The sequence below is a fragment of the Alosa sapidissima genome, chromosome 12, assembly GCF_018492685.1.
Source record: "Alosa sapidissima isolate fAloSap1 chromosome 12, fAloSap1.pri, whole genome shotgun sequence".
Lineage (NCBI taxonomy): Eukaryota > Metazoa > Chordata > Actinopteri > Clupeiformes > Clupeidae > Alosa > Alosa sapidissima.
In genome coordinates, this window is record NC_055968.1 from 16,038,933 (window position 1) to 16,110,699 (window position 71,767).

The following is a 71,767-nucleotide window of genomic DNA, read 5'->3' on the forward strand; positions in this document are numbered from 1 at the left end:
TGAAATAATGCAGAGGTTGTTCATTTAGAATAGTATATTAACCTATGCCAGTAATACATTCATTACCTTACCATTACGATGCGGTGCTTAAGTAGTTTGGTGTTGCTTTGGTTTCATTCCTTTGGTGTATGTGGAAATAACTATTTTATAATTAAGGATCAGTCATGAATAGCACACTTTTAAATTTAATTCACATGAATGACCATAGTGTTTTGGTGATGTTGATGTTCTGTCACAATCTGGTTGATGGTCCTGTATCAGAATAAAAATGGATAATGAGCTTGCCTTTCATTGGGAAATGTAAACAATATGGAGACATTCATCACAGCAGTATTGATTTTCAAAACTCTTGAACAATTATGGATTAGGTGTTCAGTTATGAGTGGAGTGCCTCTTTACGGTCTGTGAATAATACACATATTGGAACATTTTGGAAATCTGATAGCAGCCTCCAACCCCCACCCCCACCCCCACCCCCACCAAATCGCCCACCCCCGCCACCCACACACCCACTCAACAACCCAGCCGTTAGTCCCGCATAGCTATCGACTAACAAAAAAGGCAGGGATATGAGCTCACCAGTCTGGCCCCGCTGCCTGTGCAGAAACACAGACACATGAATTCACACTTGACCTTCCCGGGCGCGACCTCTGACCCGCGAGAAACCCGTGGAGTGGGGACATTCTCCCAGAGATCAATGGATCATGACCGATGCCCTGTCATGATAGACCCGAGCATTAGATGACCTCTGAGCGAATCCACTATAGCCCCTCAGGGTTAAAAGGTGAAGGGAGATGCTCTAACCACTAGTCTAAAAACATGCACCACACCACTAACTGAAAGTGTCTCCTTGGGTTTTTATTTTCTTTTTTTGGTGAGTGTCTGCTACTTTATTTGGAAATGATCTCATTTGTTGTACAGTGATCTCATCCTCCTCTCTCTCGACTGCTGGTTTGTGTCCTGGGAAGAGTGATCGTGTTGCTCCGGAGAGCTTGCTGGCTTTAATATCCCTGCACTGCCATGACACAGCCGGCCCATGACTTCCAGCAGGATTAGCCTCGAAATGAGCTAATAAATCAGACCAAAGCAAGTCGGTGCAATCATCGTAATTCAACAGCCACACTGGAAGCACAGAGCCTAACTCTGTTACGGGGAAAAGTGTAAACATAGTACATAATGAATTAACATTTCTATTTCCAAACTAAACCAAAGCAAACCGAACTCTAATGCCCCAACCCCATCAGTGAAACACAAAATAACATCAAACCACCTTGTGTGGTGCCATTAATAATTTATTATTATATTTATTATTATCATTATTATTATTATTATCATTATTAAGAATGTCTCTATTGCCAATCCATTGCCAATCTCTCCAGAGATTAGATTGCCCTCATGATGCATTGAACTTGCTCTTTGCAAAATTTCGAGGCAGATCACTTTACTGTGAGCATATACACACAGCATACATATAGGCTCTACATCTGCACCTTGCCTCATGCAAACCACTCCAACACAGCAGAGCTGGGGAGCTTGGACAGCAGGGCAGTGAGGGCTCGGGCTCCTGGCTCCTCTTCCTGGGCGATCTGTCTGGGGCTTCAGTTAGCTCTGCAGGCCCACAACAGGGTTTGGCAGCAGGCAGTCTGCTGTGACACGCGGACGGTGTGAACCCCAACATTCAACAGCCCAGCACACACAGTGTGTGTGTGTGTGTGTGTGTGTGTGCGTGTGTGTGAGCGTGTGTGCACTGGTGTCTGCCAGCTCTCTGCCAGACGTCAGGGCTAAATCATTCAGTAGAGGAGTGACTCAGAGGTGCAGTCTTGTGGGTTTTGGCAATGGTGAGTCAGAGATGAAACACAGAGAGAGATGGAGGGAAAAAGAGAGGAAGAAAAGAAAGGCAAGAATCACAAGTGGTACTCTCCTCGCCCCTGGGTAACACAAAGGAACAGCTGGCCATGAATAGGTGAACGCCTGGCACTGCAGTGACTCCCAAAGCTCCTGGGCACAGTGGCGGGCATAGTGGTGGGCACAACACTGGGCAGAGCTGGATCGCTGCAGCACGCCGCGACTCGACTCAACTGGGACTGGTGCAACATCTGCTAATTACATAGCAAAGAGCAGAGCAGGGGCCCCAGTGTGGTGTGGCACTGCCAACCCACGGCCCCCACTGACTGATACACACACACACACACACACACACACACACACACACATATACAAACACACATGTCCACACACCCCTCTCTGCTGTGGTGTGAGGAGGACGACAATAACAGAGTGGTGTGAAAACTGTCAGGGCCACACAAAAAAAAGGAAAGAAGTAGAAAGAAAGAAAGAATGGAAGAAAGAGAGAGAAAAAAACTCTACCCTAATGTGTGGTGGTGAGTGAGAGGGCTGGTCTGTCTAAACATACTGGCTTATTCTATCCATGTGTGCACCAAGAGAGAGAGAGAGAGAGAGAGAGAGAGAAAGGAGGGGGTGCTGGAGTGTGTTTCCACTAAGGCATTTCAAGAGTGCTGGTAAAAAAAATCGCAATATCCTTGACATCAGCCAAAGGCACCCCTCCTCCTTCTGTCTTCTCCTCCTCCATTCTCCCTCCCTCCTTCTTCTCTCCCCTCTCCTTCCCCACCTCAATCTCCTTCTCCCTCTCTCGTTGGCTCCCACCCTCCCTTCTTTCAGAAGAAGGGGGGAAAGAGAGAGAGAGAGAAATGAGAGAGAGAGAGAGAGAAAAAACAGAAAGACAAACTCATTTCCATACAAATGGAGTGCAAGCCTCCAGCCCAGGGACCCGGCGGAATTGCAAATATTTCATCTTTGCCTGGGAAGCCGGCTGCTGCTACTTCTTTGCCATTACCTCTCCCTCCATTCCCACCCCCACCCCCTTCTTCTCTCTTTCTCCTTCTCCTCTCCTCCCTCCCTCCATCCTTCTCTGTGTTCTCCTCTCTGCCATCATTCCCAATTTCTCCATTCCTCTCCTCTTCCCCCCCCCCCCCCCCCCCCAACTCCGCTTGCATTCCTGGCGGGGCCCGACATCAGCAGCTGTGGGGGTCAACAGGAGCAGTCTGGACCGGGCTGCTTGGCAGTTGGTGACAGGAGGGCCATGTGCCAGTTGTGGACACAGGGATGGCTGAAACACTGTGTGTGTGTGTGTGTGTGTGTGTGTGTGTGAGAGAGAGAGAGAGAGAGAGATAGAGAGCGAGAGAGAGAGAGAGAGAGAGAGTGTGTGTGTGTGTGTGATGGTCACATAGGCTATTAGCTCCTCTCCTATCTCTGCCAAACACTCACTACCTCTTTTCCTCAGCACCCCCTACTCCCCCTCTCTATTTCTCTCTTTTCCCTCCCTGATCCCCCCATTTCTGTCACTTTATTTTGTTCAGAGTGGAATTTTTCCAAACAAAGGGTCTGTTGTTGGACACATTTTTCCCTTCCATTTCACAGTGACTGGAGCGCGGTGCAGGACACAGGCTGGCCATAGGAGCACAGATGGACAATGCGTAATACAGTTAGTTATAGTCACTGGAATTGGCAAGGGGCAACAGCCGTTCGTGTGACAAGATGTAATTCTCTGTCTCTTTAGCCTTTTGTTTCACTCACATGCACATGTGGCACAGACACACACACACACACACACACACACACATGCTTGCATGCGTGCACACTCATATGAGTGCGCACACACACACACACACACACACACACACACACCCTCACATAGGCGTGGACACATGGGCATATGAGCTTGCCTGGATATGTGGACACAGGCACACTCATGCAAATAAAACACATTCAAATGCACACACTCTACCACACTGCTTCTGGTGTATGAAGGGAGAGGCAGGGTAGGCTGAGATGGAGAGATGGGTGTGCACAAACACTAACACGCACTCACACACACACAGCTGAGAGTGGCCCTGATTAAGGAAGCTTTATTTTTCCAACTGGAGCACGCAATAAAAATTGAATGAGGATATAAATAATTCAGGCCCACTTTCGACCGAGAAAACTGGTTTTCTTGAACGATAGCGTAGAAATCAATGCTCTCTCTCTTTCTCTCTGCTTGCCTCCCCTTTCTCTGTCTTGCTTTATCCTTTACCCTCCTAATCTCTCTGTCTCTCTCTCTCTCCTCTTCCTCATACGTACATGTCAGTGGGAGCTGGGGGCTGAGGGGAGTAATGTGTGCATCTGTATGAGCATGTGTGGACGTCAGCAGTTTGCATGACTGCCTCGCTATTACTCAATACATCTCCCCCACCACCACACAGCCACCACCACCACCACCAGCAGCACTCCCACCCAACCCCTACCCCCTCTCCAGAGTCGCTGCACCACCCAGGGAGGGCCACTGTGGCTGGGGAAGGAGGTCTGGCCCCGCTGGGGGTCAGAGGGAGCCGAGGGAGGGGGTAGCCGGCTCGCTGCTGTCTCATGCTGGGCTGCTTCCATCACACAGGCCCCCGGGATCTTATTCCTCTGGTGGTGCTTACTCATCGGGGCCATCTCAGACGACTGATGACTGACTGACGCACTTCGCTGTGGTCCACAGGAAGAGATAGAGAGAGAGAGAGAGAGAAAGAGAGAGAGAGAGAGAAAGAGTGTGCGTGTGTGTGTTGTGGTCATCATTAGTGATGGGGACGAGACCGCCTATGCCGAGTCCGAGACAAGACCGAGTCTTTGAAGGGTCGAGACCGAGTCGAGACCGAGTCCGTTGGTTTTCAAATACAGTCGAGTCCGAGTCAAGACCGAGTCTTTGAGGAAGCAAGTCCGAGTCGAGACCGAGTCCTTTAGGAGTCGAGACCGAGTCGAGACCAAGACCATAAAAACATGTCAGTTTTCATATTCATGATCTAATATCACCCCAATTAATAATCAACAGTTAGGCCCAGGCTTGGAATTTCACCATTTTAGGGGCAAGGCCACTTGGCCTTCAGTTGGGCATATTTGGTGGGGGGCACAAAGGCCACATGTCAGGGCACCAAGGCCAAAGTTAACTATACAGTAGTAGGCTATAAAAATAATCAAAGTTGTATTTAGCCTATTCACAGCAGTAGACCTGCATCACTGTATGAAACATTACAAAAACATGAAACATGACATATTAAATAGAACTGTAAATCATCAAGGCTATATTTAAGATTTATATTTATTTTATATTTGGCCTGTTATGGAATCATGTATTGAACAATTTAAGCACAGCTCAGCTTTAAGAAACTCAGATAGCCTAGATGCATGCTTAGCATTTTTTGATCATTAAGACTCCTTTCACAAACTCTTACTCAGCTGTATATCCTCTGATTTTAATATTTACCTATATCTAGGCAATATTTGTAACATTTATTTTGTATTTGGCCTGTTATGAAATCATGAAGAACGATTTAAACAGATTTTGAAACCTAAAGACCAAAGTTGGAGACATGAATGTAGACCTTGCTGCAGATTACATTTTTAATTTAACCGGAATATGTTGGAACAGCTTACTGTACAGGGGACTGCTTTATTTCTGGTAAGGTCTGCTGTTTATTCTGATATATGGTTTGTCATGTGTTGAACTAAGAGTTCGTGAAGTATTCCACCGAGATGAATGGGTAGGGGAGATGGGTATAGCACCTTATGTAGACGTTATGATTAAATTTAATTATATTATTTACTTTTCTCGCGAACCGTTCACCACAGCAATTAGCGGCTAACATTGTTTAAAAGCTGAGAAAAAGCTCTTTCATGTGATGTGATACATGTGTCTGTGTGATGAGTAGATGAGAAGAATGGGTGAGTTTGGACGCACTTTCTGTCTTGCCATGCTGCTGTCATTTTCACCACTGTGTAAGACTGAATTAGTTTGCGCTGTGATGCTAAGATTATTTTGACAGGCTATAGGCTAAATAAAAATCGCTATTAAACGGACGCAAAGCAGAATATTGAAAGAAGGGGGCACCAAGGCCAACGCAAGGGGCAAAGACGTGGCCGCCGTGAAATTTCATTTTCAGTTTTTTTTTATATATGAACATAAAAAAATGCGCTGGTCTCGAGGACTCGGTCTGAAATTACGAGTCCTTCTCTTCCCACTGTGGTCCGAGACCGAGTCAAGACCGAGTCTTTGAAGGAACAAGTCCGAGTCGAGTCCGAGAAAGCAGAAATCGGTCTCGAGACCGGTCTCGAGTCCGAGACCGGACTCGAGTACTACATCACTGGTCATCATGAAAGAGTGTACTTGCTCAAAAATAGCTTTCCTGCTGTGGTGTATCCTTCAGAGAGATCTTGCTTTAAAGGTATGACGTGGTGAGGTTACAGCTGTAATTAAGATTTTCTCAGTCACTGCCTACTATACAGGTTTGTATTCGATTCCAAGAGAGAAGCCCAACATGTTCACTTTACCTGTGCTCTGTGCCTCTGAAAAGCTTTGGTTTAATGAGTGTACATCTAAAAATGAGACTCTTGGTGAGTGTCGAAGATGGCGCTGGGTCAAGCAGAGAACCTACAGCTCCAGGAGACGGGAGTCCTCCCAGGGAAACATGTGGGCAGCAGATCTGCCATTCTTGTTGCATGTGCGCCCGCATGTTTGGATATGTGTGTTTGTGTAGGTGTGTGTCGGTTTGCCTTGCTGGCATCTGTGTGTGTGTGTGTGTGTGTGTGTGTGTGTGTGTGTGTGTGTGTGTGTGTGTGTGTGTGTGTGTGTGTGTGCGCGTTTGAGGATCTCTGTGTCTCCGAGAGACAGCAAGAAAGGGAAATGTCACGATGATTAATTAGCCGGTGTTGGTAACCCCAAGGCCAGGTAACGGGAGGTTCCTAATGAGCCGTTGTCTCCTGCTGGCTGAAATAAATATTCAGCCATGTTTGTTTGTCTTTTCACACTCTCGGGAAAGACTGGAGGCAGGGCAGGAAGGAGGCGTGAAGGAAGAAAGGAAGAGAGAGAGAGAGAGAGAGAGAGAGAGAGAAAAGAAGCCAAGCGAGAAAGGAAAGAGAGTGGGTGAGGGAGTGTGAGAGACAGAGTGAGAGAGAAGGAGAAGGAGAAGAAAAGAGGACAAATAGAAGATGCTTCCTACCCCTTCTCCAACACCCACCTATCCTGCTGTGCCACCATTCCATTCCCAGCTTCTCATCTCTTCATCCTTTCTCTCTCTCCCTCTCTCTCTTTCTGTCTCTCGCCCCCCCCCCCCTACTCTTTTCTCTCCCTTTCTTTTCGCTCCGTTTTTCAGGCTTTTTTCTCTCAGCTCACTCCCACTCAATGGCCCACTTTAAGAGCAGAGGTCATGGCTAGCCACTATGCTGAAAGACCACCCCCACGTCCCCACCACCCGCCCTCCAAGCAGACGTCCGCTCCGCCCCACTGTCAACAGCAGCCCACCACAGCCAGCATTGTGCACACACCGTCCCCAGCCATCTCCTCTGCACCTCAAGCACACCATCGTGAGTCATAGAAGCAAAGTGTATCTGAGCTGGAGGTAGAAGAAATACCGAAAGAGTTCAGTACGGCTGACAGGTTAATGTTAATGGATGCAGCAGCGGTACATTTTTTGGGGGGCTTTTTGTGTCTTGAGTGTGTGTTGTGGGTTTGGTGCTGGGGTGTGCAGGTTAAGGTTGAATTGAGTGGAGATTGGACCAACCATCTAGAGCAAAAACAGAGGGGACTGGCCATGGGGACAGCTCTGCACAGATTCTGTTTCTAGCCAGGATCTGTGTGTGTGTGTGTGTGTGTGTGTGTGTGTGTGTGTGTGCGTGTGTGTGTGTGTGTGTGTGTGCGTGAGTGTGTGTGTGTATGCATGCACACACTTTTTCATTATTCACTCAAAGAGACCCTTAATTAATCAGCTGGTTTGTTCTTAATTACTCCATTTGCAGGCCATTGGAATTTGCTGAGCAGTTGATTCCCTCCCAATGGGTTGTCCATAGCGACAAAAAAAGACACACACACACAGACACACACACACACACACACACTCCAGCCCAAGCCAGAGAATGCCATATAAGCCTCCCAGCCACGCTCACAACAGCACCACTTCTCACTCTGTCAGGTGATAACAAGCACCAGTGAAAAATTTGCCAAGATGTCAGCGAGGAGCCCTTGCCTATAACCTTAGAGTCTCTCTCTCTCTCTCTCTCTCTGATGCTTGCAGGTCTGAACACAGTGACTCTAGCATGGGAGCCAATATGAAGCAACCCGTCATGCCCATGACATGATGCAACAAAGATAGGAGTGAGAAAGCCTCCGCAAAACAATAGACCTTTCTTCACAATAGCGTTGTTGACAAGAAAGCTTAAATCAGAGTCACATCATTCAAACCGCTGTTTGTCAAACTGCTCAGAGTTGTATGCTGTTGTATGCAACTGAACTACTGACGTCATAGCGTCATACGGTTAAGAGATGTAACTTGGTGTAAACAAGAGTTTCTTGGTGTTTTATGCCCTCAACGTTGACTTCAAGGCAGCTCTGCCTGGAAGGCGCTTTGGTTAGGCATGGGTTAAGGTTAGGGTTAGGGTTAGGTTTAGGATAAGGTGCCTTTAAGTCGACGGTGGCAGCACTGCCTGGAAGACGATGTTGGCGGCATAAAACACCATCGAGCGATGTAAGACTAAAGCAAGTGGTATGCTCCTCCATGCACATTTGCACACGTCGAAGACTTTTGTGGTTGTGTTGGGAAGCACACAACCCCGCCCCACCTCCCACATGCGAGATGATGGCATTCTCGTCACACTCTGCGTGCACGGGACACAGACGTGGGAGCCTGTCACGGCCTGACTAGTGAACAAGCTGGTAATGGTGGGGATGGGAATGGCCAGATAGACACTGGAATATCCTCTGCATTTTTATTTTTTGAGGCACATACATTGGGAGAGACAGATAGAGAAAGTGAGAAGGAAAGAGAGAGAGGTGGCAGAGGGAGAGAGAGAGAGAGAGAGAGAGAGAGAGAGAGAAAGAGAGAGAGAGACAGAGATTTGGTGGCCATAAACTCAAGCTGTGTTGGTGGGGGTGTTACAGGAAGAGCGAGCCTTCTTTTTTTTTTACCTGTCAGAAGCACTAACAGGACTCACCACAAGCTCTATCTTTATCTAGGTCAAGGAGGCCTCTGGGTGTCTGAGCTGCCTGCCTCCCCGAAATAGACGGCTACTTGTGAATACATTTGCCTTCTGACACCTGTCGAGCAGAATACCTAATAGCAAGGTAGCATTAGTTACCGCTGATGCCCATGCATGGCTATTTGCCCTACCATTCCACACCTACTTGGTACTTCAGAACGAACTCAACCCCTAGCTAACCTACTGTACTTTTCTCCCACAGGATGCTTCAGTGTAGCGATAAGTGCAAGTCTGAATACATTATGCATCCAGTCAGACAGAAATCTCATCATTCGGACAGTTAAACAAATGGCAGCACCCTCCTTTTCGATTTTGAAACAGGTTTCACAATGTTATGACGACTGTCTGAGACCGATTGACATCCAAGCCAGGTCATTTTGCAACACCGGAGGATCCTAGACTGCTGATATAGGCAGGACTGCGGTTAGGATGAGAGAGATGAGGGCAGCTGACTGAGGTGACCACTGCTTTGGGTGTGTGTGTGGTGTGCTCCTAGTGTGCTCATTCCTCCTAGTGTGTTTGTTTGTGCGTGTGTGTGTGTGTGTGTGTGTGTGTGTGTGTGTGTGTGTGTGTGCCCATGGATGTGTCAAATGCAAAGAATACATTCTGGTGTGTGTGTGTGTGTGTGTGTGTGTGTGTGTGTGTGTGTGTGTGTGTGTGTGTGTGTGTGTGTGTGTGTGTGTATCACTGTACAATGAGACCCACTTGATGACTGACGATTCATGCATGTCTCTGGTGTCCAGTCCTTGGCTGGCTCCGGGCCATCCGCGGGGATGTGAGTGATGACTGCCAGGCTAGGCTGGGTGGGGAGGAAACATGGGCAAAGCAGAAGCTGAAGGGGTGTGGGTGGTGATGGTGTACTGGGTTAGTCATGTGCTGTCCCTGAGCGCCGGATTAGTCACACTCACCTTGCCCTCAATGACTCTTTTCATTTCTGAGCACGCATGTCTGTGTGTGTGTGTGTGTGTACTGCATGTGTGTATTGAACATATGTGTGTGATGTGTATATGTGTGTGTGTGTGTGTGTGTGTGTGTGTGTATGTGTATGTGTGTCCTAGTGGGGCGTGCTCAAGCAAGCGTGCGCATATGGCTCATATCTGCCGCGCAGCGCACATCTGCTCTGTGTTGGCTTGATGTTGTTGTTGTTGTTGTGTCAGACAGGAGAGCAGTGAGTTCTTGGCACAGCAGCCTATAATCAAACCCACACCCAAAAACCCACACAGAGGAGTGACGCCCGCCCACACACTTACGCCCCCGCGCACACACACATGCACACATGCACACACACACACACACACACAGTCACATGCACATCCTGTCCCTCAAGCAGGACTCTCGGTCAACTGCGATCACTCACACCCTCTCTCTCTCGCGCTAAAATATGCAGAAAACCACTGCAGGCAGGCAGGCAGGCAGGCAGGCAGTGAGTGAGTGAGTGAGTGAAGGAGCGAGAGAGTGAGAGAGTGAGCGGGCGGCTGGGATAGGCTAGCCTCAACTCCGCTCCGCTCTGCTTCGCTCGGCTCACAGCTTGGGCAGCACTTCTGCTGTGATGACTACTGCATGTCTCTGCCACCCACAGCTCCATCTCTCTCCCTCTCTCTCTCTCTCTTTCTTCCGCTCTTTCTCTCTCTCTCTCTCTCTCGCTGTCACTCTCTCAGGGCCGCTCTGCTCATGTGGTTTGATTCCGTCTCTTTCCTCTCTCTTCTCCTCTTTTCTCTGCAGTTTCCTGCATCTCAGAAAGAGAGAGTGAGTGAGAGAGAGAGAGAGAGAGAGAGAGGGAGGGAGAGAGAGAGAAACAGACTTGCTACAAGTATAACAGACTGGAAGTGCATGTACAATGCCTGCAGTGTTATCAATACAAATTAGTTGAATATAGGAACATGAAAAGTCATGTCTACAGACATGCAGAAAGTACTACTAGTTTTTCTCAGTCACTTTGGTGCTTTTCTCACATCACTATTAACATTTGCACAGCAGTTAGTGCATTTCTCAAAACAATTAGTGCAAACTGCAAAACCTAGTGGATAACCTGCTAAAGCACGTCACTTGCTCAAAATGGATAGTCCATTCCTCAAAAGCAAGTATTTATGCCAATGAAACCGCCGGTGTCATTAAAATGAGAAGTCTTGACACCATCATTTATGAACAAGATAGTCAAATGGCTTTGTCATGTTTTCATTACGACAGTTTATGCTCTCAGTGTTTTCCCATGCAAAAAAACATCAGAACTCGGTGACACTACCTGAAAATGCTCAGACAGCACTATACAGTACTTGTACAGCCATTTGAAAACTACAGTAAAGTTACAAATTGCTGTAGTTAGGGGAGTGAGTACAAGACACTGAATATGTACAGTGTTTCATAGTTTTACTGTATATGCTCTTTGCAATTCTACAGCATTGTGACAGAATTTGATAACTAGTTCACCAATTTTGTATGTAAAGACTATTAGTTTTATTGGGAACGACTATTCAGCATCCATAAGTATAGTTCATTTTGACTGACATAACAAAGCAACTGATACATGTTCAAAAGCATTTGCAATTTGTTCAGAGGAAGGAGAAATTGCTACTATGATGTGCACAAATGACTAAATGTTGTGGAGGTTGAACAAATAGTTATGATAATTTTTATTCTGATCTGAGAAAAGCACCAAAGCGACTGAGAAAAACTGTATTATAGAAACAGAAACAGATAGAGAAATCTGACAAACTTAGATAGACAGACAGACAGAAAAAAGATAGATAGATAGATAGATATATAGATAGATAGATAGATAGATAGATAGATAGATAGATAGATAGATAGATAGATAGATAGATAGATAGATAGATAGATAGATAGATAGATAGATAGATAGATAGATAGATAGATAGATGAGAGAGAGCGTGAGTGAGACAGAGAGAAAGAGAGATGAGAGAGGGGAGCAGCTGCCTCTAAACCCTGCAGCAGCCCCCCCACCCTCCCCCAATGGTCAGACAGGGCTTGAGTGTCAGGCCAGTTGTGGTGAGGTGTGTGACTAATGCTAAAGAGCACAGAGGATGAATCATCCTCACTCACCGACCATCACCACCGCACACACACCTCTCCCCATTACTGAAAGGACACACAAAAAAAGAATTTATGATGATTAAATGAAAAGAAAATCATTTTGTATCTCTACTTCTACACCTTCAAAGCATCACGCTCTGTACAAGGCACTTCTGACAGGATGATTTGTTGTTGATTTTTTGTGTGTGTGTTTCTCACAAGAGGATGGGAAGTGTGAGACGCTGCAAAAGTCACATTCCTGGCACAGCAGGTGCCCATTTGGGCACAAGCCCAAAAATCTTCCATTCTGATAATATTGACGAAGTGAAAGGTCTCCACTGCTTTCACAGATGCCACTGATAAGGAACTTGACAATCTTTTGTTATTTTCACACTCACACACACACACACACACGCACACACATACAAGCACACACACACACACACACACATGCACACACATGCCGAGAGAGAGAGGACGCAGAGGACACAGTTGTCAGTGCAATATATGAAAATACAGCAAATTAAAGAAAGATTTCAGAGTTTTCACAATGCCCCCTCCTATTCCCTAGGATTACATGTGCATTTAGATCCTCAGATCAAAGCCTCGGCACCTGGATTTAAATCATCTATCACTCCCGTGGACAGTGAGTGACCGGGTGAGGGCCTTCCTCCCCTCTGGAGTGAGAGAGGATCTTAGTTATTTAGGGTGCCCTTGGCAGGGTCAGCCACACTGAGGAGGATGTGGGGCTTTGTTTTTACGGCCCTCCGCTCTCCCGCCGGTCTGCTTCCTCAGCGCTGGCCTGGTCTTCATCACCCTCTCCTCTCCTCCACTCCACTCCGCTGCTGACCTTGGGGCTTATGGGGCCACGGAGGTTTGAGGCTTCAAATGCTTTCAGCAGGACGCCTGCAGGACCGGGGCCCTCCTGAAACACACCACACGAGTCCACCGCTCGTCCTCCCACACACACACACCTCCTCCTCCTCCTATCCGCTTGCCTGACCTTTTGAAGTTTACGACTCCCTCCCCACCACCACCACCACCACCACCACCACCACCACCACACACTCTCACTCTCACACACACACACACACTCTCCCCAACCCCACCCCTTTCCTTTAGTTCACCAGCTCACAGTATTTCACTGGAGCTCCTTCTCTTAAAGGCCTGCTCCACCCATCTCTTCCCAGACACTCCCCCACCCTTTCTTGCCCCGGCACGATGCTCCCGGGCTTCCTCCCACTCCCTCAGCCTCCCCCTATGCCCCCCCCCCCCCCCATCGCCTCCATCACCCCTGTCCCAGTCCCCTGGGCCCAGCATGCCTGTTGCATTCTTCTGCACTGACTGACTCTGTTTACACTCGTCTCCTTTCTTAGTGCACTGGGGTTCCACTTCTCAGCAACATTCCTCATCTTGACTTTTTTTTCCGTCCTATTCTTTTCTTTTTAAATCTCTCTACTTGTCCTCTTCAGTTCCATGTGTATGTCACCATGTCTGGTCAGAAATGAGTTTAAAAAAAAAAAGGATTATTTCACATACAACTGACAGAAACCCATCTGACGCAATTACTGTGTTATCAGTGAAGTTGGGCCGGCATCCACAATTTCCTTCAAACACACTGGTTTCCATTACGTCACCCAACAGCACTACATGTGGTCAGATGCAGTAACAGCTGCCATGACCAGTAAAACCTGAGAAATATCTGGCAAACTCCAGGGGAATCTTTAAACTTCCCTTTCACTCTCTAATATTTACAATATATATATATATATAAGAGAAAGAAAGAGAAAATAGAGAGAGGGAGGTGGAAAAAAGCAGCCTGAGAATGCATTCACTGTTCACCTATCAAGAAGGTCATCTTTTTCCTGTGCGTGGCACCGGTGTGCTGCCTACAAGACAGTCAGCACATTCAAATATCACTCTGTCTGAGCGTCTGGTTGCATAATTCTCAATCCACGGCACACGGCAGCATGGAATGCATTGTTCTAAATGCTGTCCTGAGTCTTGAGCAACAGCCACCTCCTGTCCTTCTCTGATCTTGATGCACACACTTGACGCACACACACAGTCATTGTTCACTCATTCAGCATTTTCCACCTGGAACCATGGAATTAATCTCTGGCTTTATTTTACCACAGGAAGTTTTGACTCATCCCTCTCTGTGCTCTTCCAGGCAGTTGCTTTTTATAATCCAAACAAACCACTGACCTCTGACACAATTATGATACTATTCAGAGCAGTCTATCTAATCTATCTTTCTTTTCTCCCCAATTGTCTGTCTGTCTGTCACTACTGCTACCCTCACCTTCAGAGGAGAGCTTCGGCAGGATTATTTTATTAAAAATGTGTGTGGACCATATTCTTGTAATTGGCCTTAGACAATGCCATCTGTGAACTGTCTCTGTGCATTTGTCTGTACCAGGCAGGCCTGGCTGTATCAAGGGTCTAAAGTTTGAGACTACCCAGGCCTGGGTGCCTGGCAGGCAGGCAGGAGAGTGGGTGGATGACCCATGGTGGGTGGGCTGGAGCGACAAGCAAGCAAGCAGGCCAGCTCAAAGATGCTGATGTCAGTGCTGAGGAATTGGCCAGCGCACTCAGGCTCTCTGCACTTCTCTCTGTGCACTACGGTCTCTCCGACACGACGGCCTCGACCGCTGAGCCACCCACCCACGCATCACGCCCTCTGATCCGGCAGGAATGCTGTGTCCGACTCCGTCTCCCAGCCACGCCACGCCCCGGCCCCCCAACCCCCAACTTCAAACCCACCCCCACCACCAACCACCATCCACCCACCTCTATCCCTGCCCGAAGATCCAGTGTCGAGTGTTCCTGGGCCCCCCGCCTGCAGTGGGTGTGTGCAGACGCAGCCCTCATAAACACCTCTGCTTCTGCAAGCACCCGGGGTCACAGACACATGGAGTCTGAGCAAACTCTCAATCTGTAAAATTCATTATTGTCTTTCTCTCAGCTGCAGAAGATTTTAATATACATTCTATATATATATATATATAATATATATTTTAATACACTCTCTCTCTCACACACTCACACACACACACACTGCGCTGCTCATAGGAATCTCATAGCATTTTGGGACTTCTAATGCATACATGTTATTACAGAACAGAACTACTATAGAAATCTTATTTAGTAGTTACTCTTTACTAGTTATTTTCCATAAGGGATACTTAATGAGCCGTGACCACGAGGTGATATTAGTCTATTACCTCTCACCGCTCAGACAGTTGCAAAATACCACCGCAAACTATTTGGAGAGCGTAGACCTTTGCCACGGCCAAATACTGTAACCTCAGTGAAAGTTACACTAAATTCATTAAGCTGCTGTGAGTTGGAGCCTCTTCAGCATTGGACAGACTTTCCCTAACAGGTCCAATTCTACACCTTTCCACCAAGCCAGCAGTGTTTGTGTGTAACCCTGAACACACAGACAAATGAACAAACAGACAAACAAACCGCACTGAAAACATCACCTCCTTTGGCGGAGGTAATGACGGCAGGGGCTGACCTTCCATGGAAGGCAGTGCAGGCTAATAGAGCTGGGTCACACGGAGGTCGGCTCTAAATGCACATGGGAGATGCTGTTTGTGTGGAAATGATAGCTTACGCAGCTCACCTGTGCGTCACCCCGAGGACTAGTGGGGGCTCGTAATTGCTCCTCAGAGCGAATCCCTTCGCAAACAAACAAACCTTCGCACATAAATGTATTGATGCATCACATGAACCGCGCATAACACCACTAATTTACCACAAAAGTCTGAACAGAGAAAGAGAGAGAGAGAGAGGTGGGGGAGTGTGTTTCCTGTTTCTCCCACACCCATGGCAGGCAATAGTCCAGTGGCCTTGGTTGACGTCTTGACATCGAGGAAGGCGCTGGGGAACCTTGAGATGGAGTGAGGCACAGAGGGGGAAAGAACACGCTGGTGGACACGTCAGGAGCAGTGAGTGTCTGCTCTGTCGGACAATGACAACAGATGACCTGCGCTCAAATGACCTGACCAAACGAGGCGACTGATTGTGTGTGTGAGTCTGCCTGTTGTGTTGAGCTCGTTAAAAGCCCGGAGCTTGCAGATAAAAGAGCCTCTTGTCATCTTCCGTGGGATACCTCAGAGGGGGGGTCACACTCAAAGCCACCTGTGTGTGTGTGTTTATGTGTGTGTGTGTGTGTGTGTGTGTGTCGGGGGTGAAGGTAGGTGTGGTTGGGGTATTATGTTTCTGTCACCACCACCTGCCACCACTTCTGAGCTCAGCATTCAGATAACACCCACTGTATTCCCAGACAGACCCCCCCACTGCCATTACAGGCCTCAAAGATTAACCCTCGGCTTAAATGGCAAATTGGAATTATCATCTTGCACATTAGTCTTGTTCCCACACACAATAATGGATGCCAAATGTGTCAAATATCAGGAAATGATACGCTAAAAAAGCATAATTCCTCTTTCACTTTCATATTCCCATCACCCTTGAAACTACACAGCACTTAAGTGCGATAACATTGTAAAAACACAATATGGCTGTGTCAGGTTACATCAACAATGACTAGTAATGACAAAGATGGCTATATGTCACTGATAATCCCAAGAGCTGAAGTCATAAGATAGTTATGCAGAGATAATGAGTTCATGTTGACGGCTGTTCTTTTTATGAACTAAAGCAGAGGAAGATTGCCCAATGGTGTTCCAATATGAGTGTATGAATGCTGTCAGTCATCTGCCCTTGTTCAGTGGTACCACCCACACCACTGTGGCACTGGCCCAGAGCACTTGAAGCACACACACCTTGTGATGTATGTGTGTGTGTGTGTGTGAAGTTTACACAGAGCACATTCTTCTGTCTGTGTGCATCGAAACACACACACACACACACACACACACACACACACACAGAGAGAGAGAGGCCCAGAGAGGGAGAGGAGAGGGGCTCACTGGTGTAACACAGAGAGACACACTCGCTTGCGGGCATATTTCATAATCTCTTCCCTCTTCCCTCTTCTCCCACTCTCCCCTCCACTCCTCTTCTCCCACCTCCTCCTCTCTGCCCTCTGCTCTGTTTTCCTGTCTATCTTTCCTTCTCTCCCCTCCTCTCCTCTCCTCCCCTGCATTCCTGCCTGAGTGGGTGGAAGGTTGAATGAGGTTGCTGGAGCCCTGAGAGGTAGGGGTTAGAACGGGCCGAGTCACGGGGACCATTCCCCGTCCGTCTGTGTCCACGGCCACGTCCTCTTCCTGGAATTATGAAGCTCGGGGAGGACGTGGAGGGTCGAGAGAGCCGGGGGCGGGGGGGGGGTGGGGAGTGCACGGGGAGAGTTCAGGGCAGGTGCTTCCGAAAAGGGTTCCCTTGGTTTTTCACTTTTACTCGGACGGCAGGCAGTCAATTCAGTCAGTGTGCTCACTGACAAGACTTTGGGCAGAGCAGCAAGCAGAGAGAGACCCCTGCTGGTGCCGAGGTTCTACTGCAGCTTCTGTTGTTTGAGGAACCTTTTCGCAACTTTTGTTGCCTGCTCAGAAAGGGGCATTCAAAGGATGCATATTAGAGACATTAACACATTATTCCCCAAACAAAGATTATAAAACTTTGTTAAGATATTCAAATAGTTTTGAACAAATACAGTGCACCATTGATATGCATTAGAGCTAAAATCCAAGAGATTACCAGCACAATAGCTTTACTGAGTCTAGTGGTGGTTAGGCTTTAAGCCTGTGAATGGGAAACAGGTCCTGGGGTGATGAGACAGCCCATTAGGAAAGAATAAGCCTCAAACCACCTCCAGCCTCCTTGTAATCTGAAAACTGACATGGTTCCTTGTAAATTGTTGTTTCAATGCCAGCCCATTCTTTAGCGAGCAGTTTTCCCCCCCCCCACACACCCAAAACCACCTTTGGATTGTCTTCCAAATATACCAGGAGGAGTTTCACTCACACACAATAGAAGTTGTGTGTGTGTGCTCTCCTTGAAGTGTGTCCATGTCTGTGTGTGTGTGTGCTCTTTATCATGTGTGGCAGGGTGAATTAAATGCATTGCTGTCGGGTGTGGATTCACAATGAAATGTGGCTCAATAGCACTGGGTGGGTACTTTCACAGAAACTGGGCCTTAGCCGGTGACGGAGCAGAGGAGAGCTCAGGGAAGAGAGTTCAGAAGCGTTGCCACCTCCTCAATATCTATAATATGCAATAGCTGGATCATTCACCGCCGACTGAGAGTCTTGGCCAACCTTGGCCTCATTCCAAACTCGAGCCTCGCCCTGTTTGGCTCACGGCGCCTCTCTGAAGCGCAGCGGTGTCAGAGGTGGTGGCAGCAGTGGTGGCCTGTGGGTGAGAGGGGAATGCGTAGCAGCAGGACGGGACTGTATTTCCTCTTCCTGTCTCGTCAGTGCCAGCAATCCAGTTATTGATTCAGCCCACGTATCAGCCTAGTGTACACCCACCTACATTTACTGGAATACACATTCACACGCACACATTCACACGCACGCGCACGCACGCACACACACACACACACACACAGACTCATGAATTCTTTATTTGAATCCACCAATCAAAGTTCTTACAGAAAGGATTCAAATATTTTCAGAGGGTACAGTACATAAAACATCGCCTACGCCACACAGCAAGACTGCCTATCACAGCTGATATGGAGCACAATTTTTTTAGGGGTGAATGTAAATGTATTAATAAAACATAGCTTTTATTGTCCCCCAAACAAACATTGTTTGGTTACACTTTACTTGACAGTATCGACATAAGAGTGACATGACACTGTCATGAATGAGTCATAAACAAGTCAGAAATGTTTATGACATAACACTTCTGTTATTAAGTGACATTCTGTTTTTGTCATAACAAGTTAGGGATTAGGTTTAGGTTTAGGGTTAGAGTTAGGGTTCATGTGTCATGACAGTGTCATATGTTCATGACAGTGTCATGTCACTTATGTCGATACTGTCAAGTAAAGTGTTACCCATTGTTTTTTAGCCTTCTGCTCATGCAAAACCATGAGCTAATACATATGCTATTCTGTTTTCCTTTACCTCTGATAATGACACAGTATAACTGTGCTTTCTGCAAAAACTGAACAAAATCTGAACGATTCTGATAAAAAAATCTGGCCTTAGCCGCTGTACTATGGCATCATAGGGAAGAATGACAGGTGGAAATAATGTGAATCATCCTGTGGCTTTAGAACAAAGGCAACAGCTGTGGCACTGGGTGCAGGAGCAGCTTTATCAACAGAGCCAAGGCAGATCAGAACCAGTTCAGGACCAGATCAGATGTAAACCAGATTTAACTATGCTTGCCTATGAATGGTGCATACAGATATGTTGTTTTTTCAAGCAGCTTATCTCACATTTCAAACTTTGCAGTAAGTAACATTTCCAGGAGGTATTCGTGAGTATAGAAATCTCAGCAATTTTGAGGAAAGCACTTTGAAGTCTGAAGTTTGCACCTTGAGCAATTACAGTTTTTCACAATTGCTAAAACACATTTTTTGAAACCATCCACCCTTTTCTCAAAACTGTAAAAACAACTCCCAAATCTCAAACTACATTCACAAAACCTCTGACAACCTCTGCAAAACTGAACAATCGCCTCAAAACAGTTGTACCTGCTCAAAACTAAACACTGTCTTCAGATCACCTCACAAAGCAGTCAAAATGCACTGTTGAACAGTCATTGAACAGATAAGCAATGCAAAATAGTGTTGAGTGAATGCAAGAGGCTGGCGGAGCCTTTTGCTCATCGGTTCTCTGGCGGTCCGCTGGTGGGTTGCCGACAAATGCCCCAATATTTTACCAATATTGGTCTAAAATCTTTTTAATTTATTCAGTTATTACTTCATCCATCATTTTCATAATGTCACGTCTTTTCGTAATATTCATGACGAGTTAAATTTAAAGAGATAATGGTCCGACGACGGACCAAAGTGGCATGCCACCAGTGGCCTGCTATCTGCCAATCTGATATCTGGGATTTACTGTAAATCCAGTGAAAATATGGCCTGGCTAACGCCAAACCGCATGTCATTGAGATGGGGTCTGTGAACTACATGTACATTTTCTCGTATTTGAAACATGGTTTACGAATGCCCAAAGCCGTTTATTGGGCTATTGGAATGTCTATCAAATGTGTCTGTACGTAGCTCATCATTCGGTATGTCGTCATCGTCTTGCTGCCCCCCCTCCGTTCTGTGATTGGTTCCTTTATTGGAATCCAGGCTGCCTAGCAGCGTGAATAAAATTGTGCGCATAAGGCAGCATGGGAAAACCCAGGCTAGTGAAAATAAAGTATTGAGAAAATAAAGTATTGAGAAAGGGGGTTTGTGTTTACTGTTTTGAAAGGGTGAAAGGTTTCAAACCATTTGTTTAGCAAATACATTTCAGTACTGTAGAAGTATTGCAGTCTAGCCTACGATGTACTCTGAATGCCTCACTGATAGTTTCTGTCCATTGTTTATATGAACCTGCACTGTTCAACCATTTGTTTACACCCTGAACTAGCTTATATTGGTTGTCACATCATGTAATAAATGTTGAGTGGTTGTGTTTAACATGACATTTGTGCTTTCTTTATGTTTACCTTTTGCCACTTGTTGTTACCATTATGCATCACAAGTGCATTACAATGCAAAATGTGTTTTCTTGCATAAGAATAGAGTTTTATATGTGAAAACTGTTTATGGTCTTGCCAAAAGGGTGATCGATTCAGGAAATGTGTTCAGGCAACTGAGAATTGCTTAGTGTTGTAGCATTAGATTTGGCAGCACCCAACAACAGTTATGAAGGGTCTAGAGAGAGAGAGACTCAGTTCAGAGCCACTGTGATGCAAAGTAATTGCGCTTCTATGGAAACGAGAGTAGGTGCAATACAGTCTACAGCAACTGGTTGCTTTCGGTGGTCACAGAAACAGAGCACCAAGACACCTGCACCTTAGATTGAAGATATTAATGACATGTGCTGAACTGCAGGGTCAGCAAAACTCCAACTGCAACACCATGCATGCAAGTATAAGAGAAGAAGGGCCAGAAATGGCATTCAGACCCTGTTTACAAATGTAATAAATTTGTAATAAATTAAACAATAAATCTAAATATTTGCAGCTTTTGAATTTAATTTTACAACTGTTCTGTTTTTAACTCATACTTCCTACACATTTGATATCACATTAAACACTGCAGCCAAATGTGTGAATCAAATGCCTCAAAATAATCTGTTAGATTTAGACACCTAGAAACACAACCAGCTATATTTACTGCCTACATCTGAAGACGCATAATAATGTTTTCATTATTAGGGCAGGAAGTCCATTATTGCCTGAGACTGTAATTAAATAAAATCCTGCTAAAAACATTTCTAGAAAGTCATAACATTGAAGCATTTACATACCCACAAGCCTCAGTCTAATTGCCTTGTTTAAATCGAATGGGTCGGACAAGTTGCAAGGAAACAAAGAAACATGCAAACACAATTATCACATCAAATGTATGGGCTGTCAGCAGAGAGATGAAGTCTTTGTTCTCTCTGTCTGTCTCTCCCTGTGTTTGGAATGCCTGGCAGAGTCTTTACTCAGCGTTCAAGCCCCTGCTATGTAAGCCAAATGCACACACTGATAGGTTCTACCGGTATTAGAAACACTACACATATCATACCAATAAATATAGTAAGATAAATCTTCGGCCTACACATTATCAGTCTCTTTTTCGGCATTTCATCTTTTTCCCTGTTATTTTATTGCTATCTATATTTATGTATACTGGAAAACAGTGTAAAATTACTGAAAATAAACTATTACTACTACACCTACTAAATGCAATTGCTGCTGGGATGCAATATTGACTCAATATAAGAATAGATGTGAGAGAATAAGAAAAGATGAAGAGAGAGAGAGAGAGAGAGAGAGAGAGAGAGAGAGAGAGAGAGCTGGATCAGGAGGTTAAACAGAGTGACACAGGAGGTGTGGAGGCAGCAGAATGGCTTCATTATTGTGCGTGTAGGCACATGTCGGTGTGCATGCTGGTTGCCATGGCAGCGCTCTGTCATGTCAGCTCTGGCTCACCTTGCATGAATGGAGGCCTGTGGGATATGCATATCAGCCCTGGCTCCGAGGAGGGGTGTGTGCTTGCGTGTGTGTATGTGTGTGTTTGCGGATGGGGGGTGGAGTGTGTGCAAGTGCGTCAGTAGCTAAACAGCCGGTACACACCCACGACAACCGCGGCTGTTTGTGTCTCCTGTGCCAGGATACAGACGCTTTGGCTCTCCGAAACGCGTCGCACATGCCCTCGGGGACAACAAACAACAACAAACGCGACAACTCCCCTCCTTCTTCCCGCACGTTGACTTCTCACCGCGCTTGGCCTTGCGCCAAGGGGATCATGCAAATTCCGCAGCCGTACAAATTTTCTGCCGGGTGCTCATCCTATAGGCCTGATCCTCCCGAGGATGGCTCTTATACACAAACCAGAACCAACACCGCTTAAACACCCCATCTTCTCCCTCACCCTACACCAACCCCACCTCCAATGGTCCCTTAATAGAGACAGGGATTTTGGGTGGAGGATGGTACAGCAGGTTTCCATGGCAACATTTTTTTACACTTCTTTGATGGAGGGAGCAGTGAGCAGGGGAGGGGAGGAGGGGAGGGGACACTCACCACTCAGCTCTCCATGAGACAGCACATACTGTCTGCTATCGTCTCTCAAGCGCCATTGTTTTAGGACCCACAAGCGTGTGTGGACACAGACACAGACACACAGACACACACACACCTGCTGACAGGTTGATTGAGGGTCAGTTGTTATAAGCAGTTGTTATAAGCAAAACATGCACTTTGACAAATGTACCAAGCTGTCAATTCTTGGTTGTTGTCCAATGACACAAACAACATTGTGCTTCTCTGAATAAACACAACCTCTCTGCCAACATATTCGTACATGCAGTGACTTTAGTACAATACATACACACACTGTAAAGATATTCCTAGGTAGCAGGTGGAACCTCTTTGAGAGTGAGGACACTTTGAGCCCTCGAGGGACATATGTCTCTGCATGCTGTGAAGTGATTGCGTCAGACACAGGATCCGGTTGCTACTGGTGGCGGCTGCGCTTGGCTGTCGTGTTGTGCCTGTACACATTTCCATGGCCCTGCACCTTGGCCAATCCCCCTCGTTCGCTCTCCCACTCAGCCTCATCACACCTTTGCACGTGCTTGGCCTGAAGAGACACATTTTGCAACTCCCACTCACTCTGCTGCTACACCACCCGCCACCCCCCAAGACACACACACACACACACCTCCCACCACAACCAGCAACAGTAGCAGTACCTGCTAGCTGGCTGTCCTCCTCCACATGCATGTGGACCAACTCAGAATAAGAATATGGTCGTGTTTGATCTCTTAAAGGCACATGCACAAGACCAGCACGGGAAACAGCCAACTGCAGCAAACATCAGCCCTTTGCGATGTTACCTAAATGCGGCAAGCACACTGCATAAACATTGCATGTTTATGAAGAACAGTTATGCATCTTCATGTCCATGAAGGTGTAGAACGCAAGCAGGCAACCCTTCTTAAAAGGATGGTGGATGCTGGAATGGCCTGACAATCAGTGCAACGGGTGACATTATAGCTAGTTTGAATAAATTCTACTGCGTTATCATAGAGAGCTACAATCTTATTTTAGCTCAGAGACTACTGAAAATGGTTTGCAGAGAGAAAATATGACAATCAACAATATATGACTGTGAATATTCAGTGAATCCCTAATATAGATACCTAGCACATATAAACTAATAGTGAACTAATGCCTATCTCATGCTGAAGAGGTCTGTAAAGTATGATTGCTTTTAGGGTGACAGGTAGAGCATTATCTGCATTAAACATCCAACCTGTTCAAGGTCTAACATTTTGGCTAAGTGTGACAGCTTGACAGGTGACCCACATGAGCCTGCCGTGCATCGAGCGAGTGCAGCCACAGAGAGAGAGAGAGAGAGAGAGAGAGAGAGAGAGAGAGAGAGAGAGAGAGAGAGAGAGAGAGAGATAGACTGCCGGCTAAGCAAACAGCTGAGTGGAAAAGTGTGGCGGCAAACAGGAAGCCATGGAGTGCATGTGGGGGAGGCTCAGGCCGAGGGCGCACTCAAACTGGCCCACAGGCGTGTGTATTTTTAGCCTGGCTGTGGTCCCCCAATATGCTCTCCTCTCACCCGTCATGCGAAAAAGTGGGTCTATTTGTGGGGATTGTGCATGCTGGGTGGCTGCAGACTTACCTCACACTGAGGAGCTGCTGTGATGTTCTGATAACACCCTCCTTGTACATGCTCACAATGCAGGCTGGAGGAGGGAGCTAGAATGTGCGCTGGCATTTGTAAATTGCAAACAAGTGCTCAGACAAACAGCTGGTATGGCGCTGTCTTTGAGAAAGCTATGTGAGACTGACAATGCTGACAAGATGTACAAATGTGATGTTCAGGAAGATTTGCAATCCTTCTATCTTACTTTACCTTATCTTACTTGTATGATCATACATGTCCATCATTCCGGCAAATTCCAATACACACATTATCTTGCAAACATTTTTCAGTTTCAGATTTGCTGGAAGATTCCTATCTCCAGTTAGGGGTATGCTGTTCATTCTTCCATATAATGTTGTGGCAAAAGGTACCATTTCTGTCACCAAATAAATTAAAAGTTTGGGCTAAATTTCACATGACAACTCACCATAAAAACAGATTTTTCCACCAACAAAAATAAAGCTCTTCATCTTTATAATGGCAATGTGCATATTTCTGTGCAGCAAGTGCATGAACAAAAAAAACTGCCCACAGTGTGCACCAATTAAGAATGTTCAGTGGAAACAAAAGAAACCACAGTAGTCGTTTCAATACGTTAGATCTGCATGTGCGTGTAGCTATAGGCCTGCTGCATGGTGAATTATATGGACCAAGGGACACAGACACTTGAATAGCCACATATTTAGTGGCTCATAGTCTATAAATCACAGAAAAATTAATGAACGTCTGGCTCCACCACCCGTACACTCAGGGCAATCCAAACTTCTCCTTTTTTGTTCTGCGTTGGTGGGATGCACTACAAGTTCCTACCTGAGCCCCTGATGCCCTCTGAGTCCCCCCCCCCCCCCCCCCCCCCCCAGGGCTCTTAAGAGAGTAGCCTACCTCCTCTCCTAGCACTACCAACAACTGGATGTTAAATCTAGCACTTACCACTAGACTATCCCCCTTCTAGAACTGTCACTTGATGCGAGTAGTAGCCTACTTATTGCTGCACTAACATATCCTTGTTGCACTGTACCTTGATTGTTTCCCCTTTTTTTGTAAGTCACTTTGGATATAACAAAACATTAGCTAAATAACTAAATGTAAGTGTAAATAGTCACATCCCATTAAACATCACCAATTGTGGGCAACTGCAGGCTTCAATTTAAATGGTCCATTGGATGGTGCTATTACCAAGTCAACATTTCAGTGAAATGTTTTATGACAGATGCCATAGTAAACTTCAGCCTTACCCTTTGGCCACAGTATATATGCTCAGTAACCTATTGAATTAGCCTATATTTGGATGCTGCCATTTTGAATGTGTCTTTCAAGATATTTATTCCTGAATGTATTTGCCCTATAACTGTGTAGGCATGTATTAGATGATGATCCCATGGTGAACAGTGGGCACTCAGAATGAGCAGTTGTATTATGACTAGTTGCAGTACTTCTGCGCCATCTGCTGGTTAAAGTACAGACCTGTAGTTTGACGAAGAGTGACGTGTTTGCTACCAGTGGTTACTACAGCCGCGCCCCTACAAACACATAACAAGGAAGTTTATAACACTCTTTTCTGAAAAAATGAAACAGAAAGCAACAGATCTGATGTGTATTAACATCACTTTGTTGACCACTTTATTGCTAACCAGTAACGTCAACTACCAAGTCTCCTGGCAACTGAATTTAAAAAATTGGAAGCAATAGGCCTTCAATTGTATTTGGAAAACGTTTGCAACTGCGTACTTTTTATTTACGTTAGTCTACAGGCGTCAAATCTACAGGTGGGTATAGAGCCACTTAATTATACAATCTATTAGATATATTGTTAAACTGAAAATATAATGTAGCCTGATTGACAGATGGTGATGGGACATGTTTGTAGCCTGACTGAGTCTTCTGTTCTTTGAGTAGACATGACGGAGAAAATGAATGGTGCGCCAGACTGCAAGTCCTACCGGGATGCAGTAGTGGCTCACATGCCACCTCAGCCCGCAAGAGGTAGGTAGGTCTACGTGCACGTACTTGACAACTTTTAGGCCAGGGATAGCCCTCATATTTTGGTTACATCATTAGCTAGGCCTAAGCTAAAACTCATTAAGGGTCATTTCTTGCCTTTGATCTCAGCACCACCTGAAAATGTACCACAGTCTAACCTCAAAGTTCGCCTGAGGAATTTGTTGAGGAGACACCCGGATGGCATGCTTCTGGCCCAGCTGAGACGGTCCTGCCCGATTCTGTTCCAACCAGAGGTCCTGGGTTCCTATATCTCCACCACGGAGCTCTTGAACTCGATGGGGGATGTGCTACGGATAGAAGGTTTTGGGGTACAGCGGCGCGTCTATCCTGTTGGCATGTAGGCTGCTCAACCACTAAAAGTGGACGAGAAAGAATAAATGATCGGAGTAGGCCACTTAAGACTACTTGCACCAGCACTTTGTAAATCATTCTGACAAGGAAGAAAAAGACCTGGATGACCTAGACCAAACAACTGGCACAGATGTGTTAGAATAGATGTAAGTTTTGGCAAGGCCTACAATACCTCAGATATCCTGTTAATGATATTATTTTACCAAAGCATTAAAATAAGCCATTGTAAGAATTCAACATTTGGGCTCACTAGCATGTTATGAAGAGTGAGTGTGAAAACATTCCAATTTTTAAAAAATCAATATATATATATATTTTGTCATGATGATTCTAGCTCTTAATGTATACAAAAATGCACTTTCTATGGTGTTTTTCTACCAGCAGTTATCCTTAATTTTGAAAAACAAAATGTATCAGTAATGCACTTAAATATTGAAGGCTATTTGCATTTTGTGTTATCATATATGTAAAATTTTAAATAAGACATTTGATATTGTGTTCTACCAATTGGCAAGGAATAATAAATGAAAAAAAAAAAAAAAAATGTTGTTTCGGCTGCTGATTTCCTGACGGTACAAAATTTTTGCTCTCCAGACATGAATATAGCGATGGTAAATGTCATTGTGCTATAGGTCATGAACTGAGCATCTTCTTGGTTTTTCAGTACAGCTAAGGGTAAATCTTCTTCCACTGACTAAAGGTCACAAAAACAAGCAAAACTAGATGTAGTGCATGGTGTTGCCACCAAAAATCCCATTTCCCATGTTCTCTATGGCCTACTCCTGCAGCTCCTTTATCCCTTATAGTCATGTAACTCTTTGTGAGCATTAAATTGTTCACCTCCTCTTGGTTACTCTCAGTGTTTCAAACAATTCAAGACAACAATAGTCTGAACTGTTTGAACATCGAGTTTGTGTGTGAGAGAGAGAGAGCAAGTATGCGTGCCCCTGTGTGTGTGTGTAACTGTGAAACACAGTTCAATCTTCATCCTCTTGCAGGTTTAAACATCAACCAAATTCTACAACACATATTTGCTCTCCTTGTCCTTGTCCCCCCCATGTCCTTAGGGCAGAGCTTGATTTTAGCACCACCACCACCAAGTGTGCACATGATATAGTGTCTGAGACAATGACTTGGTGCGGTATGTTTTCACAATCGATCTCTGTACTCACTCAACAAGTCTAAACTACATAGTTTGGCTTTTATGCATGTTTTTATATAAACAAACCTGAGGCTTTAAAATGCCTAATATCTGATTGGTACTGAATACAAACAAGATGGTTTGCTTGGTGCAGTACGTTTTCACAATCATTATTAAAGGACCTCTGTACTTGCTCAACAAGTCTAAAATACATAGTTTGGTTTTTCTGCATGTTCTTATACAAACAAACCTTGAGGCTATAAAATGCCTAATATCTGACTGGTACTGAATACGAAACACAACAACATGGTTTGCTTTTTCTTTAATTTTTTTGGGGTGTTTTCTCAGTTTATCCTTTTTTTCCTTCTTTTTCTTTACTATTAGGGTTTTATGGCACTACATAATTCTCATCAGGTGGTATGCTTGTTTTTAAAACAAATTTCTATTCAAAGCCATTTTGTCCATATGCAAGCAAAATATGAATACAGCTACCAAAAATAAAGAGAATACATTTGTAGTCCTTACTTTACACATAAAATAAAAACACTTTTAGACCCCCTGCAAAAACGAGGGTGTTAAAATATTTGACATTTGTATCACAAATCAATGTGATGAGACAGAGAAAGAAATAAAATGTAAAAACTGTACAAAAAATGATAAAATCCGTTATTTAAAAAGTCCTGTGACCAAATAATGCAAATTCATACTTGATTTTAGTTTTTTTGTTTTTTTTCTCTCTCTCTTTCTTGGGGCAGTACTTCTCTAATTAAAAAATAAATCAAAATTCAGTCAGCTTCATTTCTTCTGCTGGATGAAATTGAGATTGTGATGCCTCCCATGTTGAAGCAGGTGAACATGTTGATTGGCTACAACAGGACCTGGAAACAAACAGAACAGAACATCAGCTTTAACATTCTAATGGCAAGACAATGCAAACAAGCTATTACAGTATACAACAGTTAGGTCCGGTCAAACTATTTATTAATTTCTGATTGGATCAGAGGCAAAAATGTAATGGTTTCCATCAATGTAAAGGGGCCTTATTTAAACAACTGGCAAAAATCTTTTGTGAGCAATCAGTGAGCAAACTAAAGGCTCTCCCACACATACACCACACTATAGCTTTAGTACATACACAAGACCCTTGACTCCATACCTGACTTAGCATTTTGCACACTATTTAAATTAGGCCCCAAGTCTACTCAAGTACCGCACAACAAGGAATAACTGTAAATACCGAACATCTGCTTGAAAATGTGAAAATTTGTGTGCTTAACAACTCTCAACTCTATACCTCTAGTTTCAACTAGAAGAGCATGGTGCTAAACTTACTATGCCAAGATTGTGGATTTAGACCACTAGGACGTATATACATACAAAATATGTAAACAATCTTTACTAATAGTCACATTAAATAAAATGTTCTCCTAAATTAATAAATGTAAGTATAACTTGTTACTCTCTAGCACTTTGTATACAAATGTATAGCACTTTGGTCAACTGCTGTTGCAAATGTGCTCTATAAATAAACTGACATTGACAATGTGACTGTGTGAATAAAAAAAGGATGGGACTCACCCTGGGAGAGGAAGGCCTTGCCGGGCGGAAAGCCCCCATTGCCCTGCGACAGGAAGTTCTGGGGCATGCGGTATGGCCAGGAGGGCGAGTGTGTGTAGTGAGGCGCATTGCCATGCTCCCACGTGCGTGAGCCTTGGCTCACGTTACCAAACTGACCCGGATAGCCTGCATCTGCAGAGGTGGAGAGACAGCACGTGGGTTACTACAACTCAAAGACGACTAAAACAACCAAACCAAACAAACAAACAAAATATAATAAAACTCATGCAGAAGTGTTGTATTGTCTTATTGCTCAAGGTGAAATACTTTTTTAAAATGAGTTAGGGCGTGATCAGACAGGACGCTGTTGTTGCAGTGAGAGGTATCTTTTCCTAATGTTTTGTATTGGCAGGAAGCATTTTGAACACTGCTTAAGCGCACTTGGCGCCTCACTTTTTGTTTCGCCTGCTGCGTCTTGCACACACAATGTCCCAATTTGAAAAAACCCTCTGATCGCACCCTAGATGTACTAGCACCAAGTTCAAAGTGTCACCATATCCCATGTGACACTTACCTGAACACACACACACACACACACACACACACACACACACACACTCCTTATGATGCAGAGCCTAACATAAGTAGCAGGATACTCAAAGATGCTGAATAGAGAAGAACATGTATTAGCACAAAATGTGTTAGCCCACTTATTTTAAAACTGATAAAAAATAAATTAAAAAATAAACAAATAAATCATTAAAACTAAATCCAACTACACATATACACACACACACACACACACACACAAACACACGTGCACCCCCAGTGTGTACCTGACTTTCCCAATGTGCCGTTTCCCACCAGTGCCCCCGGGTTGAGATGGTTGTGCCAGGGAAGCCCGTCCCGGCCCGAGCCGCTCATGCCCAGCGGCCTGCCAGCCGGTTGAGCGAAGATGATGCTAGGGTCATTCAGGTTCATCGGGGAGGGATTGCCCGAGGAGCCGCCACTACCACCACCACCAATAACACCAACACCAACACAACCTCCTCCTCCAGCTACCCCACTAGCAGCACCAGGGTTGCCGGGCCGCAGGGGGAACTTGAGACCCGGCGGGGAGGGGCTGGACCCGCTGGAGGAGCCCTGGATCACAGGCCCGTGGATGGGCCAGGAGGTGGAGGTCATGGACACAGCTGGGTGGTGGCCCGCCTGGGCCTGGGCCGCCTGGGCCTGCTGCACCTGCTGAGAGTGCTGCTGCTGCAGGAGCCCCAGGGCCTGCAGGCCCACGTGATAGGACCCTGGGTGGGAGTGAGGGAAGCCGGGGGGGAAGAGGGGGAGCTGCACCTGGGGGCCGTGGGGGGACTGTTTAGCTGCGGTGGGGCCCAAAGGGCCTTTGCTCTGTGCGGACTGCGGGGAGCCGGCAGCCTGCGAGGAGGCCTGGCTGAACTGGGGGGTGGGCTGGGGGGAGTATGGAGGTGTCTGGCGTGGGTCAGACTAGGCGGGGAGGAGAAGGGAGGAAGGGAGGAAGGGAGGGAGGGAGAGAGAGACAGTGACAGGGTTAGAGAGTGGAGAGTGAGCAGGTACATAAGCAGGTATAAAAACATTGTTATGAATATAACCTATGAATATAATGGTTGACTGAAGAGCACGAGGCGTTAACCAATAGGAAGTCATCCCTGCATGACATCATCGATCTCTGAGCTATGGTCTGAGCTGTGGTCATGACAGACACAGTCGCTGGCGTCTGCAAGGCAGGAAAGCTCGGCAGGGTAGCAGTGACTGTGGAGCCGCAGTGCCCTTCTGTGTAGCCTTGTATCTCTCCAAGAGCCCCGAGATCCCTCGGCCAAAGAGACATCCTGGAAGTGGAGGATCTCACCGGCAGGAGAACCACAGTGTGCGTGGCCTGGCAAGATTGCCCCAAATGTATGACATCTCTGCCAGGAGAGCCCTGACATGGCTTGGTTTCGTTGGCAGTCTGGTCCTTCCAGTGGTTCATGGGCCCTGTGGGGTGAGGTAGGCAGCTACGTCCTCCTCAACACAGGGCAGGGAGGAATAAACGCAGCCGCATCGCAGAGCGACGAGAATTCTGAGTAACCCTGCACTGTGCACTGTGGAGTAGGCCACAGAACGCATAGCCAGAGGCGGTTGATAAAGCGAGAGGATTCACAGATGGGTTCTTACTGTTCCCTTATGACGTAGGGTTTGCCAGCACCACACCTTTTTAGGAGACAGGAACTGTGTACAATTCCATCCCCTTGTAGAAGTCTGATCTGCTTTATCTTGTGTTCTAAAGGATCTTTGGCATAGCATTGCAGTGGCACAGTGCAGCATGCCATGAAACTCCCGGAGGTAGTGCAAGCCCTGGAGCTGTTGTCGGCACCGAGGCCAGCGTCTGCTGCTTCCTCCCCCTGTGAGGGGGGGGGGGAACGGCTATTTCCCCTTCCTGTTCGTTATCTGAGGACGAAGTGTGACATCACTTCGTCGCAAAGGTTGAACAGATTCTCTGGTAGCTCCTCTCCCGAGACCAGACGAGCACACGGGTGAAGAGGGAGAGGATGCCCTGCCTCGAGCAGCAGTACACACGGGAGAGAGATGGTTAGATGCTCAAGATTGATAAAGAATTAAAAGAGGACTAGCTTATCACAGTGCGCCATTATATTGTTTCTTTATGGTTAAAGAAAAAATACCTAAAACAAGTGATTGGAGATTGGTTCAGATAGATGACGTCATGCAAGGATGACTTCCCATTGGTTAAGGTCGACTGAAAGAGAACTAATCTTAAAAGGGGATAGGTTTTACATGTCAGAAGATGTTTCTATATCTAGATCTACAGTATCAACTAAACAACTGCAGTACTTAAAAGAACAGCTTCTCTACATACCTAGAGAATTCTAGCAAGGAATCTATTATATAAACAACATAAGGTAACAACTGCTGTTCTCGGTGTGCCTTGTGGTTATAGCTACATGTCACCAAATCAGTATTAAGCCCTGTTGAGTCCCTGATAACAGACATGGCAAGTGAGAAATAAAAGCTTACACATTCTGAAGGCTGCCTTGTACGGCCCACTCTCTCCTGGGCCATGCCACTCTGAGGGATGGGGATAGACTGGGAGCTCACCATAGAGCGAACCATATGAGGGACTAGGGAAAGAAGAGACAAGCGTCAACATGACAAAAATAAACAATAAGATTACACTGCCCTCTGCTGGTTTCATGGCTCTACAACAACAATGAAAAGGCATTACCAGACACTTTCTAATGAGCACTCAAAGAATCCTCCATAGAAATGTATGGGGTTAGTTTGTAACATCAACATTGCAGTTGTCTGCAATATCCCGCCCCTTCCTGTACTGTAAGTAATTAACCGCATGTTTATCCTCTTTAGCCTTATTTTAGTGATTGGGGGTTATTTATATCGTTCAATTCAGATTCAAACACAGATTTGCCTGATGTACTTTTTATGTCCTATGACCTGCCTTATGTATGTCTCCCCATTCACTTGAATAGTCCTCTATGCTTAACACAATGGAGATTTGTTTTCTTCTGAGGGACTAACATTTGTTGACTTCCACATTTTAGAGCTTAACCTGCCACCTCTATTTTCTGAAGCTTGTAAAACACACTTCAACCAGGAACCTAACTAGTAAGTAACTTTAGGGGTCAATTCAAGGTAATCATTTCCAGCAGTGTTAAGTAGGTTAGCAAAGTTAACACCATGATTGGTGAGCGTGATTGGTGGGTTCACAGTATGTCTGAGAGAGCCGTGTGATTGGTCGAGCGGTCACCTGGTCCAGCCGAGGCCCTCTGGCGGAGGTGTCGGTTCTCGGGGCAGTCGCGCCGCACGTGGCCCATGTCGCCGCACAGGAAGCAGCGCCGCTCACGAGGCTCTTCCTCCTTCACATCCTCGTCCTTCTCGTTCTCCTTCTTCTTCATTCTGACAAGAGGAAGAGGAACAAGCACACAGGCGCACACAGGCACACACACACACACACACAAAAACATTAATAGAATTAATTAAGGGATCCTCATCTGCAAACTAGCTAAATCAGCAATTAAAAACAAAACTCAAAACACTCAACGGAACAAGGGTAACTGAAACCCAAATGTTTCGATGCTGGGTTAAGACAGGTTACAGTCGGCAGCGATGACTGACCTGCGTCTTTTCGGACAGTCCTTCATGTAGTGTCCAATCTTGCCACAGATGCGGCAGCAGCGGTCATTGGGAGCCAGCTCTCCATCCGTTAGCACCTTAGAGTCAAAGAAGTAATCCTGAGGAGAGAGGGAGGGATGGTTAGATTCTAGCCTCACATGTTCATGACTTATTATGGTCTGGTTCATGCATACAGCTCAGACAGTCAATGGATGAAATACAACTTCAAGCATACGAGGGAACACAAACTCTTTTGAAAGTTGGGATTTTGTGTAAACATGCATAAAACAATGTCTGTGAGTATATCTGATTGAGAGTTTGCGTGTGTGTGTGTGTGTGTGTGTGTGTGTGTGTGTGTGTGTGACAAGTGCCTACCGGTTCAAGGCCAGGCTGGGGGTAGAAGGGGGTGCCAAAAAGCTTTCTGCCATTTATGAAGGCCTTCATGATGAAGTTGGTCACTGAGGAAGAAGACGGTGACGGAAAAAGCAATTAAAAATTAGGCAAGCCACAAATGGATGGATCACGTTACAGATCCATAAGGACTGACACCACACGTTTCAAAAACAGCTTCTACCCTTCAGCAATAAGACTATTGAACACAACTAAACTGAAAAGATTTTTTTTAAAACATCATTATTTATTTATTTAATTATTCATTTATACATTTTTTTTTATTATTTCTTCACTGGATTGAGCTAAATCCTGTAACAACAATACCACCAACATTGTTGTGTGTCAATTAAGATATCTATCTATCACATTTCAGACAAAATGTAGTATTAGATGCCAGTGTTTTCCATTTGATACTTACTTTTGCGAGAGACCCCTGCACCAAGGTTATGATTCAAGTCAAAGGGATCTGTGGGGATTAGAGATTTCACATTGTCACTACTTGACCATTTCTAAAAGGTATGTCTCTCTCATACTAAGCAACATAGGGGTCAGTTAAAGGCAATCACTTTTACTGTGCTTAGTTTACTTACGCATCTCCTACTGATAATTACTGCTGGCTGAATGTGCAAAACAAAAACCACATCCATCCTCTCCTTCCCCTTTAATTTCTTATCTGTCTATGATGCAAACACTAGTGAAAGTGTGAAATCTCGGGTTAGGTCACCCACCTTCGATGGCGATGCATTTGGAGGTCCACTGCTTCTCGAAGGTGGTGAGGCGGCTGTGCTGGCGGATGCTAATGACGTGCTCCTTGAAGTCAAACTCCTCGGTGTAGAAGCGCAGCAGGCCGAGCCACAGCTCACCCACCGACTCACGGTTCTGCTGCAGCTCTGGCATGCGCCGCCGCTGCATGGGGCCGCAGGAAAGTAAACAACAACATCAATTAACGACGCAATGAGAATGCCCGATAGTTACCATTACTTCAATCACAACTCAAGATCTTCGGTTGATTTTACTTCTTGGTGCCATTCAAAACATTCAAATATAATAATTTTCAGAGGTGTTCAGCGGGATAGCATGTGGAAGAGTGGGTATGTGGGGGTGGGGGGTGGGAGAGGGATTTTTCACATCATCGTACTAGTGTTGTCACGATACCAAAATTAATGTTTCGATACCAAGTCAAGAATTGCGATCTTCTGCGATTGCGAGAATTGCGATCTTCTTCAATACTTATCAAAAAATGTATTTGATTTGGGGGCCCCACCACCTTGACATCATCATCAGTAATATTGAATATACTGCAGTGTGATCATTCACACCAGTGGCCATCCCAGATTCTGCTTGACTCTCTCCACACAAACACACATGGAAAATGATGGCTTATGTCATATTTCATATATTCTGCATAATTACTAGTAAATATATTTAGCAATTTGAAAACTATTCTAAAAATATAACTATTTTTAAACTATTACACTTAGGTATATCTTTAATATGGTGTGTAAGTCTAATTGAGTGCACATTGGTGATGTGTAGGTGTAATTGAGTGCCTGTCACTTTAAGAGATACTTGAGAGTAATTGACCTTGTCTCACTGTTTTAGTCTAGTGAATAAAAGTTGCACATAGCGCATAAGGATATGTGGATGTAATTAATTATGTTTTGTATGTCATTAGATAAAATAAATGTTCAAAAAAATGTACAAGTTGAAGATTTCTGGGATCATAGAAGAGATAAGTGTCTTGCAATGTTCATTAATGATTTTAAGCGAGCACTATTGTCAAACGTTACCTGAGCGGGATAGTTAGCAAGGATCTCTCTTCAGATGTAAAAGTTTGCCATGGTTGCTTAGCCTATTTCTAAATTACATTGAACCCAAATAGTAGACCTAAATGACCAAAATCCCACAGCTTAGGTAGGTTAGCAACACAAACTTGAGAGATGGAAGTGAGCAAATCAACTTGATATTAGCCTATTATTATGTGTTACCATAGCATCACTTGAACTAGCAGCCATCTCTCGCTGTTTATAGCACGACAGCTGCGCTTAAGTGTGTGTGAGGAGAAAAGACGCACAGCCACAGGTTAGGGGAGGAGGCGCTAGAAGCATGCCTTGTGCACACGCATGTTACTTCAAAAGAACACGGTCATTCTCAAAAGTATCGATACTAATAAAATTAGGCATTGTGACATTTTTAATTTCAGGGAATTGCGATAATTTTGTAGTATCGGTGCACCGTGCAACACTACATCGTACAGGAGCTTTGTATGAGGAATAAGCCTGTACTGTATGAAAGGTCTAAATAAAAAAAATGTGTGGGCAGGAAATAGATCATACCAATTCATCAAGGTCATCAAAGAAGTATGCATTCCAACCATCGACCATCCTCTGAGGAATCTCTCTCCCGTCATATATCTGAAAAGGAGTTGAGAGACATGAGGGTTTAAGCTCTTTCTTATGAAAGAGGGGATAACAGAAGTGTGCTGTGTTATAACAGAGGTGTGCTGGGTTGGGTTCTGCTGGGTTATAACAGAGGTGTGCTGGGTTGGGCTGGGCTGGGCTGGGTTATGGGCTGTGCTGTGTTATTACAGAGGTGTGCTGTGTTGGGCTGTGCTGTGTTATTACAGAGGTGCACTGGGTTGGGTTGGGCTGGGCTGGGTTATAACAGGGTTGTGCTGGGTTGGGTTGGGCTGTGCTGTGTTATTACAGAGGTGTGCTGGGTTGGGCTGGGCTGGGTTATAACAGGGGTGTGCTGGGTTGGGCTGTGCTGTGCTGTGTTATTACAGAGGTGTGCTGGGCTGTGTTATTACAGAAGTGTGCTGGGCTGGGCTGTGCTGTGTTATTACAGAGGTGTGCTGAGCTGGGCTGTGCTGTGTTATTACAGAGGTGTGCTGGGCTGGGCTGTGCTGTGCTGTGTTATTACAGAGGTGTGCTGGGCTGGGCTGGGCGGGGTTTAGGATCTTACCTCCTGGAGGACGGGGATGACGGGTGGCTGCCTCTGCTGCAGGAAGTACAGCACCATCAGGATGTACGCGTAGGACGAGAGACTGCCGCGTGACGCGTCACCAATGTCACAACGCTGAAGAACACACAAGACGGACTTGTCATTATTAGGGTCATCCAGGACGTCAAGAAAACTCAAATAACTCAAATACAGGGTATTCTACACATTCATTAGATTTACATTTATTAATGTAGCAGATGCTTTTTAACCAAGGCAACTTACATATGTCAATTATATTACAAGGGCCATTGTCCTTGCAACTCAGGGTTAAGTGGCTTGCTCAAGGGCACAACGGTGGATGCCAGGAATTGAACCCACAACTTTTCTAGCTACTGCATGCTAGCCCAGCTCCTTAACAACTACGCTACCACCGCCCATTCATATTTGCTGGAACTACACAAGCTAAGAACAAACAAGGCTAGGCCAGTCCAGGAGTAGTATTCTGAGAATTAATAGAGATGCAAACCTTGGCAAACACTTTCATTGTGTATCCCAGATATTGCACACGAGGGTCAATGGCAGCATAAGTGGCCAACATTCTGGTGTTATGCTGGGCCTGTGGAACAGATGGCAAAGAATGTAACCAAATTCTTTATAGATTTCACTGTACATGAAACTTTTTATCAGTTCACGTTTTACTAAAAATGTATAAATGACTATTTACTTTTTTAGAAGTGTTTATAACGAGGTGTGTATATTTTTAACATTGTTTATATCTGAAACCCATACAACAGAAAGAAAGAATATCATAACACACCCACAACGGTATTATATCTTACCAGGGTATTATAAAGGCTGATGTCTCCTTCCAGGAGACTCTGACGATGTTCAAATTTCACAATAGGCACTTTAGCGGTCGTTATAGGCAGGATGTTCCTCAGACCTAAAAAGGGCACATTCAGAGGGGGAGGGGGCTCTTGTAAAAACAGCTCACTTCCAGATTGTACAGGAGTAAATGATGTATCGCTGAGGAAAGACAGAGGGGCGTCAAGATACTTACCTGTGTGTTTTTTGAGTACCTTTGCAAGCCCCTCAATGATCTCCTTACAGTTCAGTTTCTGGACAGTGAGCAGATATATAAATCTCATAGTTAGACGCACCGATCAGGCATACATGTACATGCATACAGAACTAACAAAACACTGTAGTATAGGAATCAATGTAAAACGTTTTTTGTACAAACTAAATTAGACATAGTGTGTTGTGAGTGTGAGTGTGAGAGTGTGTGTGTGTGTGTGTGAGAGAGAGTGAGTGTGAAAGAGAGTGTAAGATAAGAAGCAATAGGCATGAAGACAGATGGCAGCCACATACCTCTGCTGTGTCATGACCTTCCAGTGTCATGCAGATGTCCAGGTCACTGTCACGGAAGCCAAAGCCATTCTTGGAAGAGCCAAAAAGGCAGAGCTGTGCCTTATCTGGAAATGGACACACCTGCTTGTTATACTGATCTAGGACAGTGCTTTATGCACGTTAAAACAACAGGGTGGCAAGGCAGGTTGACAGCACAGTTACTCTAACACTTCAGGTCAGTGCAGTGATAAAGAGTTTCCTTAGCGCCTACCGTTATACTCCTTTCGTATGAACCTCTCCAGACTACCCAGAATCTGCTCTCTCTTCTGCTGTTCCAGTGGAGTAGGGGATAATTCATCTGTGCGCGCGCACACACACACACACACACACACACACACACACACACACACACACACACACACACACACACACACTCTATGCTGATTAACTCAGTATTACAGACAACTAAGCCACAATTTGATGAATAACAAAGGTATTTTCAGGAGAAAAAACCATTCTATTAAGGGATATAAGTCCAGTTATAAGATGAATGTATCTAGGATATGGTGCATAGTGTGTGTGTGTGTGTGTGTTGTCTCTTACGGTAGCAGAGCCTGCAGAGGCCATCAAGGATCTCGCGGAAGCGCTCGCTCATGGGGGGCAGTGGCATCAGCTCGATTTTCTTAAAGTCCTCAGGACACTCATCCTTCAGATGGCCGTCCCTCTTGCAGATGCTGCAGACCACGGTGGGGGGCTGTACAGAGGAGAGGAAAGGGATAGGAGAAGAACCATCTTTATGAATGATCAAACACATACAAACTACATTTACAAGTTTCCCTAGCCTGAATTCACCTTGGAGGGTCGATTGCGGTAACGTCGTGAATGTGCCATGTTGACAATGAAGAGAGGGATAGCGATTAATCCAGCTCTGTATCTTAACTACAAAGAGGTTTTGTTGCCAACTGAAGAGAGACTGATTTTGTAATGCCCGTTGCCAATGACACTACACTTGAAATTCTATGGGAGTGCGATTCTATAGAATGCTCACTATTATTTGACACAATGGGCAAGTTTACATTTGGTTTGAAAATGTGTCTTGTGCAATCTGATCATAAGTGGACGGCCCAGAGCCTTAAAGACAGATCTCTCTCTAGGGTTCTGGGACGGCCAAGTCACATTGGATCTGACCAAATGCTGCCCATCTTGCTGTTTTCAACTGTCTAATGAGTCACTTGCTGTAGCAGGCATCAAGGTACCATCCAACCTTTGTTTTTCGGATGGTCTACCGAGATAGCAACACTGAAAGCAGACTTCCTTTTATTTATTGCTGACTTCTGTTGTAAACTGACATCATAATTCCATAGAATGTTGGCCGTTGAAGGCAGCATGAAGGATATAGTTTAATGCCTTCAAAATTCTGCAAAATGAAGGCATCTTAGAAGGCAGAAGTGTATACAAATATGTGATTTGGACATGATTCAATGCCTTGCTACCACATCATGCTACCACCCCATGCTTTCTTAGAAGGAGCACTTTTCTGATGAAAACAGAACATTAAAACAACATTACCTTTCCTCCAGTGAAAATCATCTTGTCGAACACATACTGCAGGTCCTCTGGGGCAATTTCCTCCTGCTCTTCCTCCTCCTCTTCCTCCTCCACGTCCTCCTCCTCCTCCTCGTCGCTGTCCAGCAGGCCGTTTAGAGGGGAGGGAGAGCCGTGGTCCGAGGGGGGCTCCCGGCCCTCCCGCCTCCTGTTCGCCGCCTTTTTCTCCCTCTTGTGCAAAAGCAAGTCCGCAAGTCCGGCACTCAGGCCTTCCTCATCCTCATCCTCCTCATCAACATAGTCGTCGTCATCTTCATCCCTTCTGCACTTTCTCTCTGTGCTGTCATGCTCCTCCTCTTCGCCTCCAACCTTGTGACCCTCCTGACCAGTGGTCCGATGGCGCCTGGCTTCGGCGCTCTTTCCTCGCTTGCCCTCTCTCTCGCTCTCCTCGGAGGCCTCCCTCTCGGGGTCGGGGCGGCGCCTGGCTCTCTTGCGGGCCGCCCGCCTCTGGCCCTGCTCGCGGTTGCGACTCTGGGGGCAGGCGAAGTAGCGGTAGGCGCCGCGGAAGCGCTCCTGGATGTACTCAAACACCATCTGGCTGTTGAGGCTGCGTGCCACATTCCTCTTCAGGGCAAAAGGGTCTGGGGGAGAGGATAGGGTTAAACATTAAACATCCATATGAATCAAGAGTGAAAAATGTACAAAAGGTATCTCTGCAAAAATTCTGATTATGAATAAGTATGTATGTGGCAATGGAGAGGAGTCGACCAGCAACCGGAAAGCCCAAATCCTCCTGAACCTGTCAAAGTGTCCTTGATTAAGACACTTAACCTCAAAACTGCTCCCTACTGCTCCTCAAAACTGCTCCCTTGCATGGCAACCTCCACTATCAGTGTGTGAGTGTGTGTGTGACTGGGTGAATGTGAAGCATTACACTGTAAAGCGCTCTGAGCGCTCGGAGGGGTGGAAAAGTGCTATAAATGCAGTCCATTTACCATCTCGTCTATGAAACTATCATTATTTGACTTTTACACCATTAAACAGTCGAAAATGGACAAATGGAGTATTCAATGGACAGTGTGTGTGTGTGTGTGTGTGTGTGTGTGGGCACATGGTGAGGGCTCTCACCCTCAATGGCGAGGCGTCGGCGGGGCCAGTTCTTGACATCGCGGGGCAGCAGCTCGCGCAGGCGGATGCTGATGATGTGTTCCTCCAGGGCGAACTCCAGCGTGTAGAAGCGCAGCAGCTCCAGCCACAGCTGACCCAAGGACACGCCCTTCCCAAGGTCAAGGGTCAGACGTGTCTATGAGGAGAGACAGCAGCACACAGTCAAACACTGTACGTACACATACACACATTCACATTTATTTGTGTAGCTGACATGTAGCCGACATGAAATGTCTAACTGTAGGCTCTCTCTAGACTCTAGACCAGGGGTGGGCAAACTTTTTGGCTCAAGGGCCACATTGGGTTTTGAAAATTGGTCGGCGGGCCGCACAACACCCCCCCCAACGACACACACATAAAAAAATACATTATTTATACCCTATAATTTAGTATGAAAAGTACTAGTATTCTTTTAAAATATTAATTGCTTAAAAATACTGCTAATTTTATGCTGTTTAACAAATGTATAAATTGTGCACTGTCGCTTTAAGACAGTCGCTTTAATTCACGTTTATTTCTCAATGATCTTCTGCCTGCTCCGCTATGGCTAGTGCTGTACCTACGGCTGGGCCCTCTCACAGTTTTTAAATGGTCAGTAGTGGGAACTACTGTTGCCTTCATGATTTCCTTTTAAAAGTTTCTTATAAGGAGATTTCAATTATCAACAATGACAAGCCAGCTGGAACCTGCGGCTCTCTCCCTCTCGTGAGTGCAGAAGCATTCCCAATTAAATGGATCGCATAATGCTCACGTTAGATCTGCAGCAAAGGAGATAACTAAGAGTTAACTTAGTTTAACATGATCCGGATCCGGCCCGCGGGCCGCAGTTTGCCCACCCCTGCTCTAGACTCTTAACATGTGTGTGACGCCAACTCACCAGGCCTTCTGTGGCGTCACTCTTCCTGCGCGGCGGGGCCTTCGGCTCGGGTTTGCCCTTGTTCTCGCCGCGGCCCTCCCCACTGCTGGGGGGCCGGAGCTCCCAGCCCACAAAGATGTCCAGCTTCACCCCGGTCAGGTGGTACTCGTCCACGCGCTTCACGTCAAAGCCCTCGATCTGAACACAAGGCAACAGTAGACACAAGAGAAGACATCAGTGTCACTAAGAACACACGTCCACAGAGAAAAGAAACTGAAGGCTCTATAAACACATGCAAGAAAACATGCATTGACTGTGCTTTACCAGCCCAATGTGAATTCATCTTGCAGTGAGTCTTGTTCAGAAAGAACATGAGAAAACAAGCTACTAAAATGTTTACTTGGAGTCAAAACTGCAACAAAAGGTATAACAACAAGAAACTTGTTGGCTGACTAAAGAAATTAGATAATGAGATAGGCTAATTTTATCAAAAAGCAGAAGTATAAAGCCATGGCAACAATCAGTGAGGCTATAAATACATTCTGAGAGACAAGGATTTTGTAGAGGATTATGTGGTTTAAAAAAATTGTTTAATCTGTGTCTTTCTACATCTAGAAGAGACTTGGCTTCTAATAATAATTCATCCTCAAAAGACACACTGTAATTTCAAGTTTGTTTTTATTATTTAATAGAACTTTTAATTAGAGTTGTACACTTCAATATTTATTTCAATTAGACTGCTCTGAATTGCTTTGATTAATTTTTCTTACATAGTGTTTTTAATTATCACATTCCAATCACACTTTTCTCAACCATTCAACATAATTTCATTTTCATCGTTTTTAATTGCTTTTCAGCAGAAGCCTCTCTAAAGCTCTTTCTGAGGCACACTTTAATATGAAAGAGCGTCATGTGTCACCAGCATATGTACCCACCCAGTTGCCAAGATAGACGGGCAGGATGGGCTCCTTGCGCTGCTGCAGGAAGAAGATGACCATGAGGGAGAGAGAGTAGGACGGGATGCCACCCTCCGCCTGGCAGTCAATGTGGCACAGCTGGAGACAAAACACACACATGCACACACGCGCACACACACACACACACGCACACACACGCGCACACACACACACACACACACACGCACACACACACCAAATGTCAGGAACCGAAAACAACAATGTGCCTTGTAGATTACTTCACTACTTGAGGCCAGCTGGGAAGGAAAAGAATGAGGTAAACAGACAAAACCAAACACACATCTTGTGTTTCACTGGCTCTGACAGGGTGGGTGTAAAAGACATGAGGGCCCACACAGACTCAGAGTTGTGGAGAACTCTCTGTTCTGGTGCACTGCTGAGGTACAACTGAGGATCAGAATAAACAGCCAACACTGCCTGGACGGCTGAGGGGAGGTGCTTACTTTGGCCCAGTAGCGGAATGCCAGGACCAGGGGCACCAGCCTGGGCTCCAGTCTCGCCAACGCCGCCAGGTGGTTGGTGGTGAGGCACGCAACATCATTACCTGCACTGACTTTACACATAAGCCCACTGCACAGAGAAAGAAAGAAAGCAAAAAAGAAAGAAAGAAAGAAAGAAAGAAAGAAAGAAAGAGAGAAAGAAAGAAAGAAAGAAAATGAGGGAGAATTAGATACAACTGTGCCAGCGTTCAGTTCTAAAAAGCATTCTAAAGAGGCTTTCACAGAGTAGTTTGCAGTGAGGAACACAAACACGGCAAGAACGTCACTGAGGAATAATGAGGGATATGGCAACACTTTCACGTTAAATCATGCAAGACTTTCCTGGAATCACTACACACAGGAAATTATGCTGTGCTTTGGCAACGGGTCAGGCGCTCGTCATGAGACAGCAAGCAAGGAAGTTCCACTAACCTGCTGGCGTCCTTGCAGTACACCACGGGAACTTTGGCGTGAAAGTCAGACTCCACTTCAACATACTGGGCTGCAAGCAAACACAGGGAGTTTAAAGTGGCTTAAGCCAGCCAAGTGAAACAAAGGTTAATTAAAAAAATGAAACGAAAACCCCACAAAACCCCTCTCTCATAAGCAGTCCTAACCTCAGTGATACAAGAAACTAATGACATTTCCAAAGAAAGCTTGTTCATTAGTGTCTCGTCAGCAAAGGAATAATGCTACATAATATCTATTCTATTGCAACAAAAAGGCATGTCCTGACATACCCTCGTTTACTATACAAAAAGACAGGACAAAGTAACATGGAGCTTTACTTACAGCTGTTCTTAAGGATCTCCAGCACTTTTATGAGCACTTCTGGTTGAGTCATCTGTGGACCATAGAGGACATTAGTGAGCACTTATTCAACAGGATAGAGCGGGCTGCCATCAGCCGATTATTACACTGATGTCACTGATGTATAATTCTGAGAAGTAGACAGGCTTGTGGAAACCTGGATATGACAACGCAAGTGGCTTGCTGAATGAAAGCTGAAAATCTGTGTGTGTGTGTGTGTGTGTGTGTGTGTGTGTGTGTGTGTGTGTGTGTGTGTAGGGGGGTGGGAGTGGGGTGTGGGGGTTAATGACTTACACTGGATGGATAGGTGACATCAATGTTGACATCACTGGTTTTAAAGGCGAAACGTGTCAGACATGAACCATACAGGCGGAGATTGCATTCTACAGGAGGGGGAAAGGGGGAAATAAATAAATAAATAAATCTCACTTCAGCCAGCAGCAAAAATGTATCTGAAACATTTATCTTTCCATATTTTTAAGACTTAAAAACTGCCATATCACAATTACTAAATGACTTAGTGTTAGCCTTTTATGATCCATTTATGATTAATGAAACATACATAAGGTAGTGAATAAATACAATAAATAAAATCTACACACCATCAAATATTCCTCTAAATGATAATGTAATATAATGCAGATGCAGGTTGTATTCTGAGCCCTTCCTTTTCAGGACAACCAATAAATGACTGGTTGTTAGTTGGAGACCCAAACTATTATTTAACCTGGGAGGTGCTCCTTGATGACCGCCTCCATCCTGGTGACCATGGTCTGTCGTTCCTGAAGGTCCTCCTCGGAGATGCCATACAGCCGGGCGGCCTCCTGCACAGCCGTGTCCACAGCCTTAAGCTGGGCGGGGGAGGGGGGCGGCAAAGCCCGCAGCTCATTCTCCTCCTGTTTCTCCTGCACAACACACACACACACACAGGATGTCAGGCCCAAAGTTAGAGCTCACACTGAAGTCAAATCAGAGAATTTAATTAACAATGGAATCCAATAGGCAAAAAACAAACAATTAAATATTTTCAAAACAGCAGGCTACCATAACTTCTGTAACAATGTGCAGGACATCTGTGTAGAACAAAGGGACTCAAACCCTTGAATGTAAATATGGCTATAGCTACAATTGGACTCACCATGATGTTTTTCTTGTGGCGCTTCTCTTTGATGTGTTTGTGGGCGCCCTGGATGTTCTCCACATGAACTGAGCAGAGCTTGCATAGGTACTGGAAGTTGGGGTACTCCGGGGACTGCTGCAGAAGAACACAGGAACATCAGAGAAACCAATGGGACGTGAGGAACCGAGCACACACCCACTAACATGCAAACGCCGATCGTTCACAGCTCCACCCAAGCAGAAACCTGCAGTGGCACCTACAAACAAGTGACTTGTTGAATTAGCCAGAATCTTGGGTCACTCACATTACACTACTGAGAATTACATAATGCCCCCATCCCCCCTTAGAATATCAATGAGAGACAGTGAGCAAACATGACTAGTGATCAGAGATGTTATACTTAGAAAATAAAACATTGATAGTAGTCATGCCATATTTGAAGAACGTCTAGGCTCCATCTTGGTGGCGTGTCCATGCCTAACCTTGACCAGGCGATGGATGTAGTCTCGGCGCAGCCTCTCCTCTGCCTGCTTCAGCCCCAGTTGCTGCTCAGAGGTCAGGCTGCCCTCGCCCACCTCAGCCCGGCTTCCCAGTGCACACAGAGCCAAGATACGATCATCTGCAGGTCACAAAACAGCAGAGCTGCTTAGACGCACATCATCAGACAGACACTAATGGCTCCATGAATCAGAACATACGAAGGCTGATTAAAGGTTTAGCATAACTTTCAACAATGGAAAAGGGTACAGGGTCATCAATGCAGAGTTCATATTTTTAAAAACTACATCACAGATCCATATATTGTGAGCATGTTATGCCAATGCCTTTCTAGTTCACAATGTGGCGTTACGTGCCATAAAAGAAGTAAACATGAACCAGAACACAGTAAACAAAGCGAGATCTGAAACAGCCGCAGGTTTACTCTTGCAATAATGTCCTGAGAGAAAAGAATGTAGCAAATGTACCAGATGTAGAAAAATCATGCTACTACAGAGTTTTAACCATTTACTCAGTGGCAAGCTGTGGCAAATTTAAGTTGATCAGCCTCTGTTGTCTACCACAATACATGCAAATAAATCAATTTACACATTCTTATTTGGCAAATACAGCAATGCAATACAATGAGTGTGCAAAAGCTGCATGAAACGATGCAGACTGCAAAACTTACTTTAAGTGTTGGCTAACAGAAAAAAACAAAATAAGCAAGTATTGGACAACAGAAACAAACAACCAACCAGTTCCATACATACCTGGCAGATCTAATATTATAGAATGTTTGGCCTGCAGTGCCTTTTCCTCGTGTGGGGCAGGATTGGCTGCTCCAGGTCCCTCAGCACCTTTGAGATTTCGGTTCCAGCCCGGGGCCCTGCGGTCATGGGCAGGCTGCCTCGCATCTGTCTGCTGCTGCTGCTGCTGACACCCTCCCTTCCCTTTCCCCCTCTCCCCTGAGCTGGTCCTACCGGTCAGCCTGCGAGGCTTGCCTCTCCCCTGGTCCTGTGGACTACCAGCTGCCATCCTGCCAGTGCTGTGAGTGCCCTGGCTGTCTCTGTGATCATCTCGTGCCCTGGAGATACTGTCCTTAGTGCGGCCGGGGCCTTTGGTGGGATCCCTCAGCAACTGTGTGTCTTTAAGAGTCTTGGATGCTGGAGCTTTCGCCCCTCTGGCCTCCCCACGTGAAGGCTTGACAGACTTTAATGGGCTTTTGGATTCCTCCATCATGCAAGTATCTGTCTGTGTCTGAAGAAATTAACTGTTCTGTATTGTGGAACGCCAGCAGGCTGAGGACAGGAGAGATTGAACCTGGAAAGAGAGAGACTTGGAGCATACAATTTCTTTCTCACCTTCAACAAGGAACAAGGTAGCAATATTTATGGCTTAACTTTGTCTTTAGTGGGGTGAATATTTCATTATATTGTGGGAGCTCAATAACTAGATGCAGAAACACGTGTACATTTTATATTATACTTGGAATAGCTGCTTTGCTAATGCTATCGAAACGCGTCAACGTGACTTGCAATGCATTATTGTACAGTATGGGTTGTTGATCAATATACTATGCAATACACAAGTGCTTTGCATATGGAACAAAATATGTCAATGGAAACTGTAGCATCTGTACACCCTAATCCATGTGTTATCTGTAAAGTAACAGCACACGTGCCCGCAACACCGCCTAATATCGAATGCCATCAGTTATGTTGATGTAACTCCATGCAAGGTAGGCCATTCAGGAATCGCCCTATAGTTATTCGTATTAGCTTATAACATCTGTGAGAGGCAAAACACAATGTGATCTCATCATCTTAAACAAATAGCAGTTATGTACAGGTCCCAAGTTAATGTGATTGCTTTGCAGAGAAATGCTGTTATGGCTAGCTCATAACTTAGGAACGGATTTATCATTGGACATGTAACGTTAGCCATAACGCTAACGTTAGCTAGTTAGCTGTTTACGAAGCTTTAGCTGCCAGGCATGACCTCAGTCACGTATAAAGCACACAAACAAAAGATGCAAATATTGTACGCAAATATTATCATAACTTGTTGAGATGGTTGGTAACACGAAACAATATCTTCAGCAAATTAAAAATCGTTCTTACTAGCTTAGTTCAAGCTATGGTGGCAGAATATCGTGCTAATTTTGCTAACGTTAATATCCAGAGAGATCATTTAATGCTGCAAAGAAAATGTATGATGCGACTAATCACATTATATGCATGGTCTATGTTCCCTATCATGTGGTGTAATTTTCGAGGATTTTTCAACCCGCACACAGCCTGACACAAGCTTGCATAACCAATTGCTCCATTGCTTCACGGGTTTGCTTACAGTTAGTGGACGTAGCACTTAGCTTAGCCTGTCTTGTTTGTTAGTTAGCCTCAATAGCCTGCTATCTGCTTAGCCTAAGATGGCTAGGCACCCAACTTGTTCATTTCCCTATTACCAAACTAAACGTAAAGCAAATTCTAGTTAGTTATACGGGAAGTTAATATAGATTATGTCTTACGTTCATGTAAGCTGTATTTCTGTTCAAACAACAGCTACATGCTGTCCATCTTCCCAGAATGTTTTTTTGTTTTTCATGTCCACGGCCCAGATCAAAACAGCAACTATAGCCGCCATGTTAATTCTCGACGAAAGGCATTGTGGGTATAGACTACTGCTTGTTTATAGCAAGTCTTGTCTGTACTGAGTTATAACTCCAGTTTTAGAATGTGGGCCAATAATGGAGTATATTAAAATGAGACAATTTACTCATGTGTTGTGTAGGCTAACAATTGCACGTGTCCCGTTTGTCTTTTTTCAATTACCCCGTGTTTCAGAAGTTAGTTACAGATTGGCTTGAGCTCTTCATTCTGAGAAATCTGTGATATCTGCTGTTTTTTCCGTGGCAGGTCACTGAAAGCAAAACACAGCATAGTCTTCCCTAGTGATACGAAGTTAACATTGGCGTCTTAGAACACTATGGAACACAACTGTCTTGGTGGTGGCTGGCTGCTCAGTAAAGTTTAGACAAGAAAGACAAATAGTAGGTCTCCTCCTGGCCAGAGGCCTGCTATTTTTTCTTCTGCTCACTGCAACGCATTTCATTGGCTCTTTGAACGTCCTGTTCGAACGTAATGAAGTCCCACGTCCGACTCCCACAACGTCGTACTGCTGTGCTCAAAAAACGAGAAATAGTCGTTTTTGACTTGCCTGCCTAGCATTCCAAAATGTTTGTAGCGGCCCTTGTATTTTTACCTATATTGTCTCAACTTATCGATGCCAAGCAGAAAGATTTTTACACATTCAAAGTCGTTAATATTAGAGGACGATTAGTGTCTTTGGAAAAGTACAGAGGTTCGGTAAGTTTTCAAACTTTGGAGCGGCTGTCAGTGAGTGAGATTGTTGAGGACGTGTTTTGCATGATTGCATCCTTATTTCCATTGAGCATGTCTGACGTTGTGTGCTTCTGCTACACTTCTCTTTCTATGTTTGAATAAAGCACTAACACAATACAAAATTCCGCGGAGTTTTGCATTCTTTCCTTCCACTTAGTGTCTACGTGGCACCACATTTAACTAGCTTAGCATGACATACAGCAATAAACGGCATGCTAGCTCTATGAGGGATACTAGCTCTATGGGGGATATAGCTTAAACTGTCTCTTTAGTTTGATAACAAAAGTAAATAGACCATCGCTTTGCCATCACTAACTTGAGTCTCTTAAGCTATTTCTATGAGTCGTTATAGGCCACCATCTGTCTCTTTGCAAAAACTATGCATAGGAAATAACTGCAAGCTAGTATTATTCATAAATGTCTGATGGTTAATTAAGAATTAATTCAAGAGCCAACGTCTTCCGTCTGCATTTGTTCTAGAATGAAGGCTAGATTTTTCTAATCAGCCCATCTGTAATGTAGCCAGAAGTTCATCCAAATAACACTAGAGGTCCTCACGAGATAAAAATTGAAGACTCTTATAAATAGCCAATTGACAGATTGGTGTTTCTGATTGTCTGAAACATTTTCAATGTAGGCTTTGTTGCATGTTTCAGATATAAAATCGTGCACGATCCACTAATATTGGCCCTACAATAATATATAGCCTACCATTTTTTTTCTTAGACTTTCTTAGACAGCAGTGCTGCAGTTGGGATCTACTCTTTGTGACTTTAAGACTATTTAAATATAAAAAAGGCGGTGGCGATAGTAGGCTGCTGTATAGAATAAATAACACAAAACGGCCTGTCAGTAATTTTTTTTTAGTTTTTATAACTTCAGAAATGTTATATACCTAAAAAACCTTGACTGGTAAAGTCTTCACCCATACCCTGTCCACATCCTGACTACCCACTGGCCTACAATAACCCTATAGTCTATGCTACTACATTTATTTCATTTGTCTAACCTTGCTTGCACCACTTAAAGAAGTAAGTGATGTAGGAAAAAATTATTGAGGAAAAGGTAAGTAAATAAATACGCTGGCATTTTTTTCTAAAGTAGCCTAGAGTGAGAGAGAGATAGTAGATAAGAAAACACCACTATAATCATTCTCTGAAGTATAGGCCTACATTGTTCACTACAATCACTCATGACTGAATCACTTACCTGAAGGACATAAAATGAAGAGTGATGTCCTCTGATGGAATGGAAGTAAACAACATTATGGTATGGGTAATAATGTCTACTACATTATGGCTACATTATACAAGGTTATAAGAAATCATATTCATGTGTAAATCGCTGGATATCATGACTTGTAGCCACATACTAGAGTATAATGACCTTTAAAAGCACACCATGTATGCCCTATTAGTCTATAGTCTACAGACTGCTGATTTTCATAAAAGCAACAGCAAAAAGGTTGACACTGAGCTAACAGCCAAATCAGGAAACCTGGAAAAATACTGTAGATTCATGTCTCTGACTTAAACATGACAACACTTTTTTATTATCTAGTCAGAACATAATCTTCAGGACAAATGTAATATTGCATCGTAAGATTTTGCTCATTCTTATCTGTCATTCCCATAAACATTGGAATTATGTTAGACTAACATTTAGAAAACCATGTGAACATTGTTTTTCTGTATCTGAACTCTTAAACTGACGTCTATGTCTTTTTGAAATGACAATTGATACAAAACAATAGGTTCTAATACTTGTAGGTGCCCTGTGACCACATCCCTGGTGTTTAAACGTTTAAATTAGAACAACTGGGGGTTATGTTGTGGCTGCTTTGTTGTCATGTAAATAAATACTTAAATATTAAAGGGTCACCGAACTAAATATGTTCAGAATGAATTGAAATGACATTAGATAAAATTCCAGGGTTAAGTAAAATGTCATTAAATAAAATGTTTCATACCGCTCTAACTGAAGGAGGAGGTTAAACTGAGAGTGTTCAGCCACTTGTGTGAAAGCTTTGATGTGAACAGTCTGTTTTTTCAGAATGCTTTGTTTGCCTGTTGTTAAGCTGTTTGATCTTCTTGTATATGCTGACCAGTTTTCACTCACATTTGTCCATGATAACCTTCTAGTCATCTTTGTGTGTGTGTGTATGATGCCTGAGCTTCCCACGTCCCCTGCAGGTGTCTCTGGTGGTGAATGTGGCCAGTGACTGTGGCTTCACTGAGGCGCACTACACAGACCTGCAGCAGCTGCAGCGTGACTTCGGGCCGTACCACTTCAATGTGCTTGCATTCCCCTGCAATCAGTTTGGACAGCAGGAACCGGGCAGCGACAAGGAAATTGACAGCTTCGTGAGGCGGGTCTACGGTGTGTCTTTTCCACTCTTCAGCAAGATTGGTGTGGTGGGGGCAGGGGCCAACAACGCCTTCAAGTACCTCGCTGGTGAGCTGGAATGCTGAATGAATCATGTTTTGATTATATGGTGTGTGCATGTGCGCATATGTGTATGTGTCTGTGTGTGTGTGTGTGTGTGTGTGTGTGTGTGTGTGTGTAGCGATAGACAGGATAGAGAAGAACTACATGGTAAGTGCAAGGTAAGCATGTTGGGTTGTTAGTGGTGTTAGGAGAGAAGGTAATCTTAGAAGGGCTGTGTCTTCAAGAGATTTTTGATGATAGAGGAATGCCCCTGGTAGCACATTCTATCATTGGGGCATCACAAATGAGAATAGTTTGGATTGCAATAAGGTGCGCATGGCAGTCCGTGGCAGCATTCTTTGGAGGAGTGTGGCGGTCAGTTATCTTTATGTCTTTATGAGAGCATTCAAGTAAGTAGGTGGGAACCGGAGATCACTTTGTAGGTCAGCATTGGTGATTTGAATTTGATGTGGGCGACTATAGGTAGCCAATGGAGCTTGATGAGCAGCGGGGTAATATGTGCCCTTTTGAGTTGATTGAAGACCAGACACATGGCCGCGTTCTGGATCATCTGTAAAGGTTGCACTGTACAGGCCGGGTGGCCAGTTAGAAGGGGGTTACTGTAGTCAAGGCATGAGAAAGCCATGGCCTGTAAGGAGATGGGTTGCATATTTAGTTAAGAGCTGTCTGATTTTTCTTATATTGAAAAGTGCAAAGCGGCAAGACTGGGCAACGTGGTAAGAGAAGGTCTTCTGGGCATCAGTCATGACATGTACATTTCTCACAGCATTTGGAGCAAGAGATAAGGAGTCCATTTTGATGTTGGATAGGATAGGAATAACTCGTAGTTTGTAATTATAATAATAGTAATAATAGATACCAATATTAGTAATAGAATTAGTAAATAAAATGTAACACAGTCAAAACAATAACCATAAATGAATAGTAAATAAATTAAATGAATTAGTTAGATATCTAGACTAAAAAAAGAAGGCAGTTGATTTGTTTTCTTTTTCTCCTTTTGTAGAAGCGTCTGGGAAGGAACCTAACTGGAACTTCTGGAAGTATCTCATTGATGTTGATGGAAAAGTTGTTGATGGTTGGGGTCCCAAGACGCCTGTTCAAGAAATCCGACCAAAAGTAGCCGAGATGGTCCGTAAACTTATCCTAAAGAAGAAAACTGAACTTTAGTGAGCGTGTCCACTGTAGTCTTTTTTCAATGAGCCACTGTTACAAATGCCAAGACATCAAGCACTGAACAGAAAGAGGAGCCATGCTTTTTTGACATGACAATCTTCCATCATTAGACCCTGAGGCCAGAACATTTTTGATATTTTGAAAATTTGCCTTTTAAACCATTCCTCTTGCCCATTAGACCATTGATTATTTTTTTTTAAAGTATATTATTCTCTGCAGGAAAAGTGTCATTTTTAAAGTTTTTGTTCAAGTGTACTGATTTGTCCAGACAGTGATAAACTAGTCAAACGTCTCGCTTTGTTTCCTTGTCACTAACATGCAGCTACTGAAGTTATAAAATATGATGACACAAGTGCGTGGACTAATAATAAAAAAAACCCTGATATACTGCAGACGTCAGAGAGTGGGGTTTGTTTATCATATTTGCCTTTCATTGGAGAAGGGGGTTAGCTGAATGTGGACTGACTTGTCTTGACTTCAAAGCTGTTTGAAGCAGAAGCAGCAGCAGTATATTCACCACACAGCGCTTAAAAAAGCCCAGTCTCTGCATCTCCACAGACATTCCTCTAGAGACGGGCAATTTATTCCAGTCTAGGTGTGTTAATCATGCATACCTTGCATACACGCCGTTAGCAGCAGCGGAATTGGGTGGGAACTAAAGCTTTCTATCCCTCTTCATGGTCACATGAAATCACATTAATATTCCAGTGGACCACTCTTAACCAGTTCCATGATCTCTCTCTTGCATGTTAAACATGAGCCTTGCAGCCTTATTGTTTTGATTACAAATAGCCAGCTTTAGGCTATCTCATGGTTGAGAATAGGTTGTGCAAGCCTATTCAATGGAGAGGTTCTGTCTGACATGATGAGTTCCAAGTTCAACCCTAAGATTTAATTGTCTTTACAAAAATAATGTTAGAAGCTTAGAGGACCATTCTCTAATGTCTGTAGCAGAAGAAGAAAATAGCACATTTTATAAGTAATCTTCATTCATTGTGTAATTTTATTTCTTCATTGTTATATCCCTCACTGCAGAACCACAAGACAGGTGTGAAAGGTTAATCACTCATGATCATTATAGTGTGCACTCACAGTGTTCGCTCACATCCATGTTTCAAATTTACACATTTCAGCAATTACCGAGTGCAAAATAAGTTTTCTAATTATCCCCACTCGTGCCGTTTGCCCACCTCTAGGCCTTTCCCATAATGAGTAGAGGTTCTAATTAATCCACTGGTCTGAACCATCTGTCACAAGGGAATGAGAATATGTCAGTCAAAATGATGCAAAAGACAGAGCGATTGCAAATGACATAAAGTGTATTGAAAATCTATGGAAGATGCAAGCAAACAGACAAACATGATGACAGTCTGATGGACATAGTAATGCATGTAGGCATGGCTTTAAAGGTGACATAGAATGATTGAACGGGGTATTTATAATTGTTCTGTGATGTGACATATAGACAACAAAGTTTTGGTTGGGTCTGTAATGCCTTAGAAGCTTCCTAAAAACCTCTGTCAGAAAGCTATGTTAGGGTGGGGGATTTTCAATGCATGGTTTTGTACCTATTTGGCGTCCTTTCGGGCTTAACTGGCAACCCTATTACGAAATGCAAGCACTTGAGGTGATTGACTGCCTTTGCTGCCACTCAAAAGAATGTAACTTTGCCGACTTCGGAAAACACGGACAAACCAACTTCTTACGGCCCTCACAGATTCAGCCTTATACTCTAGGCCAGGGGTATTTAATTAATCTTCAGCGAGGTCCAGTTACAGAAAATTTCCTCAAGCAAAGGTCCGGAGCATCATAATGTTTAGCGTGTTTAGGCTATGTATATGTATGTATAATATTAGGATGGATAGATTGGAGCCTAGTTGTAGATAGATAGATAGATAGATAGATAGATAGATACTTTATTGATCCCCAAGGGGAAATTCAAGAAATAGAAGATGGTAGGCCTAGGCCTAATGTTTAATGTGAAATAAAATAAGTCGCCTAAAAGGCTACATTCGAAATAAGGAGAAATAAGGCAAGATAAGAGTAGCCTAATTGGGGAGAAAAACTGAGTAGCCTTGGCTATTTTTAAGATCTTAACGTGAACTTAAAATAAAATTTGAGCTGAGACAAGGATGGATATTCCACAGCTGGTTCCTTCAACCCATTAATCAGCAAGTTTAATTTAATTTTTTTAGGGTTTTTTTGCTGACCCGAAATCCTGGAAACCCAGGAATATCACGTTGTTGGGCAGTGAATGCATGATGTAGGCTTAAAAGGAATTATCTGGAGTAAAATGCACTAGATTGATTTACGGATGATTGGGGGTACATACGTTGAGTTGACATCAAAATCATGTAAATCGGATGTGTTTTGAGAAAGTTCGATTGTACCGTTTTCAGTCAAAACTCGTAGCCTGGAAGTGAGCAGGGCATATCAATTTCGCCGCTACAAAACGCTATTTTTATACCTCTTCTACAGTTCCAAACATGACACTTATGTGGTAGTGAGTAGAAGGTCCCTAAAGCCAAACCAAAGTATCCCGAGGTCTTTATGTGGTCGGATAGAGTCCAGAATGAATTTCATCAAGCCATCAAGCCAATTTTATTCAAGATTCACACGCTGAGACATACGGTCACACTCACACCCTCTCACTAATACATCCAACACAGACTCATTCTTACTCCCAGACACACCACTGGAGACATTCTTACACACACACACACTCTGGGTCACCAACTGAGCTAGCAGTTGGGACACACACAATTACATCCTCCTGACCATAATCATAAGCAGGAACACAAGCACCCTCACCTGGAGACATGGACACACCCACACCAGACAAACCATCGAGCACACACTCAACCAAACATACAGATGCACAAACACTTTCCGCAGGTCACACAGTCGGACTCACACACTTCAGTTTCATACACACGTTCAACAGACGAAGACTGGCAATCTGATTCACAGGCAAGACCAGACTGGGCAGAAGTCTCAGAAAAAAGAATAGACTTGGCGCTGGGAATCACAGTAGCCACAGAGGCAGAAGCACGGTCGGGAACTGACGGTGCACTGGGTGATGTGACTGCAGGCTGGGCGTCGGGCGACGCGGCTGCAGGCTGGGCATCGGGCGACGCGGCTGCAGGCTGGGCGTCTGGCTGGACATCAGGTGACGCGGCTGCAGGCTGGGCGTCGGGCAACTGGCATGTCCAACGCTTTCTCGGTCCTCGCTTTCTTCAGGAGGGCGAATTAACAGGCAGCAGAGTACCCCAGTAAGGTGACTCCTCCAAACAAGGGGAAAGGGGTACACTGGAGTCAGTGTGGCATGATGGTTGTTCCACGGTCTGGCTGGGTGGCGGAGTCTCAGCCAGCTGTGTACTCACACTGTTAGGAACTGAGTGAAAGCTTAGGAAATCTACCCTAACTGCCTGAACTTCTATTTGGTGAAACTGATTGGTTATTGATCTTATCTCTAATTGTTTGACATACAATCATACTGTTAAAAAATAAGAAAATAACTGTTTTGTGAACTTTATTCAACATAGCCAGTGATTTAGGCGAAATGTATGGTGTTAATTATAGTGAAATATACAAATTCACAAAAATAGGGTTAAAACAGGTAAAATGGAGACATCATTTTTCTCCATGTTCAATGACCTCTAAAGACAGTCCAACCACTCTCCAAAAATTAACATTTCAATTCCACAGAAACCACATAGGCCTCCTGACTATTAGATTGCTTTCTTGCAACATTGACATGATTAGGCTATGCATTTGATTTAAATGGCCAGGCTTCCAGTCGAGGCAAAAGCCAAATATCCAACAACAGTTGCAGACTCTTGAAATGCCTGCTCGAACCACATACCCGAGGGATGTGCGCTTCTTTTTGGCTTTATTTCGTCTGCCTGCAAATGTAGCCTAGTTGATTATAGTTAATTATAGTCCTTTTTGTTGGATAGCCTATTATTTTTAACAGTATAGGCCTACAACCTGTCCAAATATAGCATTTAGGAATCATTATTTGTGTAGCCTAAAGTGACTCAATATTGATTCACATTGTTTATTATCACATAAACACTTCAGAGATGGGGCAAACTTCTACCACCATTCCCAAAATGTTATCCCAACCAATTAAATAAATTTGCGCTTATAACGAGGTGAAGCGCGTTCCCGAACAACTTCTTTGCCTCTGAGGGAATGTCCAATCTTTATCAACGACATACCGTTGTACCTTACGTTGTCTCTGTCTGTATTCTGTAAAGTGGAATCTAATAGGCTAATTCTAGCTGGTGCCGGAAAGAACACCCATGAAACGCCATTTTCGTAAAGATGGCTGCGGTCAATTTCAAACTTTTTTGTATATCCAGATACATGTATACACAGTTTTAACCCAGCTTTGCAGTTACTGCTGATAACATCAAACAAATCAGCAGGAGCAACAGGACTTGAATCGAGGGTGGGCGAGTTCCTCTCTTTTCTTCATACCTGTCTTCTTACTCCATCCAAACGCGGTGATATCCACAGCCAGTGGATCAGGGTGGTCTGCTGCTTTCCAAACAGCACCTGTAGATGGGCACGTTTTCCATGGAGGAGTAAGTTGCGTTCTGTAGGAGACAGTGTCTTCAATGCTGGAGGAGCCGGGAGTGGGAGGCCTCACCACCAGGGATGGATTACTGCACGGGCCTACCGGGCCCAGGGTCAGGGGGCCCTGAAGCCCAAGCCATTGCATTAAATCATTGCCTCAATATCAACACATCAGGATGTATGGTATATACACAGCTAAAAGAGCAGAAGGACAGGGATGAAGAGTCTGGAGAAGATGGCGACAGGACAACACATAAGGACAGGAGGAGTAGTAGAGCCTAGTTCTTCCCTTTGTTACTCAATTGTGAGTCACAGCAGAGGGCCAGTGAATAGCTCACAGCATCTCCAGTAACCCCTAAAAACATACTAACATTGTCCATTTTGGCCAAGCAGCTCCTATAATATGATCAATATAGGCAATTATGCTAATTTATGCTAATTAGCTTAATTACTCATTTAGCTTAACATATGCAAATTAGCATCCGGCAGTTTCTGCATGCTGGGGACCCATACTATATTTCTATCATAAAACTTTGGTGTACTCAACATTTCTGGGTTCACCTTTCTGTCAACTAGACTATAGTGTGTTGACAGTCTCAGTGTTTGACAGCACTCAAAATGTTCTACCATATTTGTAGCTCAGTATCTCTAAGAGAGAGGTGAAAATGATTTTTAGACAGGCCGGCTGATAAAAACTTCATAGAAGACTAGATAGACTAACTTAGGTGCAAATATATTGGGCAATAGGCCAATGAGTTGTTCAGTGTGCCACTTAAGCTTTAATATACACTAAGCTTTTTCTGCTCTTGGGCTTAAGGAAAATATCAACCCTGACCTTTCTGTTTCAGCGTAGCATGAACATCATCTCAAACTCACATGTGAGGACTTGCGCAAACGGGTTGAATTTGAGCTGTGTAATTTGAGAGCTGACGCGTGGGATAATTCTCTCTTCATTTCTTTATTTTAGTTGTCAAACTTGAAGGCCATTTCTGATGTTAAAAGAATTGTCTAAAGTGAGTTAATTAAATTTACAGTTTTAATGTTTTTTTTCACTCTCATACATCTTCTGTTTAATGAACAATGATTGATTACTATTTCAATTTAAAAAAAGGAAAATGAATGAACAGTTATCACGGCTTCACTGGTTTTACCCAAAGATAAGGCTCAAAGCTCTTTTGGCCATATTGAGTATATTCAATATGGCCAAAAGAGCTTTGAGCCTTAACTTTGGGTAAAACCAGTAAAGCCATGCAGAGTTTGGCAGGAACCTATGCAAATTTAGCGTTGCCTATTGATTCTTCAATACACTCCCTCAGAGTGAGATAATGAATGGTAGATTATGTGCCCCTGGTATTATCCTCAAAGCTTATTGAAGCCTTTATTATCAAATTGAGTATCAACTCCCAACTATTTTCAAACATGGGAGTAGTGAACCCTTTAAGGTTCACTCACTTATCTGTGTTGTGTCTAATAACACAGGCCCTCAGTCTTGTCTCCTGGATAAAGAGAAAGTCTCATATCTCCTGCCACCTCGACTGTGATGTATACTTCTCTGAGCCTCACTCTCCTGCCTGTCTGTGGATCTCCCCCGTCGACAGTCAGCAGGTGATAAACCATCTTCGTTAAGAAAACCTCTGCCTCTGGAAAACTCCTCAGGTGTCCAGCTCATAAATGAGGAGCACCAAGTCGATAAGACACAATCATAATGTGGTCATTTGAGATAGCCAGGCGACTGACTGTTTGCAAACACTGGACCAGAGTCCTAAGGGACACACATTCACACTCGCACTGAGGCGGTAAGGTTTACATAGAGAGGATGAAAGTGACTCCTAACTTGCAATTGATACCAAATGTTCCTTTTTGTCACATTGTTTATACACACACACACACATTGATAGTAAAATACTTTGAATACCATACTTTGAATTCTCCAGTGGAGAACTTGTAGGCAAGTCAACACTTACACTGATACCTCTCTCTCTCCCTCTGCTTTCACATGAAATTAAAGATCACAGCAACCCTGAGTGAAGTCCCTGGTCTGGTAAATGACTCATCATTTTGCGGAGAGGATGTTATACATGTTTTCATTCTCCTCTCTAACAATGTTCTGCTGCACTTCTTTTTTTACTTTCTAATCCAAGGACAAAAACCTATCCCACATATAAAATAAAATATCAAACACAGCACGGCTTGTCAACACGGTTCTGACACAAATTGTAGTCTGACATGTTTGGAACTCTAAAAAATGAAGACTAGACAGGAAGTATTCGGCACTCCAGTCTTCCAATCTCAATGTGCACTGTCTGTTCTTCTGATTGAATGTTTTGCTTTCTCTTCCTTCGGTTGGGGGAGGTATGAGTTAGTTCAGTACCACAAGCCTCTACATTTCAGGAACAGATATCTGTGGCAATGGCGGAATAGCTTATCTGCTCGATATCTGCTCAATATATTAAGACTGCCTGAGAAGTCAGCTGACAAGCCTTGGACTTGGTCTGGTGAGCCAAGATCATGCTGAATGTGAAGTACATTGGATTCATGCTGAGGTATGAAATGAGTGACTATTTACATATATTATTATGCACACAATCCACAGTCTTTGTTGTGCCAAGATTATTTGAAAACCTACAAAAAACAAGAAAAACAATCTCAATGGATGTGTTTCCTTTGTGTTACGGTGACCCGACAGCAACAGCGCCGGTATCTCCGCTGGGGATTTTACAATTTGCTCTGTACTCCTGCCATCCTCAGTAAAAAAAAAAACTGAACAGAGAAAGAGAGAGAGAGAAAGAGATACATGAATGTGTTTAAAGATTGAAGTAGTTTGCTTGATGCTTTGTCACGAATTCCATCCCTCCTTTATTTTCCCTCCCTTTAATTTTGTTTTTCTAAATAGTTAATCAAATTGACAAAAGTCTGAACACCTAACTATTAAAAATGTTCAAATGTAGGCATTATGCTACCTGACAACTGAAGCAGCTAGACAGTGTTGACACTTTTTGTCTTATGTCAAAACAAAGCTGTCTTAACCCACATGAGTTATTTATTCCATTATAAAAGTCACCAATACCACCAGGCGCCTTGCTGTCCTTTAATAATTATGGTTGAGTGAAAACTCAATGCAATACAACTGATGTGATCCTCTTGAATACATTTAATTTGGTCTATGATATCTTATTCACTCTTATTTATCAAGAACACTTCAAAAAGGAAATTAGATGAATAATGAACAAAACAACATATACCAGATGCTGCTCCACCCACAGAACAATTGGTTTCTCTGCTTGGGTTTACCACTGGATGTCAGTTTTAATTCATGGCTGTAATGTTTGGCTTTGAATAATGTGATGGCACACACTGTGGGGGAAGACACACAAGACAGCTGCGTGGGTTAAAAAGTCACAGGACTTTTATAATAATACAAACCCTAGTGGAAGATCAATAGGTAAATGGCGTGGAGCGAAGATTCAGGATAAGGATAAGATAAAGTAAATAAATAAATAATATATGCATGTGTGATTGAGAAATATATACTCTGATATTTCCCTCACTCCATCCCTGCACGACCACTTTGATTCTTGTTCTGCCCTTCCGGAGGATAGCCTCAATCGCATGCATCTCAATCCTGCAGGAAGTGGTGATCACACATTTTACACCACCGAGGACACAGGACTGAACCTGTCCAATGGCGTAGCAAATCAATGCTGGGCCGAGGCGCGAGAGCGCTGCGCGGGACTCATATTGACATTTTTATAGCCCAGGATTAATTAGCTCTGATACATGCAATACACATTAAGGGTGACTTCCATTGTTTATGCAAAGGGCCTGAGGCACCGAAGTAGTTTAGTAGTTACAGATTACAATTTCAAATAAAAAACACACGACTACATAGTATCCATTACTTGTGAAAACATTAAAAAATTATTTTATGAACAGCCTGCAGGCCAGGGTAATCTAATATTACTGCATTAACATCAACTCGCATGGAATTATGGGAACACTCAATGCGCCTCTTCAACCCTCTGCTGAAACTGCAAGCGTAAATTGCTTGCTTATAAACTCGCACTGCGCAGAAACAAAACTTAATGTAGCCTAACTTATTTAACCGTGCAGAAACCAAATAAAATCATTCATATGCATACAATCCCCAATATGCGTGAATTAGGCCATTAGAAGGCCATACGAGCTTTTCGTTGTGCAAAATTGTCAGCGATGTTCCCAATATTTAATGCTCTGGCTCTCGTATTTTCAATGGACAGGATAGCTAACCCACTGAGCCTCTCCTGCCCCATGCTGCTCCTTAGGTAGGTCTTAATAAGTTTGAGTTTGGAAAAAGATCGCTCAGCTGTTGCCACAGTCACAGGCAATGTCAGAAACAACATGAGAGCAGTACGCACTTCCCCGAATGTGGATGTTACACTGTCATAATCTACCACCAGCATTTTGGCAAGTTGAAAAATAGATGACTTCGAGTGAAATCTCTGCTTTATAGTTACACCTATAGTTACGCCACTGAGCCTGACTCAACATACACGTATTGTATGTAATAATGTGATGTATTAGTGTTCAATATAGTCTGTATGAAGCACGGTCCGTGTAACGCTTTGCAGTGCTATGTTCTATTTGCAGAATTCACATGAAAAAATATAAAAATAGGCTTAAAAATCCGTTATCCATTCTTTAGGACGGCACAGTAAATGGGTTATTGTTGCTTATTTTGATTTTCAATTGAGCACAGTTACGGTTTTCTGTTCAGAAGTTAAAAATTGAAATGATGCGTCAATTTTCTAATTTTCCTTTTTTGCCCTTGTGATTGGACTGAACCACGAACACCGGGGGGAGAACACCATCTAGCTGGGCCAGGCTAGATGGTGGAAGGGAGCGCCGCCTGAAGTTGTTTGTGATTTTGACTCATTACTTTAGAGATTAATGACAAACTTTTTGGGAGAAGGCACGTTAAACATAACTTTCAGCCTATGTTGAACATATCTACAGTAGCCTATATTTGAATACCATAGCCATGCCATAGCAAATAATTCCCCAAAGCAGAATGTCATCGACGTCAGTCTTGGCTATACCGGGCTATACAGGCTACCCCGAGCACTGTTTGACATGGTATTTTTGCTTATTTAACGCTTTACGCTAGACTAGGTTTCATTAGGCTAAACGAAGACACAACGGTGAGCCTAATTTATCCGTTTATCCATTTATTAATTTCAACAGCAAATAGCCTACATTGGCCTGTAGGCTACTAGGGCTCACGTAGGCCTACTCATAAGTGTCAGGACGCAGCAATGTCTCCCTCTGCATCTGAAGTTCTGATCTCGAGCTGACATTATCAATCGCTTGGCACCTTGATGCAAGCGGAACTGTGTTTGATAGCCCTCCATCTCTACATCTATTTTTTACAGTCTATGCTCTACATCCGCTGATAAAATGTGATCACCAACACCGCGCGCCAATATCTATCAGGTCACCCACCCCTACGCGTGGTTCAGCCCAACAAAAACAGTAAAAAAAAAAAGGGGCCAAAATCCAATATTAACTGAATTTTACTTTTGTTTCCAATCCAGTTTCTGTTTTCTTTATCTTGCGTGACTAATGACACATTTAGAAAATAGCAGCAATTATCTATTTGCTGACCAGTTAAAACAAATTGAAAATTGGATTATTGAACACATTTTTTATTTGGACCCGATGGATGGAACAAATAGAACAAAGCACTGCAAAGCGTTACACGGACCAAGCACCATTACACATTTATATGTTTTGTATTCAAAGAGTAGCATCTTTTTTTAGATAACTTTTCCCTTTGAAGATGTAGTGGAGGAAGCCTTTGAAAGGAAGACGTTAAAGTATGCAGAACAGGTAGCAGAAGTAAAGGAACGTGGCTGGCAAAGACTAGTGCAGATAAGGCTTTGTAGCAAAGTCAGACACAACACTCATGTTAGATTTTTGTTTTCAATGATGATTACTGAAAGGAGTTTAATCTCGTCATGGCAAAAACATATATTTTTAATACTTCGTCATAGAAAAGGCAAGTCAATGGCTATGGCTGATGCACTCACAAACTACTTGGGGTCAAGTTGTAACCTGGATTTACTCTGAGATGTGTGAAATCTTGAAATCTTTCTAGAGTGGCAGTTGTTGGTGTCTAGCGTGTTGGCTGGCTGTGTTGCTGATCGGATCATTAACGGCACACCAACAAAGTGGAATGACTGAAGAATGTGTACTTTTTCATTTGTTGTTACTTGCTGGTATCTATGGGTGCTCACATCAAGGGCGTGCATTTTGTGAGTTTAGGCTGCATAAATGGCCACAGTAATGAATTTCTTGGTAGGCTATGTGTGGATGCCTGCATCAAGGGTTTGCAGTTTGTCAGTTATGTTCCAACGAAGAGGAATGGCCAAAGAATTTGACAGTAGGCTATGTTTTAGAGAACCCGTCAGTGTGTGGAGAGGGGTGGGTCTGGAAATGCTCTCAATTCTGTTCTGTTGATGATATTTTTTGCCTAAAAAGGTTGCTTAGTTGGTGATTCATTTTTTTATGGTAAATGTCTTGTGTTGATTGGCCTCAGTAGCGGTTTTTGGCATGGGCGAAGCGGGCAGCCGCCCAGGGCGGCATTTTTCATGACACATGGGGGGGGGGGGGGCGACACGGGCACTTAAATAAAAAAAATTTAAAAAAAATCTGAGTACAGCTTTCATTTGCACTAATTAGTTTTGTATTGCTCATTTGCATGTCAATCGTATGTCACCAGCCATGTGGGGAGTGGGCACCCTATATAGGCTACTTTGCAGGCGCCCGTGCTTGCTGCTGAGAAGGTCTCACACACAGAAGTTGAGAAGGGAAAGGATGAGGGGCGGCTGGGGGATTCACCTCTTGAGCACATCTCACTGGAGCGGGGAATAGCCTATCGCACATCTAACGCTAAAGTCTTTCATACTACAAATTGCTTCCAAAACAGCACATTTCATCCATAACATTGGCTACCTGTTATTTTTCTGGATTGTGAAATAGTTAAAAAAAGATAATAGGCCTACCTACAAAACGAATCTGCACACCAAAATTAATTGGCTTCCTTTTGACAATGGTTGACTGTGTTGAGGGATAGGTGATTTGATCCTGGAGTGCCAAATAAACAAAGGACAAGAATGGATCAAGCCATCAGGTAGGGAAAAGAGCAAAGGAGAGCAGAAACAAGCAAAAGATGCAGCTATTGCGTCTGTTTATGAGTAGGCCAAGTCTATAAGTCTATAGGCCTTCATGAAATAGCCCAAGGCGTCATACAAGGTAGGACCGCCACTGATTGGCATCTGTGAGAAATGTCCTATACACTAGGAATTGAACACCTCTCCTGTGTATTTCTGAAATATTAGGTCTTTTGAATATGTGATTCATTCTTGGTAAATCCTTAATAAGCAACTAGTTGCTTGATTTTAGGTTATTGATAACTCTATGGTTCAAAGCCTTGACACATTTTTTTGTTAATATGTTACTATTCTTTCACATGTTCCGACAGTGTATGAGTGTTATGAGTCTACAAAGTCTCTTTTTTGATCCATACAATGTAATATGGATCAAGACCAATTTCTGAGATATTGTGTTCTGTATCCGAATATTCTCAGATATTGTATTCTGTAACAGAATATAATTGGCAATGCAATTGTTTTGACTTTTATCACCACCAACCCAGTCAGTGCTAACTTGGGGATATGATGGTTTTTAAATAAAAAAAAGTCTTGCAAACATTTTACTCTTTTGCAAGGCTACAGTACACCTAAATCATCAATTTGGACAATTCCTTCCTTCCTTTCATGTAATTGTTATCACAGCTTTTTAATTACCATGCTGGAGAGAAGAGAGAGCCGCCCGCCGCCCCCTAATCTGCTGGCTGATCTGCTCACCGGGGCCGAAAGGGGACTTGTGGACTAAACTGCTGGTGAAGCACTATCACCTGCCTGTGGACTTATTGAGTGTTTTTTGTTTGTCTTTGTCTGCGTGAGCGCCGAGTCCGTTTGTTTTATGTCTGGTCTTGTAAAGATAGGCTTGCTTTACTGTCACTGTCTATTTGTCTGTCTGTTTATTTGTGTATGTCTTGGTGTGATGTCACAGGTACGCTGGCGATTACGCCAAAGATTCTATAGTTAACTTTATCAACCGTCTCTGATTACGCCGCTCTGTCCGGCACCTGTCTTGTGTCTTTTGTTATTTTGTAAATTGTTTGTTTATGTCTTGATGTCACGGGTACGCTGGCGACTACACCGCTCCGTCCAGCATTGTTTGTTATGTGTCAATGTCTTGTGTGTGGCGCGCTTTGGATTGTACTAAGTACATGTTAAATGCGCTTTATAAATAAAAATTACTTGACTTGACTTGACAGCAACTAGCCGCTAATATGGTTATGGTTATGGATTTAGCAGACGCCTTTGTCCAAAGCGACACATAAATACAAAACAACATAATAATATTTAAAATTGAACAGGGAACAGATTAAAATGTAGGTCAAATATAGTAAGGAGAATAGTTGTAGTACACAATAATATCAATTCAAGCAATAGCCTAATAAAAAGCAATGTAAAAAAGGGGAAAGGCAATAATAAAACAATAATGTCAATTCAATCAATAATATAAAAACAATGACATGCTAAGACTACATTAAGGAGAATATCAATAATAAACAATAATGTCAAATTAATTAACAGCCCAATTAAAATAAAACAACATTATATAAACCATAACACATAAGCGCTTAAACAACTAAGTATATGTTGAATAGGAATGTCTTTAGACCCCTCTTAAACGACCCAAAACTACCACAGGAACGGAGAGCACTGGGCAGTTCATTCCACCAACATGGAACCACTGAAGAAAAGAGTCTGGAATTAGACCCAGTTTTCATGACTGGTCGACACAACATACGCTCACCAGAAGACCGCAGTGGGCGGTTGGGGATGTAAGGCTTGATTATTGAATTAAAATAACTAGGAGCAGATCTAGTTAGTGTCCTATAGGCCAAAGTGAGAGATTTAAATTTAATTCTGGCTACTATAGGGAGCCAATGGAGAGTAACTAGGAGAGGAGTTACATGTGTCCTCTTTGGCTGATTGAAGACCAGGCGTGCTCCAGCATTTTGAATCAGCTGTAATGATCTTGTTACACAAGCGGGTAAGCCAGCTAATAGTGAATTACAATAGTCCAGCTTAGAGATGACCATGGTCTGAACAAGAAGTTGTGTGGAATCTTGTGTCAGATAAGGTCTGATCTTCCTAATGTTGTAAAGCATAAACCGACATGATTTTGCAATAGAAGCTATATGCTCAGAGAAGTTAAGTCGGTCATCAATTACAACGCCCAAGTTTCGTGCCGATCTAGTTGGGGTCAGTGAAGTTGAGTCAAGCTGGATGTTAATCTGTTGGGGAATAGCTGTTTTAGCTGGAAACACCAAAAACTCTGTTTTTGAGAGATTAAGCTGAAGGTGCCGATCTTTCATCCAGGCTGAAATATCCTTAAGGCATGCAGAAATCCGGTGGGAAACACTAGAGTTAATATCATTGAAAAGACTGAAAGGCTGAGGAAGTCATTTGTCCCCAGGGCCATTGAACTGTTCAATGCTTCACTTAAGGGAAGAGGAGAGATAGACTTTTCTGCATAGTCTGTCTGCCTCTCCACCCTCTCCATGTTTGAGTACTGACTGCCCACTGCTGTTTTACTACTGTCCACAGCTTAATGTCTTACTACTGTTTTACTGCTACACTGTTTTTCATGCTATATTAGCACACATGACCAATGGCTTCTGCTACAATACTGAATGGCTGTAACCCTATTACCTCAACCTATTCTTGCACTGACATAGTTTTTATATTACCTTGTCTACATTATACATTACTCTTATTTGTCCATATTATTTTTGCTGGTCTCTAGACCTTATTCTTGCACTGTTGCACTACTGTTGGACTGCTTTGTGCACCTTCACTATGACACTCACTCTCTTGAGCACCATGCACACAGAAATACAGTCACTGCAAGCGTGTCATGCTTGATCATCCTCAAGCACACTGTGGATTTTTTTAATTTCATTTATATAGTATATTTAGTATTTAGTTTTGTTAGTTTTTCTTATCTTCTACTGTCTCTATTGTACAGTGGAGGTTTGTTATATGTATATACTTATATGTACCCTTTCTGCTGTAAGTGCATGTTGTGTGTGTATGTCTGTATGCTACTGAGACCTTGAATTTCCACTTGGGGATCAATAAAGTATCTATCTATCTAGATTTTGCACTTCCACATGATATGTGTGTGATATCTGTGTGACGTGAGCAATTCAACAGAGAAAAAAGGGGTGTAAATTTGGACTCAATTTGAGGCCTAGGCTATTTCCAGTGTAATTGTACTTTACTTTTAAGCTCTTATCTGGGTCATTGGAAGGGCCATCTATACATGCTATATCTTTGGTGTACGGTCTAGGCTACCCATATCTGGGAAAGTGTGAATACTTGCATATTTCTAATATCAGCCTTTATATCAAGGAAAAAGTATTCGTGTCTCATTTTTTCATGTTTTTGCATTCATGTCACCAGGAAATATCCATTCATATTTGAGTAGATAGGGTTGTCTGGAATACTCTATGGCTTAGCAATTTCTCAGCATTTCTATTCAACATCAGCCTGTGTCAGTGGAAGTTTACAGAAGTCTTCTCCATCTGTCCTCAATGATTACAGACCAGTGGTATTAACATTACACTGCCTGAAAGTGCTAGAAAGATTGGTGCTGGCACACCTCAGACCTCAGGTGACCACCTCAATGGACCCACTGCAATTTGTCTATACCGACCTGAGGTTGGTGTTGAGGATGCCATCATCTACCTGCTTCAGCGAGCTGGATGAAGCTGGCTGTGCAGTGAGAATAATGTTCTTTGACTTCTCTGTGCCTTCAACACCAGCCTGTATTGTTATGAGAGGATAATTTATCTGTGAAACTTCATGCAGTAGGCTAGAATTACATACAACTAGGCATGCAGGAGAGAATGTTTGCACAGGAGAGAGGAGCATGAGCATGCACGCACGCAGCAGTTATAGGGCCATGGCCTATGCAAAGATGGCTGTGAGTAGTCTGTGTACCATAACATGTATTCCTGCAGGCACCCTTTACCCATGACATCCCTTATCAAAATGCTAACAAACACTGGCTGTAGGCTAAGTTTAACATGGGCTACACATGGCCTGTGTGGGATCATAAAATACTGGTTGGCTAGGTGGTAATGTATCAGCATTATTTTACTGAGCGACTTGTCATTAGGTCTTGTGCCTAGCCTAAAAAATCTGTTCCAGGTCAGTGCGTATAAAGCAATATATTGCCTGTTTGAGGTCTAGGAATTGCACTTGAAGTTTCTCGGTTAGGCTGGGAGGGCTTAGCGTGCCGCATTTGTGACGAGCCATGCTTGTCGTGCCTGTTTTGTGGCTGTCATACTTTTAAAAGGCTTCGCAAGAAGTGCATAGAACATAAGCACTACCGTCATCTTCTTTAAGAACCTCTCTAAACACTTCCCATAAGCCTTATATTCTTTCATCTCTCCAGCTTATCTACCGTCTCCATCTTCATTCTTCTATCACAGGTAACCTATGTGGCAAGTTCATGCTGCATCGATTTGTCTGTTAGTCAATGACATCTTTGAAAAGCAATTATAAATTGGTGGCTTCCACTGCTGTGCCCTTGAGCAAGGCACTTAACACCAAGTTGCTCCGGGGACAATGTAATTCACTTTGGACAACAGTGTCTGCTAAATGAATAAATGTAAATATATATATATTTGTGTGTGTGTGTGTGTGTATGTGTGTATACATATATATAATTGATGTTAGCCTTCTTGTGATATTTTATTTATTTAAAAAAATACTTTATGCATTTTAACTGACCCACCGGCAAATAACCCGAAAATATCATTAAAAAATGTTTTTGATGACGCGGTTGTCTGTGACCACTCAATTTCGGGCAGCCCGTGCACCACTGATGTACACGTGTGTGCATGTGTGCGTTTACATATATCTGTGTGAATATCTGTGAGTGTTTGAATGTGTGTATGGGTGTCTGTGTGCATATGTGTGCGTGAGTGTGTGTGTGTGGGTTCTCTTTCAGTTCAGTTAACCAATAGGAGTCATTTTCTTTTGTAAAAAAATGCCTGAGACAGGTGACTGGAGATTGGTTTAGATCGATGACGCCATCCGAGTATTACTCCAATTGGTTAACATCTTGTGTTGGTAGTGTAAATAACCAAATAATATCTGAATAACACCGTCTGTTTGAATATTTGAAATGATTTGTATGGCACACCTCTAGCTAGCATTGGTCAAAACCTCTGTATGAGAAGAGTAATAGAGCATGAATAGAACCCTTCCCATTTTGTAGAAAACGTGAGAGGCTACCACATTCAGAGAGAAAATAGCTTTAAAGCATTAGTCATAATTCCTCGTTTAGCAATATCTTTAATTACAAGTGAATGGAATGGCATTCCTTGCTTTTGGCTTTGAACTGTAAACTGATAGAAGGCCTAAATCTGTTTTGTTTTACAAGAGACCACAAAGGAAATCCTCTGACAATCCGTCACAGTGCTGCATTCGGAGACAACTCAGGCTACCCGAGAGAGGAGTCACATAAGCAATGCGATTATGTGTGACTAGCCTGCTGGCACAGAACACAGGAGCATGTCAGCATTGCTTTGGCACTTGCAGGTAACCATGGACATACATATACACATACACATACACTCCCACACACATACATAGAACACAATAAACAACAGGGACAGAAGAACTCTTCATAAGCCAACAACAATGATTTAAAAAGTTTGACTAGCCTTGAAAGACAACAAAGACTGCTGCTTTGCTAAGGCAAAGACATACTGTAGTAAAAAGATACAGATACTGAAACGAGAGATAGGAGTCCGCAGTGTCTTTGCTGACACATCGAGTAGTGCATCCGATGGAGGAAGGGCTAATCTTAGACATGCACATATACTCACAGCGGTATCCCAGAGCCCCAGAGCACCACACCAAAGGGACAGCCTTCATTACACCATCAGATGCTCATCAGCGTAAACAATACAGAACAATAGCAATTGGCAGCAACCACTTGATGCTTTGCTGCTCTAAACTATCAGTGCATACAAGTTCAGAATGTAATCAATTGGCATTTTGCACCAAAAATTTGAAAGTCACTGGTCAAAAACTTTTCATGGCATAATTGACTAAACACATAACTGAGAATGTAGATTTATGTTGTTCTTAATGAAAGGCACTGTCTGGGTGCTAATTAACCGGCAACCACTTCTTCATGTTGCAATAGGCAGGATTGTTCACAGATGTTTTGATTAGACTTTTTGAAGTGAAACAACAGAATATGCTGCGACTGAGCAGTACACTTCTGTTCTTGGGTGGCTTACAAACAGTGCATGTGAGTGCAACCCTGTTGCATGTGGGGTTTGAGGGAATAAGGACAGAGAAATGACAGAGAGAATCCTGATTTTGGACAGATGTTGCCAAGCTTCTGGTTGGCTCAGGAGGCTGGTGGCGGATTCTAGCAGGCTGGGGAGATGAGCAATGTCTTTGCCCCAGCATCTCTCTATGCGGGTCCCTCAACGTTGATGGTGGTCACGGTGGCCATGAAGCAGCGCTGAAAGAGGCGGTCCGGGTCCGGCGGCTGGTTGTCACAGTCCAATTTGCTGCGGAAAAAATGCTTGCGGAACCCCTGGGGACCCGCCGGGGGAGCAGCCTGGCTCGAACCCTCCTGCGGGCCTGGCTCAGAACCTACTGCAAGAGACAAAGACCAAAACTAACAATCTCTCACAAACTATACTGACAGATAGTACATTGAAGGAGGGGAATAATTGCAAATAGGGGAAAGATTGGTTTCGATTGAGGCACTAATAGCATGCACCTGCATCAGGGCAGAAAATAATCTTCAACCCTCACCACCTCAATCTTGGGAAGAGTCAAGGAGAGGTGTATTGCTATCTGCTAAAGTAATGCTTTTGGGCTTCCTTCTCATGCACCAGCAAACCCATTCTTACTGAACTTTCACCCTGCAGACAAAACTGCCCAGTGTTGCAAACAGGGTTTTCAATTTGAGGTCTTGGCAGCAGTGGTAATGCAATATCAATTTCTATAACAATAATCAACTCTATTTACATCTGACTGCTAGCTAATTGAACTGCACGTCCCTAATTTATAGCTTCTGACAAGGGAATATTTTGTCTGATCACCTGGCCTGTTTACAATGACACAATAATGAGTTGTCTCATTATAGTGAGAGAGCATTATAATTGCAAAGTTTCTCCTTTAATCTCATGCACAGATAGCTGTTTCATATTCATCCCTCATTTGTGTATGTAGGCCTTTTTGTATGTGTGTGTGTGTGTGTGTGTGTGCGTGCTTGCGTGTGTGGGTG

The 71,767-nt window shown here is 43.8% G+C and overlaps 3 protein-coding genes and 2 long non-coding RNA genes across 11 annotated transcripts in view; 3 read left to right on the top strand and 2 right to left on the bottom strand.

Moving 5' to 3' along the window:
• Positions 1-10,965: 10,965 nt before the first annotated feature.
• LOC121678403 lies at positions 10,966-20,208 on the top strand. Its single transcript, XR_006021229.1, has 3 exons — positions 10,966-10,977; positions 16,737-16,741; positions 20,099-20,208. It is a non-coding gene; the product is annotated as an uncharacterized LOC121678403 (long non-coding RNA).
• Positions 20,209-25,890: 5,682 nt separating this feature from the next.
• On the top strand, positions 25,891-27,287 carry LOC121677777. Its single transcript, XR_006021093.1, has 3 exons — positions 25,891-26,160; positions 26,291-26,377; positions 26,504-27,287. It is a non-coding gene; the product is annotated as an uncharacterized LOC121677777 (long non-coding RNA).
• Positions 27,288-28,451: 1,164 nt separating this feature from the next.
• Positions 28,452-48,389, bottom strand: tut4 (terminal uridylyl transferase 4). 5 transcript variants are annotated; one of them, XM_042056544.1, is made up of 30 exons: positions 48,244-48,389; positions 46,487-47,036; positions 45,719-45,855; positions 45,255-45,368; positions 44,844-45,021; positions 44,411-44,499; positions 44,099-44,150; positions 43,739-43,808; positions 43,271-43,397; positions 42,786-42,905; positions 41,872-42,048; positions 40,956-41,130; positions 39,852-40,468; positions 38,886-39,036; positions 38,554-38,640; positions 38,304-38,407; positions 37,993-38,050; positions 37,772-37,875; positions 37,459-37,548; positions 36,954-37,067; positions 36,326-36,403; positions 34,718-34,895; positions 34,408-34,455; positions 33,972-34,054; positions 33,600-33,715; positions 33,232-33,380; positions 32,484-32,587; positions 30,281-30,938; positions 29,466-29,636; positions 28,452-28,765 (listed from the first exon to the last, which is right to left on the bottom strand). In XM_042056544.1, exons 2-30 carry the CDS (start codon positions 46,953-46,955, stop codon positions 28,683-28,685), a joined length of 4,701 nt encoding a protein of 1,566 aa, XP_041912478.1. In that variant the 5' UTR covers positions 46,956-47,036; positions 48,244-48,389; the 3' UTR covers positions 28,452-28,682. The 5 variants fall into 5 exon arrangements, with proteins under 5 accessions (XP_041912478.1, XP_041912477.1, XP_041912476.1 ...); XM_042056543.1 differs by having other exon boundaries at positions 45,255-45,371; XM_042056542.1 differs by having other exon boundaries at positions 45,668-45,855.
• A 384-nt stretch (positions 48,390-48,773) lies between these two features.
• On the top strand, positions 48,774-53,131 carry gpx7 (glutathione peroxidase 7). Of its 2 annotated transcripts, none has more exons than XM_042056546.1 (3): positions 48,774-49,081; positions 51,310-51,571; positions 52,572-53,131. In XM_042056546.1, the coding sequence occupies exons 1-3, from the start codon at positions 48,950-48,952 to the stop codon at positions 52,733-52,735; spliced, it is 558 nt and encodes a 185-aa protein (XP_041912480.1). In that variant the 5' UTR covers positions 48,774-48,949; the 3' UTR covers positions 52,736-53,131. The 2 variants fall into 2 exon arrangements, with proteins under 2 accessions (XP_041912480.1, XP_041912481.1); XM_042056547.1 differs by having other exon boundaries at positions 48,969-50,386.
• Positions 53,132-69,787: 16,656 nt separating this feature from the next.
• Positions 69,788-71,767, bottom strand: part of LOC121678445 (protein shisa-like-2A) — a 16,696-nt gene continuing 14,716 nt past the window's right edge. The window contains exon 3 of one of the 2 annotated variants that reach the window (XM_042058005.1): positions 69,788-71,127. In XM_042058005.1, the coding sequence (XP_041913939.1) occupies positions 70,943-71,127 (185 nt within the window). In that variant the 3' untranslated portion in view covers positions 69,788-70,942. Of the gene's footprint in view, positions 71,131-71,767 lie in introns of both variants that reach the window. The other variant, XM_042058004.1, reaches the window with a different exon arrangement.

Excerpts from the sequence above, each read along its gene's own strand:
- tut4 (XM_042056541.1), bottom strand. The coding sequence starts at position 46,955 with ATGATGGAGGAATCCAAAAGCCCATTAAAGTCTGTCAAGCCTTCACGT. Across the intron at positions 37,876-37,992 it reads GGTACTCAAAAAACACACAG|GTCTGAGGAACATCCTGCCT; the intron begins GTAAGTATCTTG and ends TGCCCTTTTTAG. Across the intron at positions 34,055-34,407 it reads TGCAGGGGTCTCTCGCAAAA|TGACCAACTTCATCATGAAG; the intron begins GTAAGTATCAAA and ends CTTCTTCCTCAG.
- gpx7 (XM_042056546.1), top strand. The coding sequence starts at position 48,950 with ATGTTTGTAGCGGCCCTTGTATTTTTACCTATATTGTCTCAACTTATC. Across the intron at positions 49,082-51,309 it reads TGGAAAAGTACAGAGGTTCG|GTGTCTCTGGTGGTGAATGT; the intron begins GTAAGTTTTCAA and ends CGTCCCCTGCAG. Across the intron at positions 51,572-52,571 it reads CGCCTTCAAGTACCTCGCTG|AAGCGTCTGGGAAGGAACCT; the intron begins GTGAGCTGGAAT and ends CTCCTTTTGTAG.